A 71,061-nucleotide genomic window follows, 5' to 3' on the forward strand; every position below is an offset into this window, starting at 1 on the left:
TGTCAGAGGGCCCCTGCTGGTGCCAGAGGGCCTCCTGCTGGTGCCAGAGGGCCCCTGCTGGTGTCAGAGGGCCCCTGCTGGTGCCAGAGGGCCTCCTGCTGGTGTCAGAGGGCCTCCTGCTGGTGTCAAAGGGCCTCCTGCTGGTGTCAGAGGGCCTCCTGCTGGTTTCAGAGGCCTCCTGCTGGTTTCAGAGGGCCTCCTGCTGGTGTCAGAGGGCCTCCTGCTGGTGCCAGAGGGCCTCCTGCTGGTGCCAGAGGGCCCCTGCTGGTGTCAGAGGGCCTCCTGCTGCTGTCAGAGGGCCTCCTGCTGATGCCAGAGGGCCTCCTGCTGGTTTCAGAGGGCCTCCTGCTGGTTTCAGAGGGCCTCCTGCTGGTGTCAGAGGGCCCCTGCTGGTGTCAGAGGCTCCCTGCTGGTGCCAGAGGGCCTCCTGCTGGTGCCAGAGGGCCCCTGCTGGTGTCAGAGGGCCCCTGCTGGTGTCAGAGGGCCCCTGCTGGTGCCAGAGGGCCTCCTGCTGGTTTCAGAGGCCTCCTGCTGGTTTCAGAGGGCCTCCTGCTGGTGTCAGAGGGCCTCCTGCTGGTGCCAGAGGGCCTCCTGCTGGTGCCAGAGGGCCCCTGCTGGTGTCAGAGGGCCCCTGCTGGTGCCAGAGGGCCTCCTGCTGGTGTCAGAGGGCCTCCTGCTGATGCCAGAGGGCCTCCTGCTGGTTTCAGAGGGCCTCCTGCCGGTGCCAGATGGCCTCCTGCTGGTGTCAGAGGGCTCCTGCTGGTGTCAGAGGCTCCCTGCTGGTGCCAGAGGGCCCCTGCTGGTGCCAGAGGGCCCCTGCTGGTGTCAGAGGGCCCCTGCTGGTGTCAGAGGCTCCCTGCTGGTGCCAGAGGGCCTCCTGCTGGTGCCAGAGGGCCCCTGCTGGTGTCAGAGGGCCTCCTGCTGGTGCCAGAGGGCCTCCCGCCAGGAAGTACCATCACATTAGTCCTGTTCTCAGGTCTCTGCACTGCCCCCTGTGGCTCAGAGAAGAGACTTTAAAGCAGCTCTGCTTGTGTACAAGTCTCTCTATGGCCTAGCACCAAAGTACATCTCGGACTTAAATCTGTTTAAATCTAGACTAAAGACTGTGTTATTTGGTCGTGCGTCTGACTCAAATACTTTTATCTGGTTTAAATATATATATATATATATATATATATATATATATATATATATATATATATATATATATATATATATATATTTTTGGTGTAATTCCTGGTTTGAAAAAGAGTCCAGATGATACAACTGAATCTTTTTCTACTATTTTAAACACTATTTGAATGTGTTTTTATTTTTATTATTGTGTTTTATTGATTTATTGCTGCTTATGGTGGGTTTTTTATGCGTTTTTCACGTTGGAAAATACTTTGAATTGCATTTTTGTAAAAACTTTCCTCTAGAAACAACATTTGATTCATCGTTTTATCGTTCGCTCTCAAATACAAACCATTTCACAGAAAAGAAACGCTCTTACAAACCTTTATTTTATTTCCAGTGCCATAAAACACACAATTCAATTCTACAATGCACAAAATCGATCTAAAGCTGATATAAAAACATAAAAACAAAACCAACTTCATGGACATTAAAACTGTGTAATAATAGTAATAAAAATATATGTACAGTTTGAAGGAGGCGGCGATCAGAAGTGAGTCTCCACCCCCTGCAGAGAAACACAAGAGTTTACTGATCTGTCCGCGCAGTCGCAGCTGTCCCGGGGCAGACTGCGGGAAAAGTGCCTATCAGTTTAAACCACTAAGGAAAACGACTGAAAAAACAGCATCAAAACGGTTTCCTGGAGCTTTCAATGTTTTTATCAAATATGACTTTTACTCATGTATTCTTTATTACAAAAACACTGGTCATAATGTTGATGTTATAAAAAATCTAACTTTTTTCTGGGATTTTTTAATAGCTTTTTATATATATCGTTTTTTTGGTCATGAATTTAATGCAAAGTCACAAATTCTAAGGGACTTTTTTTCTTATTACGTTTCGTGTGTAAAGTTCTGCATTTTAGTAACAGGATTTTTCATAGTTTGAATATATATTTGGATTGATTTTTTAGAAAACACATAGAATAAACTAAGGATAAAATGCTGAATAAAAATGGACCCAAAACAACCTAAACTCCAATCAATCAAAACCCGTCTGGACTTGTGCTTCACATATTTAACCCTCCTCCGTCTCGAGCGCTCCAAACGCTTGGTCTCACCACATGATGTCATCAAGTGGTCATCCGGAAAGTCTCCTCTGTGTTTTTAAAGATCACAAACACAACTTCTCCAGCCATTTTCTGATCATTTCGCCACGATTCCTTTAGCTGCTACTGCGTTTAGCCTGACTTACACTGCTGAAGTACTCACGTTTCTGTCTCTGCTCCGGACGCTGTTGTTGGTGTGGTGGACCGTCACCGTGGTTACGATCTGCACATGAACACGGGTCAGTTTAGACGTTTTCTGGTGTTTCCGGTGCGTTTGACACGGGGACAGACCTTGTTGACGTGCGTCTTGCTGTGAGCGGCCTCCGGGTGGCGCTCCAGCACGTGCAGCATGGCGTCGTGCAGCGTGAGGAAGAAGATGGAGGGCGTGACTTCGTCGTCGAAGAAGCAACAGCTGTGCAGTTTCTCCAGGATGTACGCTGCAAAAAACACAGCCGGGTTTAAACGTCTCCGTGGCATTTGATTATCCGCCGTTTCGCAGCGTTTTTACCACGAAAATGAAGTATAAACGGAGCCGGAGCGACGCAATATATCGCAATTAAATCCAATTATTGCTCCACAAAGACGGCAGTTATTTAGATCATAAAACGTTCAAAATATTAACAAAACATCCGATTGTTTTACAGAAAAATAATGTTGTAGCTGTAGTTTAGAGCTCTACAAACCTGTTCTGAAACACATGAGACTTTTGTATTATTTTAGCACAATTTGTCCCCGTGGATTCTCAGAAAAGAGATACAAACTACAATGAGTTTGCCTGAAACGCGCGTCGTTGGCTCTATTTCATCATCATTACTGTTAATCATCAGTTAATCATCGTTATTAAGCAGATTTTAATGGTCTTTGTCTTTAGCACGAGCTTCTCAGAAGAAAAGTGTTGAGTTTTAGCAGTTCATATTCCCGTCCGCTCCTGAACGTTAGCGCTTCACTTTGTGCGGCGTTAGACATTTACAACAGTCGGCCGCGTTTCGGTCTCGTCGACTCACGATCGCACGCCACGATGTAAACCTCCACTTCGATCCGGATCAGCTCCTTCAGCGTCTGCAACGATTTATGAAATGATGAAAATACAGATTATTGTCATGAACAGATTTAACGTTAGGGCTTTAAAACTTGTGAAGGATAAACGACTGAATACGAACGTGTTTATCAGTGTGTGGAGCGTGAAGAGACCGTCGCACGTCATTCGCTATCGAACAGGTTTTATCACAAAGATAGCGCCGTGTTTTAATCCAAATGAGACAAGAAGAAGAAAATGTTTTTCCGTTTATCTTTTAAAAGCTTGTCTTTTTATGACCGTCGTGTGATTTTATAACTTCCTGTCGTTAAATCAACAGTTTTGTCGATTTTAGGCACTACAAAACTGAACTGACCGGGCTCTCAGTCTAGCTAGCTCAGTGTTAGCATCACCACTTCCTGTCCAGTTGTATCGCCATGGTTGCTATGGTTGCATTATTACGATACGATATTGAATAAACTCTTAGCGATCGGGCAGTGCACAGTGAGATGTCACTCACAACATGCTAACGACTAAACATGAGGAGAACACTTGATAAACGGAGGTGTTTGCGGGTCAGTGCTAACGCTAATGCTGATTTCAAAGTGTAATAAATATAAAAATAAAACGAATTAAAATAAAAACTATGAATAAAACAATCGGGTAGTCTTTACTTTACATTTGTATCGACTGTTTCTTTGCATTTTACGTTTGAATAAAGGTTAGCATTAGCTGTGAGAAACAGCTAGCTTAGCCAATGAGCCCATAAAACGTACACTTTATGAGTAAATATGCCTCTATTTGGCAATAAACGTAATCAAAACCACTCAGCAACGTGTGCGTGACATCAGAGCGGCTTTAAAAACATTTAACAACATTTAATAGGAAAACAAATCGTGTATTTTAGCTTTTAACGGACAAATATTCACAAATATTACATACTTCACGACTAATTATACTGTTGTTTTTGCTCAATTTCAAGACTAGAAAAGTGTATTTTTCCAGCTTTTGTAAAAGAAAAATAAACAAATAAATCACTATTTAGCCGTGATCATGGTTCACTTTGAACATTATAAGCACAGAGCGCTTTAAAGGTCTCACGCACTGTCTTGAGTCCTTTTAGCGCCGAGATGTCGAGGAAGGACACGGCGGCGAAGTCCAGGACCAGGCTGTGCAGGTCGACCCGGGGCACGCTGATGTGGGCCGGCAGCTCCGCGCTCCAGTCCACTCGGATGGGCAGGTCCTTCAGGTCTGTGGGCAGGTCCAGGTCCTCCGCACTGTCCTCGTCCTCCAGGTCTTTGAACGGCTCGCACGACGTGTTGAGGTAACCCTTCTGTGGAGGGGTAACAAAGGGGAACGTATGGGCCCCATTCATTGTGGGCCCCATTCACGGTGGGCCCGTTTCATGATGGGCCCTTTTGTCACGATGGCCCCTTTTTCTAAAATGGGCCCTTTTCTCACGATGGGCCCTTTTTCTAAGATGGGCCCTTTTCTCAAGATGGGCCCTTTTTCTAAGATGGGCCCTTTTCTCAAGATGGGCCCTTTTTCTAAGACGGGCCCTTTTGTCACGATGGGCCCTTTTCTCATTATGGGCCCTTTTTTCACGATGGGCCCTTTTTCTAAGATGGGCCCTGCTTTCACGATGGGCCCTTTTCACGATAGGCCCTTTGGGCCCTTTTTCCTCGATAGGTTCTTGACCGTTTCTGATTTCGTAAACAGCATCACTAAACAAACTGTGACCACATTTACACATCTTTCACGCCCTTCGTTTTCCGCCGCGTCTGTCAACTTGGCACCGTTTGTCGCCGTTTCACGACTTTCTGCAAACGGGCCTGGCGCTTCTCGTTGAGGAAAGTTAGTTTTTAGGTTGCGAAGATGAAATGGAAGAGTCCCCGCCCACTTTGGCGAGCGTGGCGGACTGACCGGCGTGCAGTGCAGCTCTCCTCGCTTCAGCAGCCGCCGGATCCTCCTCAGAGCTTTGTTCCTCTTCCTCAGCACTCGCAGAGGATTGAACCCGAGCTGCACAGAGCGAACAAACGAGAAGCATCACGGCAGCAGCTCACCGTGTGTTTACCGCGGCGGCGGAGGCGGCGACACTCACCGCTTCGACCAGTTTGTTTCGGAAGAAGTCGATGTTGGCGAAGAACAATGGCGACGGAATCCTGAACATCTTCACTCCCTCGGGCTCGAAAACCTACAAATAATACAACACGATTATGTTTGTGACATCACACCAGGGACACTCATACAGGAAGTGACATCACACCAGGGACACTCATACAGGAAGTGACATCACACCAGGGGCACTCATACAGGAAGTGACATCACACAGGGACGCTCATACAGGAAGTGACATCACACCAGGGACACTCATACAGGAAGTGACATCACACCAGGGGCACTCATACAGGAAGTGACATCACACCAGGGACGCTCATACAGGAAGTGACATCACACCAGGGACGCTCATACAGGAAGTGACATCACACCAGGGACACTCATACAGGAAGTGACATCACACCAGGGTCACTCATACAGGAAGTGACATCACACCAGGGACGCTCATACAGGAAGTGACATCACACCAGAGATACTCATTCCAGTCAAAGTTGATGGAGATATTACACAAAGAAACTACTTTTTTGACTCTTGCCAAATAAAAAAAACTGTGACATTAGATGAGTTTTCTCCCAGTGTTTGCTGGGTAATTTCCTAGTGTGATGTCATCAATTACAAACAGGAAATGAAATTATAACCTGAAAAATGAGCTATTCTGGGATAAAAAAATAAATGACAAATAGCAAAATGTAAAAAATATTAATCTTAACTGCATTTTGCTATGAGTCGTCTGCCCTGTATGGGGCGCTTTAAGTTTTAACAATGTCTCAGGCGTTCCCTCGTCAGGATTTGTGTTGGGGGCTGAGCCAGGCCGGCGTGTGCGGTCACTTACGTCCAGGTAGTCCTTCCTGTCTTTGTAGAGGTCGGTGCCTTTAATGTTGGCGAGCACGGAGCAGCGCGGGCTGGAGACACAATCACACTCCGGGTCACATCCGGGTCAAGCGAGCGTAATAAACCAACACTAATGATAATGAATACTGACAACTGCGCTCGGAGCACCACGGAGACGAGCTCGATGCCCAGACCGACCGCCAAACCCAGGTCCAGACCCAGCAGGATGGAGGCCAGGCAGGTCCCGATCCACACCACCTGCACGGGACGCACGCCGGGTCATGAACGGGACGCACGCCGGGTCATGAACGGGACGGTGTTACGGTGAACAGTTACGATGAACAGTTATGGTGTTACGCCAGTGCTGAAGTCTCTTCACTGGCTCCCCGTCGAGTTTAGAATCAAATTTAAAATTCTACTCTTGACCTACAAAGCCATAAATGGCATGGCCCTGTCCTACCTCAAAGATGCTATAGAACCATATCATCCAAACAGAGCTCTTCGCTCTCAGAATGCCGGCCTTCTGGTGGTGCCAAGAGTCTCTAAAAGTCCAGTAGGAGGTAGAGCCTTCTGGTGGTCCCAAGAGTCTCTAAAAGTCCAGTAGGAGGTAGAGCCTTCTGGTGGTGCCAAGAGTCTCTAAAAGTACTGTAGGAGGTAGAGCGTTTAGCTACCAAGCTCCTGTGTTATGGAATCAGCTCCCGACCCATGTTAAATCTGCTGACACAGTCTCTTCATTTAAGTCCAGGCTTAAAACGTTCCTCTTTGAAATCGCTTATGGTCAGAGTAGTTAGGAACAGAAACATAAACCCACAGCTTCAGCTACGCTGCCCTAGGAGTAACTATGCTGGGGGAAGTATGGCAGCTTGAGCACTATCCTCTTCTTCTGACTTATTCTATCCAACAATATGTATTTTTTTTTAATTCCACTTGCAAACTGTTCATCGCCTTCTTTTTCTTTCTCTCACTCCTGAGGACCTGTGGACCCAGATGTCCCTCTCCTGGTGAAGTGGTCCCTGCCCTGTGTGGACGGTCCCTCATCTGCCTGAAGAGTGGCTCCAGCTCCAGTCTCCCTCGTGTCCGTCTGTGAGAGTCAGATCTCTCCTTCACTCTGGAACTCCTCCAGGTTTCTACTTTTCCCCAAGGAGGTTTTTTTTGTAGTTTTTCCTGGTCCAGAAGGAGAGTCTAAGGACAGAGGACCCTGGGACATCGTCCCTCGCCACCACAGACGTTGTTGATTCATTTCTCCCTGTGGCCCTCAGAGGCAACTGTTGTTGTGATTTTGGGCCTTACAAAAATAAAATGATTTGATTTGGTTACAATGAACAGTTACGGTGTTACGATGAACAGTTACGGTGTTACGATGAACAGTTACGGTGTTACAATGAACAGTTACGGTGTTACAATGAACAGTTACGGTGTTACAATGAACAGTTACGGTGTTACGATGAACAGTTACAGTGTTACGATGAACAGTTACGGTGTTACGATGAACAGTTATGGTGTTACGATGAACAGTTATGGTGTTACGATGAACAGTTATGGTGTTACGATGAACAGTTACGGTGTTACGATGAACAGTTATGGTGTTACGATGAACAGTTATGGTGTTACGATGAACAGTTACGGTGTTACGATGAACAGTTATGGTGTTACGATGAACAGTTATGGTGTTACAATGAACAGTTACAGTGTTACGATGAACAGTTACGGTGTTACGATGAACAGTTATGGTGTTACGATGAACAGTTATGGTGTTACGATGAACAGTTATGGTGTTACGATGAACAGTTATGGTGTTACAATGAACAGTTACAGTGTTACGATGAACAGTTACGGTGTTACGATGAACAGTTATGGTGTTACGATGAACAGTTATGGTGTTACGATGAACAGTTATGGTGTTACAATGAACAGTTATGGTGTTACGATGAACAGTTACGGTGTTACGATGAACAGTTACGGTGTTACGGTGAACAGTTACGGTGTTACGATGAACAGTTATGGTGTTACGATGAACAGTTACGGTGTTACGATGAACAGTTATGGTGTTACGATGAACAGTTACGGTGTTACGGTGAACAGTTACGGTGTTACGATGAACAGTTATGGTGTTACGATGAACAGTTATGGTGTTACGATGAACAGTTACGGTGTTACGATGAACAGTTATGGTGTTACGATGAACAGTTATGGTGTTACAATGAACAGTTACAGTGTTACGATGAACAGTTACGGTGTTACGATGAACAGTTATGGTGTTACGATGAACAGTTATGGTGTTACGATGAACAGTTATGGTGTTACAATGAACAGTTATGGTGTTACGATGAACAGTTATGGTGTTACAATGAACAGTTATGGTGTTACGGTGAACAGTTACGGTGTTACGATGAACAGTTATGGTGTTACGATGAACAGTTACGGTGTTACGATGAACAGTTACGGTGTTACGGTGAACAGTTATGGTGTTACGTGAAGTCAATGGACTCATGTATTATCGTTCTCGCTGGCTCTGGTTTGTACACTTTTGTGTGCATAATTCTTCCTCTGGACACGTCACATAAAAGTGTTGTGTGTGTATTTTCTTACGCAGTCCGGTTTGTCCCGTCGCCATAGATACGGCACTTCTCTGAACTGCATCAACATCCCTTTGAGGTTCACGATGACCACGGCCCCCAACACCGACTGCAACAGACACAGTCCCTCACAGTAAACGCATGCAGACGTTGTGCTTTTATACTGAAAATATTGATGGTTTAAATGCAGTTTGCTTTGGTTCTACGATGGTTTCAGGGCGTTTGGTTCTACGATGGTTTCAGGGCATTTAGTTCTACGATGGTTTCAGGGCGTTTGGTTCTACGATGGTTTCAGGGCATTTGGTTCTACGATGGTTTCAGGGCGTTTGGTTCTACGATGCTTTCAGGGTGTTTGGTTCTACGATTGTTTCAGGGTGTTTGGTTCTACGATGGTTTCAGGGCGTTTGTTTGGTTCTACGATTGTTTCAGGGCGTTTGGTTCTACGATGGTTTCAGGGCGTTTGGTTCTACGATGGTTTAAGGGCGTTTGGTTCTACGATGGTTTCAGGGCGTTTGTTTGGTTCTACGATTGTTTAAGGGCGTTTGGTTCTACGATGGTTTCAGGGCGTTTGGTTCTACGATGGTTTAAGGGCGTTTGGTTCTACGACGGTTTCAGGGCGTTTGTTTGGTTCTAAGAAAGTTTCAGGGCGTTTGGTTCTACCCTGGTTTCAGGGCGTTTGGTTCTACGATGGTTTCAGGGCGTTTGTTTGGTTCTAAGAAAGTTTCAGGGCGTGTGGTTCTACGATGGTTTCAGGGCGTTTGGTTCTACGATGGTTTCAGGGCGTTTGGTTCTACGATGGTTTCAGGGCGTTTGGTTCTACGATGGTTTCAGGGCGTTTGGTTCTACGATGGTTTCAGGGCGTTTGTTTGGTTTTACGATTGTTTAAGGGCGTTTGGTTCTACGATGGTTTCAGGGCGTTTGGTTCTACGATGGTTTCAGGGCGTTTGTTTGGTTCTACGATTGTTTCAGGGCGTTTGGTTCTACGATGGTTTCAGGGCGTTTGGTTCTACGATGGTTTCAGGGCGTTTGGTTCTACGATGGTTTCAGGGCGTTTGTTTGGTTCTACGATTGTTTCAGGGCGTTTGGTTCTACGATGGTTTCAGGGCGTTTGGTTCTACGATGGTTTAAGGGCGTTTGGTTCTACGATGGTTTCAGGGCGTTTGTTTGGTTCTACGATTGTTTAAGGGCGTTTGGTTCTACGATGGTTTCAGGGCGTTTGGTTCTACGATGGTTTAAGGGCGTTTGGTTCTACGACGGTTTCAGGGCGTTTGTTTGGTTCTAAGAAAGTTTCAGGGCGTTTGGTTCTACCCTGGTTTCAGGGCGTTTGGTTCTACGATGGTTTCAGGGCGTTTGTTTGGTTCTAAGAAAGTTTCAGGGCGTGTGGTTCTACGATGGTTTCAGGGCGTTTGGTTCTACGATGGTTTCAGGGCGTTTGGTTCTACGATGGTTTCAGGGCGTTTGGTTCTACGATGGTTTCAGGGCGTTTGGTTCTACGATGGTTTCAGGGCGTTTGGTTCTACGATGGTTTCAGGGCGTTTGGTTCTACGATGGTTTCAGGGCGTTTGTTTGGTTTTACGATTGTTTAAGGGCGTTTGGTTCTACGATGGTTTCAGGGCGTTTGGTTCTACGATGGTTTCAGGGCGTTTGGTTCTACGATGGTTTCAGGGCGTTTGGTTCTACGATGGTTTCAGGGCGTTTGGTTCTACGATGGTTTCAGGGCGTTTGGTTCTACGATGGTTTCAGGGCGTTTGGTTCTACGATGGTTTCAGGGCGTTTGGTTCTACGATGGTTTCAGGGCGTTTGTTTGGTTTTACGATTGTTTAAGGGCGTTTGGTTCTACGATGGTTTCAGGGCGTTTGGTTCTACGATGGTTTCAGGGCGTTTGGTTCTACGATGGTTTCAGGGCGTTTGGTTCTACGATGGTTTCAGGGCGTTTGGTTCTACGATGGTTTCAGGGCGTTTGTTTGGTTCTACGATTGTTTAAGGGCGTTTGGTTCTACGATGGTTTCAGGGCGTTTGGTTCTACGATGGTTTAAGGGCGTTTGGTTCTACGATGGTTTCAGGGCGTCACCTTTGGCAGAGGCTCCAGCAGAAACCCGATGGCCAGGGTCACCACCATGACGATGAGCGCCGACAGTAAACCCGCCACCTGAGAACACAACACACGTCACACGAGAGGAACACGATCGGCCCAACGTTTCCTGCTCCTCGGGCCGGACCATCGTGTCAAAATTGCCTCGGACCCTTTAAACTGACTCCTCCCTCACCGGACTAAACCGAAGCTGTTTCTGAACCTGTGGAGAGCGGACACATGTCTCGTTGTTGTCGTTTGACCGTTCGCTTTCCAAAGCTGGAGCACAATATTGCTTAAACTGAGAAGAAACGGCTCAGACTGAACGTCTACAAAAGCCCTCGTTCGACTTGTGTACATGTCTTCATGGTTTAGGAGGCCCCCTGACCCCTGACCCCGAATCGTCCCAGAGTACATGTCACTCTCTATCACTTGATTTAAATTTGACTTATGCAATGCATTCTGGACTGTTGAAGCCTGACCCCTTGACCCCTGGACTGTTGAAGCCTGACCCCTTGACCCCTGGACTGTTGAAGCCTGATCCCTGGACTGTTGAAGCCTGACCCCTTGACCCCTGGACTGTTGAAGCCTGACCCCTGGACTGTTGAAGCCTGACCCCTGGACTGTTGAAGTCCGACCCCTGGACTGTTGAAGCCCGACCCCTGGCCTGACCCCTGGACTGTTGAAGCTTGACCCCTGGACTGTTGAAGTCCGACCCCTGGACTGTTGAAGCCTGACCCCTGGACTGTTGAAGTCTGACCCCTGGACTGATGAAGCCTGACCCCTGGACTGTTGAAGCCTGACCTCTGGACTGTTGAAGCCCGACCCCTGGACTGTTGAAGCCTGACCCCTGGACTGTTGAAGCCTGACCCCTGGACTGTTGAAGCCCGACCCCTGGCCTGACCCCTGGACTGTTGAAGCCTGACCCCTGGACTGTTGAAGCCCAACCCCTGGACTGTTGAAGTCTTACCCCTGGACTGTTGAAGCCCGACCCCTGGACTGTTGAAGCCTGACCCCTGGACTGTTGAAGCCCGACCCCTGGCCTGACCCCTGGACTGTTGAAGCCTGACCCCTGGACTGTTGAAGCCCGACCCCTGGACTGTTGAAGCCTGACCCCTGGACTGTTGAAGCCTGACCCCTTGACCCCTGGAATGTTGAAGCTTGACCCCTGGACTGATGGTTACCTGCGTCTTCCCCCCAGTGCTCTCCTGGACCGCGCTCCTGGACAGCGCCGTACTCGCCGCGAAGGCCTTGAACGAGGCCCCGAAGACGTTGCTGACTCCGAACGCGATCAGCTCCTAGTGCGAAACGCAAAAAACAAAAATGTTGGACAGAAGTAGACTTTAAAAACACGGAGGAGTTCAGAGGGCGGCGGCGTTGAAACGTTCTCTGACAGTGAAACTGAACATGGGGCGTGGTTCCGCACCTGGTTTCCGTCGATGGTGTAGTCGTGCTTGACGGAGTAGACTTTGGCCACAGAGAAGGCCACGGCGAAGCCCACGATCGCCATGGGAAACGCCTCCATCGCCGTCTCCTGGAAGATCTCGATGTTCGGAGCCATCGGCGACTCGTACCTGGAACAAACGTCGTGACTAGAACCATAAACCTTCTCGTTCTCGTCTCCTTTGCTTTGGCGTCTCGTGTTTCAGAACTTAAAATAGACCGCGTCCCTCTCGCTCCGTCAGGGTTTGTGGCGCTCCACCCGCTGGCAGCAGAGGGAATTACAACGGGGAGGTAAACAAAAGCTAGCTTGCAACACACTGTTGTTTTATGGAGCTAAAAATGTGTTTTTATGGTTTTAAACCAGAGCTAAACCAGGACTAAACCAGAGCTAAACCAGGACTAAACCAGGGCTAAACCAGGACTAAACCAGGTCTAAACCAGGTCTAAACCAGGGCTAAACCAGGTCTAAACCAGGACTAAACCAGGACTAAACCAGGTCTAAACCAGGTCTAAACCAGGGCTAAACCAGGTCTAAACCAGGACTAAACCAGGACTAAACCAGGTCTAAACCAGGTCTAAACCAGGGCTAAACCAGGTCTAAACCAGGACTAAACCAGGACTAAACCAGAGCTAAACCAGGACTAAACCAGGACTAACCCAGAGCTAAACCAGGACTAAACCAGGACTAAACCAGGACTAAACCAGGTCTAAACCAGGGCTAAACCAGGTCTAAACCAGGACTAAACCAGGACTAAACCAGGGCTAAACCTGGACTAAACCAGGGCTAAACCAGAGCTAAACCAGAGCAAAACCAGAGCTAAACCAGGACTAAACTAGGTCTAAACCAGGGCTAAACCAGAGCTAAACCAGGACTAAACCAGAGCTAGACCAGGGCTAAACCAGGACTAAACCAGAGCTAAACCAGGGCTAAACCAGGACTAAACCAGAGCTAAGAGTCTAAAGACTGACTCTGGTAAAAGTACTGCTGAAACTCCTTTTCTTCAGTAAAAGTACAAAAGTACACCATCGTAAAAGTACTTCAGTGAAAATGTACACACTGTTGACCTGTTAAAAATGGGCTTATGGGCTTTAGAATGAATTAATAACAACAATTTGACTGAAATCATGAGTTAATAAAGTATTTGTTTGTCAGTTTTTCTACATTTACCGAACATAAAGAAGCAAAGCGCTGTAAATGTGCCGATTAAGAACAAACTAACAAGCATGTTTACTTCATTATTTAAGGAGTGGAAAGTGCAAATGCTTAGATTCAAAAAGTAACAAGTAGAAGTCAAATCACTAGAAATTAGAATACTCCAGGAAAGTACAAATACCAGAAAAAACTCGTAAAAACTGATGGTCTTTTAGTGTCGACACATTTCACGTCGTTATCTGTGTGAACGAGATAAACTGAGGTATAAATATAAAGATAATGAAGTGTTTGGAGGCGATAAAACCCTCGAGTTATTGTGGGCGGGGCTGGCTCTGAACGGGACCCACCCTTTGGGAATCACCCCGACGACCTCGATGCCGTATTTGGTCGTGAAGTCGAACGCGTAGGAAACGCCACAAGCGATGACGGTCTGAGGAAACAAGACATTTAGAAGCATCAGGACCAAAATACTGTTTAAAGACTAAACAAGGCCAAAGTGAGAAACAAACCAGGGCTAAACCAGAGCTAAACCAGAGCTAAACCAGGGCTAAACTGGGACTAAACCAGAGCTAAACCAGAGCTAAACCAGCGCTAAACCAGAGCTAAACCAGAGCTAAACCAGCGCTAAACCAGAGCTAAACCAGAGCTAAACCAGCGCTAAACCAGAGCTAAACCAGGCTAAACCAGAGCTAAACCAGAGCTAAACCAGGGCTAAACTGGGACTAAACCAGAGCTAAACCAGAGCTAAACCAGCGCTAAACCAGAGCTAAACCAGAGCTAAACCAGCGCTAAACTGGGACTAAACCAGAGCTAAACCAGAGCTAAACCAGCGCTAAACCAGAGCTAAACCAGAGCTAAACCAGCGCTAAACCAGAGCTAAACCAGAGCTAAACCAGCGCTAAACCAGAGCTAAACCAGAGCTAAACCAGAGCTAAACTGGGACTAAACCAGAGCTAAACTAGAGCTAAACCAGAGCTAAACCAGAGCTAAAATGGGACTAAATCAGGACTAAACCAGAGTTAAACCAGAGCTAAACCAGAGCTAAAATGGGACTAAATCAGGTCTAAACCAGGACTAAACCAGGTCTAAACCAGGATTAAAACAGGTCTAAACCAGGACCAAACCAGGTCCAAACCAGAACTAAACCAGGACTAAAACAGGTCTAAACCAGAACTAAACCAGGACTAAAACAGGTCTAAACCAGGGCAAAATAAAACTTATAATACGTTTTTTTCTTGCATTCATGTGAGTAAACGACAGGAGAACTTTCACTTTGAGGTCTCTACATTTAAGATTTTGTTCTTGTTCTTTTTGCTTTAAAAAATGAGCTAAACAAAAATCTGCTTCTGAAACAAACAAAAAAACGACTCATCTGCAAATCATAAAGTCAGATGAACATGAATATTCCTCATACGTTACTGTCCACAAACGTCACATGATGGGCGTGGCCACTCACCATGATGACCTCGATGGGGATGGGCACGGGCAGCTTGGACTTGTACCTGTCGTTCAGCTCCTTCACCACAAACACCAGCACGATGATCACCAAGGAGATGACCACGTCGCACACGTTTGTGCTGCCGATCCTGGTGAAGATGATCTCCAGTGTCTGACGCACACGACACAAAAGAAACAAGAAAAGACACAAAAAATCACAGTTTGAGGAAAATATTCTCAAAACTTACAGACAATGAAAGAGAATTGTGCTTATTAGTTATTGGAATCATCTAAGAAATCAATCATTATCTAGTTAAGTATGTTGAATATAAAAGTGTGTATTTCTTCATGTCATTATTTTTTAATTCTAGCAAAATAGAAAGTATTAGTAGCATTATTAGCATTTTTTCAACATTAGCCTTTTTTCTTTAAACTTTTTTCTTATTTCTTTTTTTTTCTTTAAACAAGATTTTATGGGTTTTTATTGTAGAGATATAACTTCTTTTATAGCTATTATTTAAGTAACAAACCAGAGTTAAACCAGAGCTAAACCAGGTCTAAACCAGGACTAAACCAGGACTAAACCAGGACTAAACCAGGTCCAAACCAGGACTAAACCAGGTCTAAACCAGGACTAAACAAGGTCTAAACCAGGTCTAAACCAGGTCTAAACCAGGTCTAAACCAGGACTAAACGAAATAAAAACAACAATAAGAAAAATAAATCAATTTGTGCTTTTTAAGAACAGTTGGTGTGTTGTAGAGGCTGTTCTCACGTAGACGAGGGACAGAGGTCCACTGAGGCCCGGGACCGTTAAACCCAACACGAACTTGAGCTGCGACACCAGGATGTGAACGGCAGCGGCCGTGGTGAAGCCCGAGACCAGCGTGTCTGACAAGTACAGCACCACGAAGCCCACCTGGAAGACCCCCATGGCCAGCTGAAAGCACAGAGAGAAACCAGGTCTGAACCAGGTCTGAACCAGGTCTGAACCAGGACTGAACCAGGACTGAACCAGGACTTTGTAGGTGTGTCTTGGGTGTAACCTGCATGATCCCGGTGAGGAAGGTGAGAGACGAGGCCACGAGGACCCTCTGATCGTCCCGGCTCAGACCCTCAAACCCGGTGATGTTCATGGGAGGACCTTCATCTGGGACGATCCTGGTCACCACAGAACCGATCATCAGACACAACACGGGGAACGGACCTGAACACAACACAGCACATTTCACACACAAATCACATGTTTAGTCCTGACTCTGGCACCAGCAGGAGGCCGGTCCATGTTTAGTCCTGACTCTGGCACCAGCAGGAGGCCGGCCCCTGAGAACAGGACTAATGTGATGGTACTTCCTGGTTCTAGTCAGGACCCGAGCAGCAGCGTTCTGGATGTACTGCAGCTGTTTTACAACTCGTTTGGAGAGACCAGTGAGCGGCCGTTACAGTCTAATCTACTGGAGACAAACGCATGGATAAGTCTCTCTAAATCTGGTTTAGACACTGTATTTTTGATTTTGTCAATGTTTTTTAGATGATAAAAAGCTGCTGATGTTATTGATTTGACGTGTCAAAGTTCAAGTCTGAGTCCATTATTACCTCCAGATTTATAACTTGGTTTGTAGGTTTTAGAGCGAGACTCTGGAGGTGACGCTAACACTTTCTCTTTGTTTCTGTGACAAAGACGATGATTTCAGTCTTGTCTGAGTTCAGCTGGAGAAAGTTGTTTTGCATCCACAAACTGACTCGAGCACCAGCAGGAGGCTCTCTGGCACCAGCAAGAGGCTCTCTGGCACCAGCAAGAGGCTCTCTGGAACCAGCAGGAGGCTCTCTGACACCAGCAGGAGGCTCTCTGACACCAGCAAGAGGCTCTCTGGCACCAGCAGGAGGCTCTCTGACACCAGCAAGAGGCTCTCTGACACCAGCAAGAGGCTCTCTGGCACCAGCAGGAGGCCGGTCCACACACTGATTTGTTGGATGCAGTGACAGAGTGAATGGTCCATATTCACCTGCGACAGTGAAACATAGATCTGACTCGTCTGCATCATTGTGACACATTTTCACTGTGTGTCATGTGACCTAACGGCAGCATGTAGAGGGTGAACAGAAGGGGACCCAGGACTGACCCTTGGGGCACTCCACCGGTCACAGGTCAGGGACATGTGGTCTGAGACACAGTTACCAGCTACTGATTTAGTCCTGGTTTTGTCCTGGTTTAGTCCTGGTTTAGTACTGGTTTAGACCTGGTTTAGTCCTGGTTTAGACCTGGTTTAGTCCTGGTTTAGTCCTGGTTTAGTCCTGGTTTAGTCCTGCTTTAGTCCTGGTTTAGTCCTGGTTTAGTCCTGGTTTAGTCCTGCTTTAGTCCTGGTTTAGTCCTGCTTTAGTCCTGGTTTAGTCCTGGTTTAGTCCTGGTTTAGTCCTGGTTTAGTCCTGCTTTAGTCCTGGTTTAGTCCTGGTTTAGTCCTGCTTTAGTCCTGCTTTAGTCCTGGTTTAGTCCTGCTTTAGTCCTGGTTTAGTCCTGCTTTAGTCCTGGTTTAGTCCTGCTTTAGTCCTGCTTTAGTCCTGGTTTAGTCCTGGTTTAGTCCTGCTTTAGTCCTGGTTTAGTCCTGGTTTAGTCCTGCTTTAGTCCTGCTTTAGTCCTGCTTTAGTCCTGGTTTAGTCCTGGTTTAGTCCTGGTTTAGTCCTGCTTTAGTCCTGCTTTAGTCCTGGTTTAGTCCTGCTTTAGTCCTGGTTTAGTCCTGCTTTAGTCCTGGTTTAGTCCTGCTTTAGTCCTGGTTTAGTCCTGCTTTAGTCCTGCTTTAGTCCTGGTTTAGTCCTGGTTTAGTCCTGCTTTAGTCCTGCTTTAGTCCTGCTTTAGTCCTGGTTTAGTCCTGCTTTAGTCCTGGTTTAGTCCTGGTTTAGACCTGGTTTAGACCTGGTTTAGACCTGCTTTAGTCCTGCTTTAGTCCTGCTTTAGTCCTGGTTTAGTCCTGCTTTAGTCCTGGTTTAGTCCTGCTTTAGTCCTGGTTTAGTCCTGCTTTAGTCCTGGTTTAGTCCTGGTTTAGTCCTGCTTTAGTCCTGCTTTAGTCCTGCTTTAGTCCTGGTTTAGTCCTGCTTTAGTCCTGGTTTAGTCCTGCTTTAGTCCTGCTTTAGTCCTGGTTTAGTCCTGGTTTAGTCCTGCTTTAGTCCTGCTTTAGTCCTGGTTTAGTCCTGCTTTAGTCCTGGTTTAGTCCTGGTTTAGTCCTGCTTTAGTCCTGCTTTAGTCCTGCTTTAGACCTGGTTTAGACCTGGTTTAGTCCTGGTTTAGTCCTGGTTTAGTCCTGGTTTAGTCCTGGTGTGGATCGTACCAACAGAGATGTGCCGAGACGTTCCCAGGAAGAAGTAGATGATGACGGGGAAGAAGGCGCTGAAGAGTCCGTACCACGGCGGCAGTGAGGCCAGGAGACAGTAGGCCAGTCCTGGAGACGACAGGAAGTGAACGTTCAGACCAATGCACTGTCTCTCCTCTCCGTCCTGTCATGGCACCTCCTTCTGCAGGAGGTGCCAGCTTCTCTAATGATAAGATGCTTTATATTCAGACCGGATCATGTAACGCTGCTGCTTTTGCAAAATTCTGTATTTGTTTAACACAGACTCCTCCTCCTTTTTTATATACGACACTGCTCCTCCTCCTTTTTTATATACGACACTGTTCCTCCTCCTTTTTTATATACGACACTGTTCCTCCTCCTTTTTTATATATGACACTGTTCCTCCTCCTTTTTTATATACGACACTGTTCCTCCTCCTTTTTTATATACGACACTGCTCCTCCTCCTTTTTTATATACGACACTGTTCCTCCTCCTTTTTTACATACGACACTGTTCCTCCTCCTTTTTTATATACGACACTGCTCCTCCTCCTTTTTTATATACGACACTGTTCCTCCTCCTTTTTTATATACGACACTGCTCCTCCTCCTTTTTTATATACGACACTGTTCCTCCTCCTTTTTTATATACGACACTGTTCCTCCTCCTTTTTTATATACGACACTGCTCCTCCTCCTTTTTTATATACGACACTGTTCCTCCTCCTTTTTTATATACGACACTGCTCCTCCTCCTTTTTTATATACGACACTGTTCCTCCTCCTTTTTTATATACGACACTGTTCCTCCTCCTTTTTTATATACGACACTGTTCCTCCTCCTTTTTTATATACGACACTGTTCCTCCTCCTTTTTTATATACGACACTGTTCCTCCTCCTTTTTTATATACGACACTGTTCCTCCTCCTTTTTTATATACGACACTGCTCCTCCTCCTTTTTATATACGACACTGTTCCTCCTCCTTTTTTATATACGACACTCCTCCTTTTTATATACGACACTGTTCCTCCTCCTTTTTTATATACGACACTGTTCCTCCTCCTTTTTTATATAACACTGCTCCTCCTCCTTTTTTATATACGACACTGTTCCTCCTCCTTTTTTATATACGACACTGTTCCTCCTCCTTTTTTATATACGACACTGCTCCTCCTCCTTTTTTACATACGACACTGTTCCTCCTCCTTTTTTATATACGACACTGTTCCTCCTCCTTTTTTATATATGACACTGTTCCTCCTCCTTTTTTATATACGACACTGTTCCTCCTCCTTTTTTATATACGACACTGTTCCTCCTCCTTTTTTATATACGACACTGTTCCTCCTCCTTTTTTATATACGACACTGCTCCTCCTCCTTTTTTATATACGACACTCCTCCTTTTTATATACGACACTGTTCCTCCTCCTTTTTTATATACGACACTGTTCCTCCTCCTTTTTTATATACGACACTGTTCCTCCTCCTTTTTTATATACGACACTGTTCCTCCTCCTTTTTTATATACGACACTGCTCCTCCTCCTTTTTTATATACGACACTGTTCCTCCTCCTTTTTTATATACGACACTGTTCCTCCTCCTTTTTTATATACGACACTGTTCCTCCTCCTTTTTTATATACGACACTGTTCCTCCTCCTTTTTTATATACGACACTCCTCCTCCTCTTTTTTATATATGACACTGCTCCTCCTCCTTTTTTATATACGACACTGTTCCTCCTCCTTTTTTATATACGACACTGTTCCTCCTCCTTTTTTATATATGACACTGTTCCTCCTCCTTTTTTATATACGACACTGTTCCTCCTCCTTTTTTATATACGACACTGCTCCTCCTCCTTTTTTATATACGACACTGTTCCTCCTCCTTTTTTATATATTACACTGCTCCTCCTCCTTTTTTATATACGACACTGCTCCTCCTCCTTTTTATATACGACACTGCTCCTCCTCCTTTTTTATATACGACACTGTTCCTCCTCGTTTTTTATATACGACACTGTTCCTCCTCCTTTTTTATATACGACACTGTTCCTCCTCCTTTTTTATATACGACACTCCTCCTTTTTATATACGACACTGTTCCTCCTCCTTTTTTATATACGACACTGTTCCTCCTCCTTTTTTATATACGACACTGTTCCTCCTCCTTTTTTATATACGACACTCCTCCTTTTTATATACGACACTGTTCCTCCTCGTTTTTTATATACGACACTGTTCCTTCTCCTTTTTTATATACGACACTGTTCCTCCTCCTTTTTTATATACGACACTGTTCCTCCTCCTTTTTTATATACGACACTGTTCCTCCTCCTTTTTTATATACGACACTGTTCCTCCTCCTTTTTTATATAACACTGTTCCTCCTCCTTTTTTATATACGACACTGCTCCTCCTCCTTTTTTATATACGACACTGCTCCTCCTCCTTTTTTATATATGACACTGCTCCTCCTCCTTTTTTATATATGACACTGCTCCTCCTCCTTTTTTATATACGACACTGCTCCTCCTCCTTTTTTATATACGACACTGCTCCTCCTCCTTTTTTATATACGACACTGCTCCTCCTCCTTTTTTATATACGACACTCCTCCTTTTTATATACGACACTGTTCCTCCTCCTTTTTATACACGAAACTGTTCCTCCTCCTTTTTTATATAAGACACTGCTCCTCCTCCTTTTTTATATACGACACTGTTCCTCCTCCTTTTTTATATAACACTTTTCCTCCTCCTTTTTTACATACGACACTGTTCCTCCTCCTTTTTTATATACGACACTGTTCCTCCTCCTTTTTTATATACGACACTGTTCCTCCTCCTTTTTTATATACGACACTGTTCCTCCTCCTTTTTTATATAAGACACTGCTCCTCCTCCTTTTTTATATACGACACTGTTCCTCCTCCTTTTTTATATAACACTTTTCCTCCTCCTTTTTTACATACGACACTGTTCCTCCTCCTTTTTTATATAACACTGCTCCTCCTCCTTTTTTATATACGACACTGTTCCTCCTCCTTTTTTATATACGACACTGTTCCTCCTCCTTTTTTATATAAGACACTGCTCCTCCTCCTTTTTTATATACGACACTGTTCCTCCTCCTTTTTTATATAACACTTTTCCTCCTCCTTTTTTACATACGACACTGTTCCTCCTCCTTTTTTATATACGACACTGCTCCTCCTCCTTTTTATATACGACACTGTTCCTCCTCCTTTTTTATATACAACACTGCTCCTCCTCCTTTTTTATATACGACACTGTTCCTCCTCCTTTTTTATATACGACACTGCTTCTCCTCCTTTTTATATACGACACACGACACTGGAAAAGGAAACACCACAACAATTGTGAGGAAACATTGTGTGATTCTGTGTCTCCTCCTCTCACTGCTGCAGCTTCACCTGCTCAAACCTTTACTTTATGACAGAATCTGTGATAACTGAGAAGTATCAGTAGTAGTAGAAGTATCAGTATTAGTAGAAGTATCAGTAGTAGTAGAAGTATCAGTAGTAGTAGAAGTATTAGGAGTATCAGTAGTATTGCTGTTACCTTGCAGTACTGCCACGAGGCCCGTGCTGACTCCAGACACGATGTCACTGAGCAGCCACTCCTTCACTCTGTAGATCTTCAACCACGAGATCACGGGGAGGAGCGAGAGAGCGGCAGAGCGGACACGCCTCCTGTTACACCTGCACAGACAGACACGCCCACTGTTACACCTGCACATACAGACACGCCCACTGTTACACCTGCACAGACAGGCACGCCCACTGTTACACCTGCACATACAGACACGCCCACTGTTACACCTGCACATACAGGCACGCCCACTGTTACACCTGCACATACAGACACGCCCACTGTTACACCTGCACATACAGACACGCCCACTGTTACACCTGCACAGAAAGACACGCCCACTGTTACACCTGCACATATAGACACATCTGGTATCACTCTAGCACAGGCAAAGACACGCCCCTATTACACCTACCGCACCTGCACAGGTAAAGACACGCTCCTATCACACCGGCACAGGTAAAGATACGCCCCTACCGCACCTGTACAGATAAAGACTCGCCCCTACCGCACCTGCATAGATAAAGACACGCCCCTACAGCACCTGCACAGATAAAGACACGCCCCTACCGCACCTGCACATTTGACTTATTATTTTCGAGAGTGGAATCTGATGAACGGGTTTAACTCTGTAATCGTGAACAGATTCAAAATGTGATTTTTAACATCTTCTGCTGCTTTGAAGTGATGAATGTGTCATATTTACAAATACTTTAGACTTATCTAATGTGATCGGACGATAAGAGATCGTTCTCTATAAAGATAATGCAGTTTCACAGTGTGAGTCATAAAGGACGTGTTTATGAGTTTTAATTACAGTTTACAATATCATCTCTTATAATATTGTTTAGAGAAATGACTTGATTGGAATAAACACAATGATGTTGAACACATGAATCACTGAGAGAATTCACCCTTTGTTTTGTGATAAACCAGAGAAGTCTTTCTTTTTTAAACAATATAATGTTCAAATATATTTGGGAACTAAAAGCCACAAAAAACTCACCATGAAAATCTAATGTTTTTTTTTTTTTCGAAACCAACAAAAAAGCTGATTTTCCAAACACAAAAGATAAAGTAGGTTTAACTCTGTTTAAAAGGTTCTTCGCTCTCACACATTCCCATTTTCCAACTTTTCACTTCAGACTTTAGTATTTACGCCTCAATTATTTCAGAAATTATCACAACAAACAAACGGATTCATTAACAAACAACAAGCCCAGAATAACTTACAATAATCTTACACATAATGAAGTATGAGAAGACGCTTTATATATTTAAAGTACTGAGAACATTTCAAATAGACCCACTGACTCTGGAACGAGGAGTGAGGCAAGGCTGTGCTTGGTCTCCCCTGTTGTTCACTTTGTACATAACTGTACAGGAAAAAGGAGCAAACACCACTCTGTTTTCTGTTTGCAAAGAAAGACCCTGAAAAATGTGATCTTTTCACGTACTTATGTTCAAGAATTGAATCTTTTAAAATCAATGTTTTGCCCAGATTCCTCCGTTTGTTCCAGACTCTCCCCCCCAAAGAAAAAAGGAAAAAGGCCCTCGAAAAAGTGGATGACACAAATTACACCTACAATAAAAGACATTATGACATTATGGACGGACTGGAAATAGAAACATTTTGGAAATGGATAAATTTGACAGTTTTTTTGTTGAATGTCCCATGATATTGTGTCTTTGAATGTTCTCACGTACTTGTGCTCGTCTCATCTGGTCCTTCTGTGTTTTATATGTGTAAAAATGAACAAAATAGAGATAATTCAGTGTGAGAACAGACCAGAAGGTTGTGATCCTCGGCTGCAGCTGATCCGCTCTCAACACAAACACGTGTCTCAGGCGCTTTACAAGGATTTTAAACAAAAAAGACATTTCTTACACTTTAAAGCTACAATACTACTTTCACAATACTAAGGAAATGTATTCACAATATATTCACATTACAGTAAAGACACTCTCTCACCTCATCCTTGTCTCACCTGAAATAGTCTGTGACATGATTGATGATAGTTTTGCGCTGTCTGTAGATTTTCTCGTGTTCTTCGTTGAATTTATCCTCAGAGTAGATGTTCCGGGCCACAACGTACTGAGCCATCTTCTGCCTCCTCTGGCTCTTCTTCTGCCTCCTCTGGCTCTTCTTCTGCCTCCTCTGGCTCTTCTTCTGCCTCCTCTGGCTCTTCTTCTGCCTCCTCTGGCTCTTCTTCTGCCTCCTCTGGCTCTTCTTCTGCCTCCTCTGGCTCTTCTTCTGCCTCCTCTGGCTCTTCTTCTGCCTCCTCTGGCTCTTCTTCTGCCTCCTCTGGCTCTTCTTCTTCTGCCTCCTCTGGCTCTTCTTCTGCCTCCTCTGGCTCTTCTTCTTCTGCCTCCTCTGGCTCTTCTTCTGCCTCCTCTGGCTCTTCTTCTTCTGCCTCCTCTGGCTCTTCTTCTGCCTCCTCTGGCTCTTCTTCTGCCTCCTCTGGCTCTTCTTCTGCCTCCTCTGGCTCTTCTTCTGCCTCCTCTGGCTCTTCTTCTTCTGCCTCCTCTGGCTCTTCTTCTGCCTCCTCTGGCTCTTCTTCTGCCTCCTCTGGCTCTTCTTCTGCCTCCTCTGGCTCTTCTTCTGCCTCCTCTGGCTCTTCTTCTTCTGCCTCCTCTGGCTCTTCTTCTGCCTCCTCTGGCTCTTCTTCTTCTGCCTCCTCTGCTGGGACCAGTGCTTCTCTCTGGACCCTGCGACGGGACAAATCACATTATTACCCTTTGAAAACACCTTATCAAAGGACATTAGAGGGACAAACAGAGCGCCACGTGGAGCCGACGACACAAGACAGGGACGGACAGGGACTGGAGACAGGGACGGACCGGGACTGGACTCTATCAAAAGCGAGATATGACAAACTGAGCTCGATACGGATTAGACAAATCTCACGGGAGCGATTCACGCGTCAATGTGCTCGTCCAAACACGCGCCGCAAACCAGTTCCAGAAACACGTGGAGGGAAATAACGACAGAAGCTCCACATCTTCATTATGACAGAGTTTATCTTGTACTGTGCGTTATGATCACACTTTTAAACATTTATTCAGCTTTTGTTTAATGTGGATGGGCCCTGGGAGGCAGCGCGTTTGTCTGTTGTGGCTTCGCCTGGAAAGCTCCAGACTACGGCATTAAAAACACATCTGTTTCCACGGAGACGAGCAGGTCACGTCGCCACCGCGGCAAGTTACAGAACGAATCATGCCATTTTACGATAAACGCAATACAGCGCGTGTAACTAGACACAAGATGGATACGTGGAATGCCTTACTGCGGAACATTCCAGACGGACACCTCCATTTGACAATGACCGATTGTATTTGTCTACTTTTGTGCCGAATGTTTCACCTCTGGACTGAACCCTCTGAAGCCCTCTGTGGTCAGGTGTGGTATTACACAGTGTGATAGTTATGTCCAGATCAAATCAATCAATCGATCAATCAATCAATAAAAGAAGCAGGTGGAAAACACGGCCCTGGAAAACTGAACTAATGACCAGGGTCAACCACATCATAAAATAGATCATATACATCATTTATGGACTAGCAATGAACAATATAAAACCAAATATTATATCGTTTGAATGGGGAGAAAGAACTCAAAATAACCTGTAAGCAACAAATGCATTCATTTTCCTTTTATTTATAATTCAGGTTTTTACAATTTAAAGTCCTTCTGAAGCGTCTCCTGTTTGTCTAATTCTGACTTAGTTTGGTGGGAGGGCACCTGAGGTAAATATGTATCCTAGTTTTACTTCTGTCAAGTTCCAGTTTGTGAAGAAATATTGAAAAATAAGATCAGGAAGTGGAGCTGAATCCCTCTGTGATGTCATCAGTGTGCGACACAGAGACAGTTTCACACACTTTTCTGACAGTTTAAACCGTTGTTGGACTAAATAAAGGTGTTTTATGGTCTTATTTTGTGTCAGATCAGAACTGTTGTTTACAGTCTGGTTGCCAGGTAACAGATGTGGAATTACCTCTGTTTATGTCATATTTGTGTAACCACGAAGTACAAGAACTGGGTACAAATACAAGAAGTGTTTAGTGGGATCCAAAACATAATTGTGTTTTAATCAAATGTGTAGTTTGACCCGTCGTATGGACTTAAAGCTTAAGAAAAGGTGCTGAATGTAAAATGAAGAGTCTTTAAGAACGTAAAGAATATTGTTCAATTGCCTTTTTCCAGCTTGCGCTTCACTTAGTTCAGAAACATAAATTCAGTTCAATTAGACAAATCGCTCAATATTCACGTGAATAAACTTGAGTAAACTTCTCTATAGTTTGCGTGTAAAGCCCTGGGTCACGTACCTGGCGCTGCGTCCGGGTTCGATTCCCCGCGGTCGGTCGTCGCTCGGTTGATCAGATCTCTGTCTGAACACGGACGCGGCGCTCGGGGATAAAGCCGCCGCGTTATCTGACTGTAATTATTAACAGTGACGGAAATTCTCCTTGACCATTGTTCAGACTGATAAAAGCCCCGATGGCACACTGTATGTGCGAGGATGGAGCCGTAATGACGTGATGACACAATACACACCAAACTAAAGGTGCGGCTGCAAGTGAGCGGGAAACTACAGTCAAATACACAAATGAAATGGGACTAAACCTGGAAATAAACCCGGGCGAAACCAGGACAAGAACGGTGTCAAATCACGTCTAAATGAGAAATACACTGGGCTCAAAGCGGAACTAAACAAGTGTGAATGAGCCCTCAGGATAATAACGATTGAGACGTTGTAGTTTTAACGTTTTTTGTGTGTTTTTCTTGCAGCCAAAGCAGTGCTAAGGGGCAAAATCGCTGCCGTTGCATTTGCTGAAAACAGACAATGGCAGAAAATAAATAGATGAATAAATAAATAGATGAATAATTAAATAAACAAATAGATAAATAAATAAATAGATAAATAAATAAATACATCAATAAATAAATGCAAAACTGACGGTGCAACAAATATAAAGCTGTTTTTATTGTATTGTACTATTATATAATGCATTTCGAGGTGGAAGTATTCAAAACACAGCGTTCTGATTGGACCATGTGACGGACAGTATACATTCGAATGCAGATATTCAGTATTCTGTATCTACATACACTTACAAAGTATTCACAACACTGTTTGTAGCAGTAGCAGTGATATTGAGCTGTTCATGACATTCAGTTTCCTGTTTTATGCAACATTTTGGGGACTTTTTCCCATTCAAAAGTCATAATAGTATGTTTTAAATTGTTGATAGCAGTGGCAACAATCTGTTAATAATAAGTTATCATTTTGAAACTCATGGATACAACAAGATGCCACGGCACTGATGGTGTTGACAGAAGTATGTTTTGCAGTCGGCCTGTGGTGAAAGTAGTAAGTAGTAAGTAGTAGTAATAATAGAATCCCAGCAGGACTTACCGCGCATACAGCCCTGAGCAGTCGAGTTTGTGTGATTTGATCTGGATTTGTATGTGGAACAAACTGTGAAAAAAGAAAATGTGGCGACGAAAACAACGACGAACAATTTCATTTTCAATGTTGCAAAAATCTCTCCTTGAAGTCGGTCGATCTCTGAAGTTTTAGTCATGTGTGGAAAGTAGACGAAGGTCAGTTTAATATATCTACGACAGATGCCAGCACAGACCAGGACAACAAACAAACAAACAAACAAACAAACAAACAAACAGATTCATTCCTGGGCCAAAGAAGACGTTTGTAACATGTAAAATTATGTTTGATCAGATCTTCTTCTTCTTCTTCTTCTTCTTCTTCTTCTTCTTCTTCTTCTTCTTCTTCTTCTTCTTCTTCTTCTTCTTCTTCTTCTTCTTCTTCTTCTTCTTCTTCTTCTTCTTCTTCTTCTTCTTCTTCTTCTTCTTCTTCTTCTTCTTGCTTTGTCTGGAATGTTCCACAGTAAGTTTTATTGGCAACAGGAAAACCTCCACAGATCTGAGCTGGTCTCCATGGAGATGATGTCGCAGGTTATGGACACTCTCCACCAGAAGAAGTTACATAACCCAATTTATTTAATGAAACCAAACGGAACAAAACAGAGAACAGGACACAAGAGAGGAGGTCAGAACCAGAACCAGAGTCAGAACCAGAACCAGAGCCAGAACCAGAGTCAGAACCAGAGTCAGAACCAGAACCAGAGTCAGAACCAGAACCAGAGCCAGAACCAGAACCAGAGCCAGAACCAGAGTCAGAACCAGAGTCAGAACCAGAACCAGAGTCAGAACCAGAACCAGAGCCAGAACCAGAACCAGAGCCAGAACCAGAGTCAGAACCAGAACCAGAGCCAGAACCAGAACCAGAGCCAGAGCCAGAACCAGAACCAGAACCAGAACCAGAGTCAGAACCAGAACCAGAACCAGAACCAGAACCAGAACCAGAGTCAGAACCAGAACCAGAACCAGAACCAGAACCAGAACCAGAGTCAGAACCAGAACCAGAACCAGAACCAGAACCAGAACCAGAACCAGAGCCAGAACCAGAGTCAGAACCAGAACCAGAACCAGAACCAGAACCAGAGTCAGAACCAGAACCAGAGCCAGAGCCAGAGCCAGAGCCAGAGCCAGAGCCAGAACCAGAACCAGAACCAGAGTCAGAGCCAGAGTCAGAGCCAGAGCCAGAGCCAGAACCAGAGTCAGAACCAGAGTCAGAGCCAGAACCAGAGTCAGAACCAGAACCAGAACCAGAACCAGAACCAGAACCAGAACCAGAGTCAGAGCCAGAGCCAGAACCAGAGTCAGAGTCAGAGCCAGAACCAGAACCAGAGTCAGAGCCAGAACCAGAGTCAGAGCCAGAACCAGAACCAGAACCAGAACCAGAGTCAGAGCCAGAGCCAGAGCCAGAACCAGAACCAGAACCAGAACCAGAACCAGAGCCAGAACCAGAACCAGAGTCAGAGTCAGAGCGAGAACCAGAGTCAGAACCAGAGTCAGAGCCAGAACCAGAGTCAGAACCAGAACCAGAACCAGAACCAGAACCAGAGTGAGAGTCAGAGCCAGAACCAGAGTCAGAGTCAGAGCCAGAACCAGAGTCAGAGCCAGAGCCAGAGCCAGAGCCAGAACCAGAACCAGAACCAGAACCAGAGTCAGAGTCAGAGCCAGAACCAGAGTCAGAGTCAGAGCCAGAACCAGAGTCAGAGCCAGAGCCAGAGCCAGAACCAGGTTTATTGCCATTTCACCCTGGAGAGACAAAGAGACCACGAGAATGGACTGTTTAGCAAGCTTTATTCGCGAGTTATTTGGCGCTCAGACCCCGGCGGAAGACGTTGCGATCATGGGCACTCCATGATCTATTTGTATTAGATGTCTCCCCCCGGAGCCTGGAGACTGGTGGTGGTAGATGCAGAGGAGGAGCTGGGGAGGTGGTGGGTCGCAGTACGGTTTGAGCGGCCGAGCCATCTGCCTGAGGGCTTAAATGCGACCGCCTGGTGCTGATTGGAGCAGGGAGGAGTCACTGAGAGCGTTGATTGGGGATGAGGAGCAGGTGCGAGGGCCATGGTACAGACGCCCCTTGACCTTTCACCCTCCTTCTTTGGCCATGAAAAACTGCATAACCTCTTTGGGATAAGCGCAGAAACCTGGGAGAGTCCATGGTGAAGGAGGGATCTGACTCTCACAGACGGACAGGCCACGCCCGCTTGAGTGCGATGATGAGAGGGGTCCTGCCATGGAGGCCTTGACGTAGATGGATGGAGTTAGGTCTTCCAGGCTGAATTTACGCAGGCTTCATTTGTCAATGAACAAAATTCACAGACATGAGAACTTGTCCTGGTGATTCATGCAACACAAACAACAAAACAATGGACAATGAACAGCTGCAGATGTATTAAAAACAGGTGAGTAAAGTGAAAATAAGGATGACATCTGTCCATAAATAAAGTATGTAGTGCAATAAGAAGTGACAGTGAGTGAAGGTGTTTAGGAAGAGTTCATGAGTCCAACGACAGCGGGAGAGAAACTGTTGTTATGACGGGAGGTTCTGGTCCTGATGGAGGAGGTGATGGAGGAGGTGATGGAGGAGGAGATGGAGGAGGTGATGGAGGAGGTGATGGAGGAGGAGATGGAGGAGGTGATGGAGGAGGTGATGAAGGAGGAGATGGAGGAGGTGATGGAGGAGGTGATGAAGGAGGTGATGGAGGAGGAGATGGAGGAGGTGATGGAGGAGGAGATGGAGGAGGTGATGGAGGAGGTGATGGAGGAGGAGATGGAGGAGGTGATGGAGGAGGTGATGAAGGAGGTGATGGAGGAGGAGATGGAGGAGGTGATGGAGGAGGAGATGGAGGAGGTGATGGAGGAGGTGATGAAGGAGGTGATGGAGGAGGTGATGGATGAGGTGATGGAGGAGGTGATGAAGGAGGAGATGGAGGAGGAGATGGAGGAGGTGATGGAGGAGGTGATGGAGCAGGTGATGGAGGAGGTGATGGAGGAGGTGATGGAGCAGGTGATGGAGGAGGTGATGGAGGAGGTGATGGAGGAGGTGATGGCGGAGGTGATGGAGGAGGTGATGAAGGAGGTGATGGAGGAGGTGATGGAGGAGGTGATGGAGCAGGTGATGGAGGAAGTGATGGAGGAGGTGATGGAGCAGGTGATGGAGGAGGTGATGGAGCAGGTGATGGAGGAGGTGATGGAGGAGGTGATGGAGCAGGTGATGGAGGAGGTGATGGAGGAGATGATGGAGGAGGTGATGGCGGAGGTGATGGAGGAGGTGATGGAGGAGGTGATGGAGGAGGTGATGGAGGAAGTGATGGAGGAGGTGATGGAGGAGGTGATGGAGGAGGTGATGGAGCAGGTGATGGAGGAGGTGATGGAGGAGATGATGGAGGAGGTGATGGCGGAGGTGATGGAGGAGGTGATGGAGGAGGTGATGGAGGAGGTGATGGAGGAGGTGATGGAGGAAGTGATGGAGGAGGTGATGGAGGAGGTGATGGAGGAGGTGATGGAGGAAGTGATGGAGGAGGTGATGGAGGAGGTGATGGAGGAGGTGATGGAGGAGGTGATGGAGCAGGTGATGGAGGAGGTGATGGAGGAAGTGATGGAGGAGGTGATGGAGGAGGTGATGGAGGAGGTGATGGAGGAAGTGATGGAGGAGGTGATGGAGGAGGTGATGGAGGAGGTGATGGAGGAAGTGATGGAGGAGGTGATGGAGGAAGTGATGGAGGAGGTGATGGAGGAGGTGATGGAGGAGGTGATGGAGGAGGTGATGGAGGTGATGAGGGTGGACTCAATGATGGCGGTGTAGAACTGCACCATCTTTTCCTCTGTCATCTTGTCTTTCCTCAGCTGCTGCAGGAAGTACTTCCTCTTCCTCTTCCTTCTTGATGAGGAGCTGGTGGTGGCTCCAGGTTGTTACGCTGCACCAGCCGCTCCACCTCCTGTAGACAGACTCATGACCGTCCCAGATGAGCCCGATGAGGGTGGTGTCGTCATGGTGATGAGGGTGGTGTCGTCATGGTGATGAGGGTGGTGTCGTCATGGTGATGAGGGTGGTGTCGTCATGGTGATGAGGGTGGTGTCGTCGTGGTGATGAGGGTGGTGTCGTCGTGGTGATGAGGGTGGTGTCGTCATGGTGATGAGGGTGGTGTTGTCATGGTGATGAGGGTGGTGTCGTCATGGTGATGAGGGTGGTGTCGTCATGGTGATGAGGGTGGTGTCGTCGTGGTGATGAGGGCGGTGTCGTCATGGTGATGAGGGCGGTGTCGTCATGGTGATGAGGGCGGTGTCGTCATGGTGATGAGGGCGGTGTCGTCATGGTGATGAGGGTGGTGTCGTCGTGGTGATGAGGGTGGTGTCGTCGTGGTGATGAGGGTGGTGTCGTCGTGGTGATGAGGGTGGTGTCGTCGTAGTGATGAGGGTGGTGTCGTCGTGGTGATGAGGGTGGTGTCGTCGTGGTGATGAGGGTGGTGTCGTCGTGGTGATGAGGGTGGTGTCGTCGTGGTGATGAGGGTGGTGTCGTCGTGGTGATGAGGGTGGTGTCGTCGTGGTGATGAGGGTGGTGTCGTCATGGTGATGAGGGCGGTGTCGTCATGGTGATGAGGGCGGTGTCGTCATGGTGATGAGGGCGGTGTCGTCATGGTGATGAGGGCGGTGTCGTCATGGTGATGAGGGTGGTGTCGTCGTGGTGATGAGGGTGGTGTCGTCGTAGTGATGAGGGTGGTGTCGTCGTGGTGATGAGGGTGGTGTCGTCGTGGTGATGAGGGTGGTGTCGTCATGGTGATGAGGGTGGTGTCGTCGTGGTGATGAGGGTGGTGCAGTTTGTGTTCAGGGAGAAGAGATGCCAACATAGGTGGCACAGATGTGGTCCCACTCGGTCCAAAGTCCAGTTGGTCGGTCGGACCAGTCGAGATCGTCGGTTCAGTTTGTGTAACATCAATAAACTGTATCATTAAAATCACGTTATAAAAGGGCCATAAAATGCTTTGCTAACACTTGTTTCTTCATCAGAAAACAAACTTCAGTGTCATCCTCCACAAACTGCTCCTCTGTGTTTTTAAAGTCCATACACTTTTACTGTTTGATTTTTCATTAAGTTTTTCTCATGGCTAAAGCAGTTATTGTTTCTAACCTGCTTCGTCCTGCACATATACATCTAAAAGTGCCGTGTCTGTGCCGTGTCTGTGACGTGTCTGTGCCGTGTCAGTGCCGTGTTTGAGCCGTGTCTGTGCCGTGTCTGTGCCGTGTCAGTGCCGTGTTTGTGCCGTGTCTGTGACGTGTTTGAGCCGTGTCTGTGACGTGTCTGTGCCGTGTCAGTGCCGTGTTTGTGCCGTGTCTGTGACGTGTCTGTGCCGTGTCTGTGCCGTGTCTGTGCCGTGTCTGTGCCGTGTCTGTGCCGTGTCTGTGCCGTGTCTGTGCCGTGTCTGTGCCGTGTTTGTGCCGTGTCTGTGACGTGTCAGTGCCGTGTCTGTGACGTGTCTGTGCCGTGTCTGTGCCGTGTCTGTGCCGTGTCTGTGACGTGTCTGTGCCATGTCTGTGCCGTGTCAGTGCCGTGTTTGTGCCGTGTCTGTGACGTGTTTGAGCCGTGTCTGTGACGTGTCTGTGCCGTGTCAGTGCCGTGTTTGTGCCGTGTCTGTGACGTGCCAGTGCCGTGTCAGTGCCGTGTCTGTGCCGTGTCTGTGACGTGTCTGTGCCGTGTCTGTGCCGTGTTTGTGCCGTGTTTGTGCCGTGTCTGTGCCGTGTTTGTGCCGTGTCTGTGACGTGTCAGTGCCGTGTCTGTGCCGTGTCTGTGCCGTGTTTGTGCCGTGTCTGTGCCGTGTTTGTGCCGTGTCTGTGCCGTGTTTGTGCCGTGTCTGTGACGTGTCTGTGCCGTGTCTGTGCCGTGTCTGTGCCGTGTCTGTGACGTGTCTGTGCCGTGTCTGTGCCGTGTCAGTGCCGTGTTTGTGCCGTGTCTGTGACGTGTTTGAGCCGTGTCTGTGACGTGTCTGTGCCGTGTCAGTGCCGTGTTTGTGCCGTGTCTGTGCCGTGTTTGTGCCGTGTCTGTGCCGTGTTTGTGCCGTGTCTGTGACGTGTCAGTGCCGTGTCTGTGCCGTGTCTGTGCCGTGTTTGTGCCGTGTCTGTGCCGTGTTTGTGCCGTGTCTGTGCCGTGTTTGTGCCGTGTCTGTGACGTGTCTGTGCCGTGTCTGTGCCGTGTCTGTGCCGTGTCTGTGACGTGTCTGTGCCGTGTCTGTGCCGTGTCAGTGCCGTGTTTGTGCCGTGTCTGTGACGTGTTTGAGCCGTGTCTGTGACGTGTCTGTGCCGTGTCAGTGCCGTGTTTGTGCCGTGTCTGTGACGTGCCAGTGCCGTGTCAGTGCCGTGTCTGTGCCGTGTCTGTGCCGTGTCTGTGCCGTGTCTGTGCCGTGTCTGTGCCGTGTTTGTGCCGTGTCTGTGACGTGTCAGTGCCGTGTCTGTGACGTGTCTGTGCCGTGTCTGTGCCGTGTCTGTGCCGTGTCTGTGACGTGTCTGTGCCATGTCTGTGCCGTGTCAGTGCCGTGTTTGTGCCGTGTCTGTGACGTGTTTGAGCCGTGTCTGTGACGTGTCTGTGCCGTGTCAGTGCCGTGTTTGTGCCGTGTCTGTGACGTGCCAGTGCCGTGTCAGTGCCGTGTTTGTGCCGTGTCTGTGACGTGTCTGTGCCGTGTCTGTGCCGTGTTTGTGCCGTGTTTGTGCCGTGTCTGTGACGTGCCAGTGCCGTGTCAGTGCCGTGTTTGTGCCGTGTCTGTGCCGTGTCTGTGCCGTGTTTGTGCCGTGTTTGTGCCGTGTCTGTGCCGTGTTTGTGCCGTGTCTGTGACGTGTCAGTGCCGTGTCTGTGCCGTGTCTGTGCCGTGTTTGTGCCGTGTTTGTGCCGTGTCTGTGCCGTGTTTGTGCCGTGTCTGTGACGTGTCAGTGCCGTGTCTGTGACGTGTCTGTGCCGCTCTCAGGCCCTGGTCACACGGGAACAGCGTCAGTGGAGAACATCCATCACTCTTATCGCTCCTGTGTGGACTCTCCTGGTCATGTGACTATGAGGCCACGTGGAAGTGGTGGAGAAGCTCGTTCTTCAGGAGAACGTGGAGCGAGAAGCGAGAGGAACGTGACATTGAACGTGACTAAAGCCTAGGTCTAAACCAGGTCTAAAGCAGGACTAAACCAGGTCCAAACCAGGTCTAAACCAGGTCTAAAGCAGGACTAAACCAGGTCCAAACCAGGTCTAAAGCAGGACTAAACCAGGTCTAAAGCAGGTCTAAACCAGGACTAAACCAGGTCTAAAGCAGGACTAAACCAGGTCCAAACCAGGTCTAAAGCAGGACTAAACCAGGTCTAAAGCAGGTCTAAACCAGGTCCAAACCAGGTCTAAAGCAGGACTAAACCAGGTCTAAAGCAGGTCTAAACCAGGACTAAACCAGGTCTAAAGCAGGACTAAACCAGGTCTAAAGTAGGACTAAACCAGGTCCAAACCAGGTCTAAAGCAGGTCTAAACCAGGTCCAAACCAGGTCTAAAGCAGGTCTGAAACAGGACTAAAGCAGGATTTACAGGTTGCACATGGTACAGGATTGACACACACAAAAGCAGAAAGCGACTGAAGAGCTAGAAACACGTAATTCAGAAGAACAGACTCATCTAGATTAGGAGAGTTCATCCAGGCAGATGAGGAGGATCTAGACGAAGGAGGATCCAGATGAAAAGGATCCAGATGAAGGAGGATCCAGATGAAAAGGATCCAGATGAAGGAGGATCCAGAGGAAAAGGATCCAGATGAAGGAGGATCCAGAGGAAATGGATCTAGATGAAGGAGGATCCAGAGGAAAAGGATCTAGATGAGGAGCGCTTGTTTCCCTGGTGATCTCTTTGTCACTGGCTTAAATACGTCATTAAAGCACAGTGGTTTTATTGGTAAATCCCTCTTGTTTCCCATAATCAAAGTGCCACGTGATCCAAAAGTGGTGAAAGGAACAATCAATAAAACGTTTGGACCAATTCTGTGCAATGTGGTTATTTCATGTGGTAAATGATGTCCAAACTTCTGTGTGGTTTAAAGTGTTTATAACAGTTTGTGATGGGGCGACGTTCAGCTTTAACGACCCAGTAATAACAGACATATTAATCATTTCTTAGAAAGTGTCATGTGACCCACATCAACGTGACGGCTCATTGTTTAATAAAGTTACAGATTAAAAGAGAATGACATCACACATTGCATACTTTCTTTCGTTCCACTCATAAACCTAAAATTAATCACTCATATCTGATGCTCTCTAATAAAACACAAGGTCCAGTCGTGTCCAGCAGTGGAACTAAAGCAGATCATGACTCTCTCACTCACGACTCTGAATGAACCAGGCACAGACTCAAGGACAAGTCATTGTACTTTACACTTGATTTATTTCAGCTGCGCATCGAGCGGCTTTACGGCTGCTCCAGGAAACCACGGGTCAAAGCCACGGGTCAAAGCCACGGGTCAAAACCACGGGTCAAAGCCACGGGTCAAAGCCACGGGTCAAAGCCACGGGTCAAAACCACGGGTCAAGGCCACGGGTCAAAACCACGGGTCAAAACCACGGGTCAAAACCACGGGTCAAAACCACGGGTCAAAACCACGGGTCAAGGCCACGGGTCAAAACCACGGGTCAAAACCACGGGTCAAAGCCACGGGTCAAAGCCACGGGTCAAAACCACGGGTCAAAGCCACGGGTCAAAGCCACGGGTCAAAGCCACGGGTCAAAACCACGGGTCAAAGCCACGGGTCAAAGCCACGGGTCAAAGCCACGGGTCAAAACCACGGGTCAGAACCACGGGTCAGAACCACGGGTCAAGGCCACGGGTCAAAACCACGGGTCAAAACCACGGGTCAAAGCCACGGGTCAAAACCACGGGTCAAGGCCACGGGTCAAAACCACGGGTCAAAACCACGGGTCAAAACCACGGGTCAAAGCCACGGGTCAAAACCACGGGTCAGAACCACGGGTCAAAACCACGGGTCAAAACCACGGGTCAAAGCCACGGGTCAAAGCCACGGGGTCAAAACCACGGGTCAAAGCCACGGGGTCAAAACCACGGGTCAAAACCACGGGTCAAAACCACGGGTCAAAACCACGGGTCAAAACCACGGGTCAAAGCCACGGGTCAAAACCACGGGTCAAAGCCACGGGGTCAAAACCACGGGTCAAAACCACGGGTCAAAACCACGTCTCCATTAAACTGATATTGAATATGTTAAAATGAGGTTTTTGTGGTAAAGTTTATGTTCTACACAAACATCTCACCTCATGACATCATGAAGTGGCTTTAGGTCGTGGTTGTGTCGACGTTATTACAGTGTCACTTCAGCTGAATTAAACCAAAGAATATTAGGAAAGTGTAGTCAACTAAAGACAACCAGAACCAGGTCTAAACCAGGTCTAAACCAGGTCTAAACCAGGTCTAAACCAGGTCTAAACCAGGTCTAAACCAGGTCTAAACCAGGACTAAACCAGGTCCAAACCAGGACTAAACCAGGTCTAAACCAGGTCCAAACCAGGTCTAAACCAGGTGCAAACCAGGTCCAAACCAGGACTAAACCAGGACTAAACCAGGTGCAAACCAGGTCCAAACCAGGTCTAAACCAGGACTAAACCAGGTCTAAACCAGGTCTAAACCAGGACTAAACCAGGTGCAAACCAGGTCCAAACCAGGACTAAACCAGGACTAAACCAGGTGCAAACCAGGTCCAAACCAGGTCTAAACCAGGACTAAACCAGGTCTAAACCAGGTCTAAACCAGGACTAAACCAGGACTAAACCATCCGTTTGCAGATCCAGAGTCCGCTTATGACAGAAGGACATGGAGCCGGGTGAGGAAGGTCCAGGACCTGGATCAGGACCCGGATCAGGACCAGGATCAGGACCTGGATAAGGACCAGGATCAGGACCTGGATCAGGACCTGGATCAGGACCTGGATCAGGACCTGGATCAGGACCCGGATCAGGACCAGGATCAGGACCCGGATAAGGACCTGGATCAGGACCTGGATCTGGACCCGGATAAGGACCTGGATCAGGACCAGGATCAGGACCTGGATAAGGACCAGGATCAGGACCTGGATCAGGACCTGGATCAGGACCTGGATAAGGACCAGGATCAGGACCTGGATCAGGACCTGGATAAGGACCTGGATCAGGACCTGGATCAGGACCTGGATCAGGACCAGGATCAGGACCAGGATCAGGACCAGGATCAGGACCAGGATCAGGACCTGGATAAGGACCAGGATCAGGACCTGGATCAGGACCTGGATCAGGACCAGGATCAGGACCAGGATCAGGACCAGGATCAGGACCTGGATCAGGACCTGGATCAGGACCAGGATCAGGACCAGGATCAGGACCTGGATCAGGACCTGGATCAGGACCTGGATCAGGACCTGGATCAGGATCAGGACCAGGATCAGGACCTGGATCAGGACCAGGATCAGGACCAGGATCAGGACCAGGATCAGGACCAGGATCAGGACCAGGATCAGGACCAGGATCAGGACCTGGATCAGGACCTGGATCAGGGCATTAGAGCCCCAAAGGTTCAAACGTCGAGATGGTCGGACGAGAACTTTTTGAGCTGATACATCTGGACGTCCCTTGTGAGGCGTGGAGCGGTGGAGCAGTCGTCATGGAGATAATCACTCACAGATTTCACATTCGTATCATCACAAAACTATTTGGACAGAGAGTATCTCAGAGATAGTGGAGCCATTTCCAAACCTGCGGAAACGAAATTGAGCCGGGAAAAGTCTGAATGAACTTTAAACTTTTACAGTGCATCCAGATCCTTATTATCCTCAAAACTCTACAATCAAAAGCCCATAATGACACTGAAGGATGCTGCAGTCATGCTTCTGCTGCAGTCGTGCTTCTGCTGCAGTCGTGCCTCTGCTGCAGTCGTGCCTCTGCTGCAGTCGTGCTTCTGCTGCAGTCGTGCTTCTGCTGCAGTCGTGCCTCTGCTGCAGTCGTGCCTCTGCTGCAGTCGTGCCTCTGCTGCAGTCGTGCTTCTGCTGCAGTCCTGCTTCTGCTGCAGTCATGCTTCTGCTGTATTCGTGCTTCTGCTGCAGTCGTGCTTCTGCTGCAGTCGTGCTTCTGCTGCAGTCGTGCCTCTGCTGCAGTCGTGCTTCTGCTGCAGTCGTGCTTCTCGTGCCTCTGCTGCAGTCCTGCTTCTGCTGCAGTCATGCTTCTGCTGCAGTCGTGCTTCTGCTGCAGTCGTGCTTCTGCTGCAGTCGTGCCTCTGCTGCAGTCGTGCCTCTGCTGCAGTCGTGCCTCTGCTGCAGTCGTGCTTCTGCTGCAGTCGTTTCTCTGCTGCAGTCATGCTTCTGCTGCAGTCATGCTTCTGCTGCAGTCATGCTTCTGCTGCAGTCCTGCTTCTGCTGCAGTCGTGCTTCTGCTGCAGTCATGTTTCTGCTGCAGTCGTGCCTCTGCTGCAGTCGTGCCTCTGCTGCAGTCGTGCCTCTGCTGCAGTCGTGCTTCTGCTGCAGTCCTGCTTCTGCTGCAGTCCTGCTTCTGCTGCATTCGTGCTTCTGCTGCAGTCCTGCTTCTGCTGCAGTCGTGCTTCTGCTGCAGTCGTGCTTCTGCTGCAGTCGTGCTTCTGCTGCAGTCGTGCCTCTGCTGCAGTCGTGCTTCTGCTGCAGTCGTGCCTCTGCTGCAGTCGTGCTTCTGCTGCAGTCGTGCCTCTGCTGCAGTCGTGCCTCTGCTGCAGTCCTGCTTCTGATGCAGTCGTGCCTCTGCTGCAGTCGCGCTTCTGCTTCAGTCCTGCTTCTGCTGCAGTCCTGCTTCTGCTGCTGTCGTGCTTCAGCTGCAGTCGTGCCTCTGCTGCAGTCGTGCCTCTGCTGCAGTCCTGCTTCTGCTGCAGTCGTGCTTCTGCTGCAGTCGTGCCTCTGCTGCAGTCGTGCTTCTGCTGCAGTCGTGCCTCTGCTGCAGTCCTGCTTCTGCTGCAGTCGTGCCTCTGCTGCAGTCGTGCTTCTGCTGCAGTCGTGCCTCTGCTGCAGTCGTGCCTCTGCTGCAGTCGTGCTTCTGCTGCAGTCGTGCCTCTGCTGCAGTCGTGCCTCTGCTGCAGTCGTGCCTCTGCTGCAGTCCTGCTTCTGCTGCATTCGTGCTTCTGCTGCAGTCGTGCTTCTGCTGCAGTCGTGCTTCTGCTGCAGTCGTGCTTCTGCTGCAGTCGTGCTTCTGCTGCAGTCGTGCTTCTGCTGCAGTCGTGCTTCTGCTGCAGTCGTGCCTCTGCTGCAGTCGTGCTTCTGCTGCAGTCGTGCCTCTGCTGCAGTCGTGCTTCTGCTGCAGTCGTGCCTCTGCTGCAGTCGTGCCTCTGCTGCAGTCGTGCTTCTGCTGCAGTCGTGCCTCTGCTGCAGTCGTGCCTCTGCTGCAGTCGTGCCTCTGCTGCAGTCGTGCCTCTGCTGCAGTCGTGCTTCTGCTGCAGTCGTGCCTCTGCTGCAGTCATGCTTCTGCTGGTCCTGACTCGTCTCCATCTCCACAGCCTAATGCGTCACCGTGGAGATGGTCCAGGTGATGGGCGGGGCCAGGTCCTCCAGATGCTTCTGTTCAAGAGCATCATGGTCAGACCAGAGATGATTGTTTCTCTTCAGGAGGAGGAGCTTCATCTGATGGTGCTGCAGCTGTTCTTCTGGAAGGTTCTGCTCTCTCCACAAAGATCTGAGAGTGACCTTCAGGTTCTTGGTCTCCTCCTCCCACTGTTAGTTTTGTCAATTAAAACATTTGCGTAGTTTTCGTCAGGTTTTTTACGAAATAAAAAGTAACAACTAAAACGAGGACTAAAAGTGGATATTTTCGTCGACTGTGGAAAGTTCTACGTTTCAATCTGAGAACCTCAAAGCAGAGGAACCTCGACGTCCAAGAAACACCTTTATGAAGACAATTTAAGTTTGTATTCAATATTGAAAGATGAATCACTGAGTTTAGTTTAGACTAAATTAAAATTACGTTTTCATCAACCAAAACCAGACTAAAAAACTGACAATATTTGACTTAATCTTGACTGAAACTAAAACCCTTTCAGACATAAAACTGTCACAGGTTTAAGAGTTTAGAGCCGGTTTGATCCTGGTTTAAGTCCGAGATGCTTCTCTAAACTCTAAAATTGTAAAACTCTAAAATTCTAAAATTCTAACTGTTTTGTTTCCTCTGGTCCAGAGCCAGTTTTCCACAATAAAAGCTCGATACAAATGTCTTTGTTGTGGACTTTGCCCCGGTGCAGATAGAGAGAAGTCTGATAATAAATAAATAAATGAGTGGAAGCTTGTTTTCCACCTCTACCATAAGGTCAGGGGTTCGGTTCCCGGGCTGGAGGAGCTTTTCCCTGTTTTATAGATGAACCTTCTCCTGCTTCAGCGATGAATTGATTGTTGTTTCAGTGTTTTCATGTTGTTTCACTGCTTCCTGTGTTTATGATGTGGCTGTCATTTTTGTTGTTGTTGTTGTTGTTGTTGTTGTCATTGATGTTGTGGTGGTGCTCTTACATTAACACTTGATCTCTTGACCTCCTCTTTATGAGCTGCTCAGTGTCTTCAGATAAACAGTCCATAAAACATCCCCATTAACTCTGGCGTGGTTATTACACTTATTGTTTAATATTTAACCGGTTCATTAAACTTTTATCTCGTTTCTTATTGTGAAATACTCGTCCAAAACATTCCATATTCATGTTTCCACTTTGAGCTGCCGTCTTTTACATAAAGCCTGATTAATTAAACCATAAAGCAGACAATTTAGCAAGAACTTTTTTATTCATATTTTTCTGGTCTGTTTTTTCTTTCAGAATAAAAGCTTTCACGAGGAAACAACATAATTTAATTATGAATCTGATTTATTAAAATTTTCACAACAAATTGAGGTGAAATAAAAATGTGTACACACATTTCTTCAAGGTCTATACATCTGTATACAAGATATACATCTCTATACAAGATCTATACATCTGTATACAAGATATACATCTGTATAAAAGATATACATCTGTATACAAGATCTATACATCTGTATACAAGATCTACACCTGTATACAAGATCTATACATCTGTATACAAGATATACATCTGTATAAAAGATATACATCTGTATACAAGATCTATACATCTGTATACAAGATATACATCTGTATACAAGATATACATCTGTATACAAGATCTATACATCTGTATACAAGATCTATACATCTGTATACAAGATATACATCTATATACAAGATATACAGATGTTTTTCAAATATGTCAACAGAATGAAATAATAATAAAAAAAAAATAATAATAATAATAAATATAGCCGCAAGCGGCGATCATCGGTACTCGCCACGCCGCCACCGCCATTCTGAGGAGGGGGCGCTGACGTGGCCCAATTTTCCTTTTATTGCACCGACTGTTGAATCCACGATGCTATCGGGTCTTCTCCCATTTGCTTTACATATGAAGGGGAAAGTTTGCGGCTCCGCCGCACAAAGTCTATGATTTTTAAAAGAAACAACTTGAAAACTTTTGATGGTCCTGAAGATGAGTCTCACCTAATTTTAGGTTAATTGGGCGAACGCTCTTGGAGGAGTTTATAAAAATATAAAGTGTCAGCATGTTCAAATTTCAGAGATTTGGCGATTTTGCCCGTGGAATAACTACACCGTAACAAATATGGGTCACATTGACTTTTTTGATTGGGATGCCAAAATGGAATTTTGTGCCAAATTTCTCAAATTAATATTTTACTCTCCATATAAAATGTAATTTCACTCTGTAGGGGGCGCTGTTGTGCCAAATTAATTTGTTTCACTTAAAGTAGGTTTAGGGCAAAGGGTTTAACAACCAAAAATTTGACGCAATTCGAAATTTGTCTGCGCAAACGGCAACAAATTTAAAATGTGGGAATTTTCTGAAATTTTAGCTACAGTTTTGCAGCTTCGCCGCACAGACCATGAAGCGTATCGAAATAATTTGGATAACTTTTTAGCTGTTTTGGGCCAACGCCCAAAGTGTCTTCTGCTGTCCACAAGAGTCTTCTACTGTCCACAAGAGTCTTCTACTGTCCACATGAGTCTTCTACTGTCCACAAGAGTCTTCTACTGTCCACAAGAGTCTTCTACTGTCCACAAGAGTCTTCTACTGTCCACATGAGTCTTCTAATGTCCACATGAGTCTTTTACTGTCCACAAGAGTCTTCTACTGTCCACAAGAATCTTCTACTGTCCACATGAGTCTTCTAATGTCCACATGAGTCTTCTACTGTCCACAAGAGTCTTCTACTGTCCACAAGAGTCTTCTACTGTCCACATGAGTCTTCTACTGTCCACATGAGTCTTCTACTGTCCACAAGAGTCTTTTACTGTCCACAAGAGTCTTCTACTGTCCACATGAGTCTTCTACTGTCCACAAGAGTCTTCTACTGTCCACATGAGTCTTCTAATGTCCACATGAGTCTTCTACTGTCCACAAGAGTCTTCTACTGTCCACAAGAGTCTTCTACTGTCCACATGAGTCTTCTACTGTCCACAAGAGTCTTCTACTGTCCACAAGAGTCTTCTACTGTCCACAAGAGTCTTCTACTGTCCACATGAGTCTTCTACTGTCCACAAGAGTCTTCTACTGTCCACATGAGTCTTCTACTGTCCACATGAGTCTTCTACTGTCCACAAGAGTCTTCTACTGTCCACAAGAGTCTTCTACTGTCCACATGAGTCTTCTACTGTCCACATGAGTCTTCTACTGTCCACAAGAGTCTTCTACTGTCCACAAGAGTCTTCTACTGTCCACAAGAGTCTTCTTCAGTGTCAAACACTTGCGCTTCCTGCTTGATTGGCCCCGTGGTGAATTTTATTTTCAGTGCGCCATAGATTTTCTTGTGCGCGCTCTATGAGCAGTGCACTATGTGCGAGCAGCTGTGCAGCTCAAAGGGAACAGTGGCATCTCTTGGGGAAATGTGGGCATTACAGGCGAAAGGTAAAATTAATGGCCACAGTATCGTGAGTTTGAACCCCGACTTCGACATTTGCTGCATGTCCTCCTTTCTCTCTCATCATTCCCTTTCCGTTCTTTCTCATTCCATCTACTGTCTAATAAAGCCTACGGCAAAATATATATATATATTTTTAATATAACTTGGACAAGCTTGGCGGGCCGGATTGAAAGGCCCAACGGACCGGATGTGGCCCGCGGGCCGTAGTTTGGGGACCACTGTTTTAGAAAAGGGAAATAGCCAGAATGTAGAGAGGCACAATTAGGGGGGTTGGTCCCGAGAAGAAGAAGAAGAAAGAAAGAATAATATTCCGGTGCGAAAACAATGTTTCCCATTTTTCAAATATCATAAACTATACATTTTCGCGCTTTCCTACCTCATGGTGTGGGTCCCTGGTCACTGACGGGTACTTTCGTTAATTTTGAGTGGGCTCCGCCCACTTTGTGTTTTTGGCCCTCTATACAGTAATAATGTTCAATTTTTGCATTACATGCTTATATGCACGGAACATGCAAGAGATGGGGAACGTATTCGTGAGCTACTTAGCGCAAACGAGGGACGAACATGAGTGGAGGAGTGCATTAGTGAGCGTTTGGAAGTGGGCGAGCACTTTGTGAGCACTTTTGCAGCCGCGCTTCGCACGGCCTTGTGGAACTAATAAGCCTCTTGTCAGCTTGTGGCGCTCGGGTCAATAATAAAACAGATTGAAATGTGCCAAATATGCACCTTATTCATTTATATGGGTCTGTAAAAACATTTTTATTTTTTTTAAATGATACATCTAATTTATTTTTATTTTCCCTCATTCACCAGTGTCTCGCCTTGTTGTTTAAATGATGCATATTATAAACATATTCTCTGAGCTCTGTGTTTGACAGAGCACCACATGAGAGCAAAAAAGAAGATCAATATATCATTAGGCCCGAGCGCCACAAGCTGGCGAGAGGCCTATTAATCTCGTAAGGCCGTGCGAAGAACGGCTGCGAAAGTGCGCACATAGTGCGCACGAAATCGAGCGTGAAGCGCTCGCCCACTTCCAAACACTCACTAACGCACTCCTCCACTCATGCACGCCCCGTGCATACTAATTAGTAGTAGGAAAATGAAACATTACCGTTGTAAACGGGCGAAGCCCGTGCAAAAGTGCGCACTAAACGAGCACTTTACATTGGGATGACGGCCGCTTCCCATATAAAGCACTCATTTGTCCTTAGTAGCTCACGAATACGTTCCCCATCTCTTGCATGTTCCGTGCATATAAGCATGCAATGCAAAAATTGAACATTATTACTGTATAGAGGGCCAATAACACAAAGTGGGCGGAGCCCACTCAAAATTAACGAAAGTACCCATCAGTGACCAGGGACCCACACCATGAGGTAGGAAAGCGCGAGCGCTTTCCGAAAATGTATAGTTTATGATATTTGAAAAATGGGAAACATTGTTTTCGCATCGGAAAATTATTAGGCCCGAGCCCCAGCAGGGCGGAGGGCCTATTGCTCCCGCAACGCTGCCGAAGGCAGCGTTGCAACTGTCTGACCAAACATGCGGGCTGCGCCCGCATGTTTGGTGCCCCGTCGCCCCTGGCAAGTACAGTGAACTAGCCCATGCCGAAGGCATGGATCATGCATACTTACTCCTGCTATGACAGAAATAGTCAACAATTTGTGAATGGGCGTAGCCCATTCACAAATTGTTGACAACAGCAGCGCAAAGCGCTGCATTCCTCCAAAAACCCTCCTGGCATCGTCCTGTACGCGAGAATCCATGCCGCAGGCATGGGCCATGCTTGTATCTGCTCAAATCAATGGAAGTCTATGGGGAGTGGGCGGGGCATCCCGACGGAATGGGGAGTGACGAGCGCGTAAGCGCTCGTAATGATGATTCCACCCCATGGCGGCATGGGGAAGGCTTAGAGCTTTCAAACGATGTATAATTTGTTGTTATAGTGGAAACGGCTATATTGTTTTTGCTAAAAATATTATTATTTTTATTTTTATTAGGCCCGAGCCCCAGCAGGGGGAGGGCCTATTGCTCCCGCAACGCTGCCGAAGGCAGCGTTGCAACTGTCTGACCAAACATGCGGGCGCAGCCCGCATGTTTGGTCAGACAACAGCAGCGCGAAGCGCTGCATTCCTCCAAAAACCCTCCTGGCATCGTCCCGTACGCGAGAATCCATGCCGCAGGCATGGGCCATGCTTGTATCTGCTCAAATCAATGGAAGTCTATGGGGAGTGGGCGGGGCATCCCGACGGAATAGGGAGTGACGAGCGCGTAAGCGCTCGTAATGATGATTCCACCCCATGGCGGCATCGGGAAGGCTTAGAGCTTTCAAACGATGTATCATTTGTTGTTATAGTAAAAACGGCTATATTGTTTTTGCTAAAAATATTATTATTATTATTATTATTATTATTATTTTTCTTGTTCTTCTTCAGCGCTTTGATCTCTAATTTGACCCCCTGAACATGCTCAAAAACTCACCAAACTTTGCCCAAAATTCAGAATCGGCGAAAAATTTTATTTTTTCTGGGCCATTTTTTTTTTCGTTAAAAAATGGCGCGACAGCGCCACCGACAAAAGTCAAAATACATTGCGCCTATGGGAGACGCCCCGAGGTCAACTTTGGCGTAAAGCTACGAAATTCGGGACACGCATTCCTCTCGTGAGGATAAACAAAAAAAATCATTGTGGCCACGCCCCCAAACTTACCCTATGGCCGCCATCTTCCTTTGAAAATGAAAACAAGCTGAGTTAGCCATTTTGTTTACGTCAAACTTTGACGAACTCCTCCTAGGGCGTTTTGCCCACCGACTTCAAAATCGGCGTACGTCCTCTGGACAAGTGGGGCATCTAAAGTTATTCAATTTTTTGAGATACCTTTTACGGTCTGTGTGCGGCGCAGCCGCAAAGTTGGACAACTTATTTTGGAATATTGCAGGTCTAAAAATTGCTCCCATTTGATCAAAACCAGTCCGATTAGGACCAAATTTGAATCAGTTGTTAAACTTTCTAGTTTGGACCAGTTTAGGCTGACAAAATTGAAATGGGCGCGATAGCGCCCCCTACAGAGTGACCTTTAAATTAACATTGAAGGTCAAAAATTAGTTTTACCAAAATTGTCTAAACTTTACCCAAAATTCTATTTTGCCGTCCCGATCACAAAAGCCAATCACAAAAATGCCTAAATTTTTACGCCGTAGTCGTAGCGATGACAGAAACCTCCCATGTTATCCCTATGGGAAAACCACAAAATCTCTCAAATTACCACATTTTTATGTTTTACACTTTAACGAAGTCCTCCTAGTGCGTTTTGCCCACCAACCTCAAAATCGGTGTACGTCCTCTAGACAAGTGGGGCATCTAAAGTTATCCAAATTTTAAGGATAACTTTTACGGTCTTTGTGCGACGGAGCCGCAAACGTTTCCCAGAATTCTGACTATTTGGCCTTCAGAGTGGCCTATAAACAATAGAGTTTTTCCAAATGACATGATATTTTGAACGAAATTCTAATTTGCCATCCTGATCATACAAGTATGAGAGCCAAAGTCATATTTTGTACGGCGTAACCGTAGCGTTGACAGAAACATCCCATGTTATCCTTATGGGAAAATCGTAGAATCGCTCAAATCACCACATTTTTACGCTTCACACTTTAACAAACTCCTCCTAGGGCGATTGTCCGATCAAGTTCATATTTGGAGAATATCATCTACACAAGCGGGGCATCAAAACTTACCCATATTTTGATTCTAAGTGCTACGGTCTCTGTGTGGCGGACCCGCAAATATATGTCAGAAATGGGAAAACAGCGAAATCTCTAAAATCACCACATTTTACGCTTCACACTTTAACGAACTCCTCCTAGGCCGATTGCCCGATCAAGCTCATATTTGGGGAAAATCATCTACACAAACGGGGCATCAAAAGTTATCCATATTTTGATTTTAAGTGGTACGGTCTCTGTGCCGTGGAGCTGCAAATATACTGTCACAAATGGGAAAAACGCCAAATCCTTGAAATGTTCACATTTACGCTTCACACTTTAACAAACTCCTCCGTGGGCAATAGCTCGATCAAGCTTTACTTTGGGAAAAATTATCTACACAAGCGCGGCATCAAAAGTTATCCATATTTATATTCCAAGTGCTACGGTCTCTGTGCGGCGGCGCAGCAAATTTGACTGACACTTGTGTTCATTTGCACTGGATTGGCCATGTCCAATGTGTCGCCGTCTGTCAAGTTCTTTTTTTATTCAACACACAATAAGGGCGCCATCTTTATCAAGTCGAAAGCGCAGAGTCGGAAGGCCGGCGGCCCGCGAGGGCCGTTGGATGCCGCTTGCGGCTTTAATTATTTTTATTTTTCTTGTTCTTCTGCTTTTTGAGCTCTAATTTGACCCCCTGAACATGCTCAAAAACTCACCAAACTTTGCCCAAAATTCAGAATCGGCGAAAAATTTGATTTTTTCTGGGCCATTTTTTTTTTCGTTAAAAAATGGCGCGACAGCGCCACCGACAAAAGTCAAAATACATTGCGCCTATGGGAGACGCCCCGAGGTCAACTTTGTCGTAAAGCTACGAAATTCGGGACACGCATTCCTCTCGTGAGGACAAAAAAAAAATATTATTGTGGCCACGCCCCCAGACTTACCCTATGGCCGCCATCTTCCTTTGAAAATGAAAACAAGCTGAGTTAGCCATTTTGTTTACGTCAAACTTTGACGAACTCCTCCTAGGGCGTTTTGCCCACCGACTTCAAAATCGGCGTACGTCCTCTGGACAAGTGGGACATCTAAAGTTATCAAATTTTTTGAGATACCTTTTACGGTCTGTGTGCGGCGCAGCCGCAAAGTTGGACAACTTATTTTGGAATATTGCAGATCTAAAAATTGTTCCCATTTGATCAAAACCAGTCCGATTAGGACCAAATTTGAATCAGTTGTTAAACTTTCTAGTTTGGACCAGTTTAGGCTGACAAAATTGAAATGGGCGCGATAGCGCCCCCTACAGAGTGACCTTTAAATTAACATTGAAGGTCAAAAATTAGTTTTACCAAAATTGTCTAAACTTTACCCAAAATTCTATTTTGCCGTCCCGATCACAAAAGCCAATCACAAAAATGCCTAAATTTTTACGGCGTAGTCGTAGCGATGACAGAAACCTCCCATGTTATCCCTATGGGAAAACCACAAAATCTCTCAAATTACCACATTTTTATGTTTTACACTTTAACGAAGTCCTCCTAGTGCGTTTTGCCCACCAACCTCAAAATTGGTGTACGTCCTCTAGACAAGTGGGGCATCTAAAGTTATCCAAATTTTAAGGATAACTTTTACGGTCTCTGTGCGACGGAGCCGCAAACGTTTCCCAGAATTCTGACTATTTGGCCTTCAGAGTGGCCTATAAACAATAGAGTTTTTCCAAATGACATGATATTTTGAACAAAATTCTAATTTGCCATCCTGATCATAAAAGTATGAGAGCCAAAGTCATATTTTGTACGGCGTAACCGTAGCGTTGACAGAAACATCCCATGTTATCCTTATGGGAAAATCGTAGAATCGCTCAAATCACCACATTTTTACGCTTCACACTTTAATGAACTCCTCCTAGGGTGATTGTCCGATCAAGTTCATATTTGGAGAATATCATCTACACAAGCGGGGCATCAAAACTTATCCATATTTTGATTCTAAGTGCTACGGTCTCTGTGTGGCGGACCCGCAAATATATGTCAGAAATGGGAAAACAGCGAAATCTCTAAAATGACCACATTTTTACGCTTCACACTTTAACGAACTCCTCCTAGGGCGATTGCCCGATCAAGCTCATATTTGGGGAAAATCATCTACACAAACGGGGCATCAAAAGTTAGTCATATTTTGATTTTAAGTGGTACGGTCTCTGTGCCGTGGAGCTGCAAATATACTGTCACAAATGGGAAAAACGCCAAATCCTTGAAATGTTCACATTTACGCTTCACACTTTAACAAACTCCTCCGTGGGCAATAGCTCGATCAAGCTTTACTTTGGGAAATATCATCTACACAAGCGCGGCATCAAAAGTTATCCATATTTTTATTCCAAGTGCTAAGGTCTCTGTGCGGCGGCGCAGCAAATTTGACTGACACTTGTGTTGATTTGCACTGGATTGGCCATGTCCAATGTGTCGCCGTCTGTCAAGTTCTTTTTTAATTCAACACAATAAGGGCGCCATCTTTATCAAGTCGAAAGCGCAGAGTCGGAAGGCCGGCGGCCCGCGAGGGCCGTTGGATGCCGCTTGCGGCTTTAATTCTTTCTTTCTTTCTTCTTTCCTCTCGGGACACGCCCCTATTTTTCACCCAGTGAACATTGACGAAAAGTCACAAAAATTTGCACACCTCTAAAAATCGTGCCTCTCTACATTCTGGCTATTTCCCTTTTCTAAAATAAAAAAAATGTGCGCGTCAGCGCCCCCAAATGTACCAAAAATGCATTGAGAGATGGGAAATGACCCAAAAAAAATCTGATCGTAGAATCATGAAATTTGGCGCAGAGGTAGATGGTGACAAGAGAAGTAAAAAATATTATCACGGCAACGCCGTCCGCCCAACCAAATGTCGGCCATATTGGTTCAAAAATGGCTAAGCAGGACTCGGGAGTTTTTCCAAACGTCGTACTTTTACGAACTCCTCCCAGGGCGTTGGCTCTAAAAAGCTGAAATTTGGTGAAAATGCTACTGAGGTGTGGGACATCAAAAGTTATTCAAATGACATTGATACCTCTCACGGTCTCTGAGCGGCGAAGCCGCAAACTTTAGCTAGAATTTCAGAAATCTCCCAAATTTAACATTTCTGCCGTTTGCGCAGATAAAGTCCGAATTGCGTCAAATTAGAATCAGTTGTTAAACTCTTTGCGCTAAACATACTTGAAGTGAAATAAATTAATTTGGCACCACAGCGCCCCCTACAGATTTTATATGGAGGTTAAATGTTTAGTTTTGCGAAATTTTATGAAATTTGACACACAACTCAATTTTGGCATCCCCATCAAAAAAGTCAATGAGACCCATGTCATAATTGTTATGGTTTTGCCGTAACGATGACCAAAACCTCCCATGTTATTCCAATGGGGAAATCGCCAGAAAATGTTTACACTTTAGACTTTCACGAACTCCTCTTAGGGCGTTAGCCCTATTAACCTGGAATTTAGTGAGACTCATCTTCAGGGGTGGACCATCAAAAGTTATTCACATTTTTATTCAAAGAGTCACGGTGTCTGTGCGGCAAAGCTGCACATTTTGCCAAGAATTCAAAATAAAATTGCTTTTTGATGGTAAAACAAAGGGGAGAAGATGTGACAGCGTCACAGATTCAGCAGTAGGCGTAATAAAAGGACAATTGGGGCGCGTTAGCGCCCCCTCCTCTTGCGGCGTGGCGGCGGTGTGGCGGCGGCGTGGCGAGGGCCGATCATTGCCGCTTGCGGGTATATTTATTATTTATTCTCAAAAAAGATGAACTCTTAAGAGTTAAATTCTCAATATTATGGGGGAACACCAAGGTACTAGTGCCACCTTAGAGTCGCTCTAGTGGAAATGTGCTGGACACGCCCCTGGACAGTGTATTCACCACATCCAAACTGAACCTGGACTAGACCAGGACTAGAACCAAACCAAGTCCACATTGGACCTAAAATGGGCTTAATTTAGGGACCAAAGATCTACAAGTGTGAACGCTCTCTTAAAGGCACCAATCACTGATCAGGTCGGGTTAGTCCTGTTCTAGTCCTGGTTTAGCCCAAAATAGGTTTGTTTAGTTTAGTCCTGGACCTGGTTTAGAGTGTGTTCACACTGGCACAAACACTGCATCCAAATGAGGACTAAACTAGGACTAAACCAGGACTAACCTTGGACTAAACTTGGACTGAACTAGGACTAAACTAGTACTAAACCAGGACTAACCTTGGACTAAACTTGGACTAAACCAGGACTTAACTTGGACTAAACTAAGGGTGCGCTCACATTTGCGTTAATTGATTCTAAACTTCTTTTGGAACCAAACTTGGACTACGGCTAAATTCCCACTTGCTCTGGTTTGGTTCTGGCATGATCTCAGTCAGTCCTGATGTAGACCTGGTATAGTCCTGGTATAGTCCTGGTTTGGTTCTGATTTAGTTCAGGCTTAGTCCTGGTTTAGACCTGGTTTAGTCCTGGTATAGTCCTGGTTTGGTTCTGGTTTAGTCCAGGCTTAGTCCTGGTTTAGACCTGGTTTAGTCCTGGTTTAGTCCAGGTTTAGTCCAGGTTTAGTCCAGGTTTAGTCCAGGTTTAGTCCAGGTTTAGTCCTGGTTTAGTTTCGGTCTTTGACACGTGTTGTGTAAGTGTGAAGTACTTTCCAAGACAAAAACAGGACCAGAAACTCAAACTTCAGGACCAAAAACAGGTCCAAGTGTGAACGTCACCTTTAAGTCCGGTTCTAGACCTGGTTTGGGATTTTACTTCAAGATGTAGTGCAACTTATCAGAGTGACGTCATCCACGCCATTGGGGGTTTGCAGAACCTGCAGTTCAGCTCTGCTGCCCTCTGCTGCCCTCTGCTGCCCTCTACTGCCCTCTACTGGTCTCTACTGCTCTCTACTGCCCTCTACTGGTCTCTACTGCCCTCTGCTGCCCTCTACTGCCCTCTACTGGTCTCTACTGGTCTCTACTGCCCTCTACTGCTCTCTACTGCCCTCTACTGCTCTCTACTGCTCTCTACTGCCCTCTACTGGTCTCTACTGCCCTCTGCTGCCCTCTACTGGCCTCTACTGCCCTCTACTGGCCTCTACTGCCCTCTACTGGCCTCTACTGCTCTCTACTGCTCTCTACTGCTCTCTACTGCCCTCTACTGGTCTCTACTGGCCTCTACTGGCCTCTACTGGTCTCTACTGCCCTCTGCTGCCCTCTGCTGCCCTCTACTGCCCTCTACTGCCCCTCTACTGCCCTCTGCTGCCCTCTACTGGTCTCTACTGCCCTCTGCTGCCCTCTACTGCCCTCTACTGCCCCTCTACTGCCCTCTGCTGCCCTCTACTGGCCTCTACTGGCCTCTACTGCCCTCTGCTGCCCTCTGCTGCCCTCTACTGCCCCTCTACTGCCCTCTGCTGCCCTCTGCTGCCCTCTACTGCCCTCTACTGCCCCTCTACTGCCCTCTGCTGCCCTCTGCTGGCCTCTACTGGTCTCTACTGGTCTCTACTGCCCTCTACTGGCCTCTACTGGCCTCTACTGGCCTCTACTGGTCTCTACTGGTCTCTACTGCCCTCTGCTGCCCTCTGCTGGCCTCTACTGCCCGCTACTGGCCTCTACTGCCCTCTACTGCCCTCTACTGGCCTCTACTGGCCTCTACTGCCCTCTGCTGCCCTCTACTGCCCTCTACTGCCCTCTACTGCCCGCTACTGGCCTCTGCTGCCCTCTACTGCCCTCTGCTGCCCTCTACTGCCCTCTACTGGGCTCTACTGCCCTCTACTGCTCTCTACTGGTCTCTACTGCCCTCTGCTGCCCTCTACTGCCCTCTACTGCTCTCTACTGGTCTCTACTGCCCTCTGCTGCCCTCTACTGCCCTCTACTGCCCTCTGCTGCCCTCTACTGGCCTCTACTGCCCTCTGCTGCCCTCTGCTGCCCTCTGCTGCCCTCTACTGGCCTCTACTGGTCTCTACTGCTCTCTACTGCCCTCTACTGGCCTCTACTGGCCTCTACTGGCCTCTACTGCTCTCTACTGCTCTCTACTGCCCTCTACTGCCCCTCTACTGCCCTCTGCTGCCCTCTGCTGCCCTCTGCTGCCCTCTGCTGCCCTCTACTGCCCTCTACTGCCCCTCTACTGCCCTCTGCTGCCCTCTACTGGCCTCTACTGGCCTCTACTGGTCTCTACTGCTCTCTACTGCCCTCTGCTGCCCTCTGCTGCCCTCTACTGCCCTCTACTGCCCTCTACTGCCCGCTACTGGTCTCTACTGGTCTCTACTGCCCTCTGCTGCCCTCTACTGCCCTCTACTGGCCTCTACTGGCCTCTACTGGCCTCTGCTGCCCTCTACTGCCCTCTACTGCCCCTCTACTGCCCTCTGCTGCCCTCTACTGGCCTCTACTGGCCTCTACTGCCCTCTGCTGCCCTCTGCTGCCCTCTACTGCCCCTCTACTGCCCTCTGCTGCCCTCTGCTGCCCTCTACTGCCCTCTACTGCCCCTCTACTGCCCTCTGCTGCCCTCTGCTGGCCTCTACTGGTCTCTACTGGTCTCTACTGCCCTCTACTGGCCTCTACTGGCCTCTACTGGCCTCTACTGGTCTCTACTGGTCTCTACTGGTCTCTACTGCCCTCTACTGCCCTCTACTGCCCCTCTACTGCCCTCTGCTGCCCGCTACTGGCCTCTACTGCCCTCTACTGCCCTCTACTGGCCTCTACTGGCCTCTACTGCCCTCTGCTGCCCTCTACTGCCCTCTACTGCCCTCTACTGCCCGCTACTGGCCTCTGCTGCCCTCTACTGCCCTCTGCTGCCCTCTACTGCCCTCTACTGGGCTCTACTGCCCTCTACTGCTCTCTACTGGTCTCTACTGCCCTCTGCTGCCCTCTACTGCCCTCTACTGCTCTCTACTGGTCTCTACTGCCCTCTGCTGCCCTCTACTGCCCTCTACTGCCCTCTGCTGCCCTCTACTGGCCTCTGCTGCCCTCTGCTGCCCTCTGCTGCCCTCTGCTGCCCTCTACTGGCCTCTACTGGTCTCTACTGCTCTCTACTGCCCTCTACTGGCCTCTACTGGCCTCTACTGGCCTCTACTGCTCTCTACTGCTCTCTACTGCCCTCTACTGCCCCTCTACTGCCCTCTGCTGCCCTCTACTGCCCTCTGCTGCCCTCTGCTGCCCTCTACTGCCCTCTACTGCCCCTCTACTGCCCTCTGCTGCCCTCTACTGGGCTCTACTGCCCTCTACTGCTCTCTACTGGTCTCTACTGCCCTCTGCTGCCCTCTACTGCCCTCTACTGCTCTCTACTGGTCTCTACTGCCCTCTGCTGCCCTCTACTGCCCTCTGCTGCCCTCTGCTGCCCTCTACTGGCCTCTACTGGTCTCTACTGCTCTCTACTGCCCTCTACTGGCCTCTACTGGCCTCTACTGGCCTCTACTGCTCTCTACTGCTCTCTACTGCCCTCTACTGCCCCTCTACTGCCCTCTGCTGCCCTCTACTGCCCTCTGCTGCCCTCTACTGCCCTCTACTGCCCCTCTACTGCCCTCTGCTGCCCTCTACTGGCCTCTACTGGCCTCTACTGGCCTCTACTGGTCTCTACTGCTCTCTACTGCCCTCTGCTGCCCTCTGCTGCCCTCTACTGCCCTCTACTGCCCTCTACTGCCCGCTACTGGTCTCTACTGGTCTCTACTGCCCTCTGCTGCCCTCTACTGCCCTCTACTGGCCTCTACTGGCCTCTACTGGCCTCTGCTGCCCTCTACTGCCCTCTACTGCCCCTCTACTGCCCTCTGCTGCCCTCTACTGGCCTCTACTGCCCTCTGCTGCCCTCTACTGCCCCTCTACTGCCCTCTGCTGCCCTCTGCTGCCCTCTGCTGCCCTCTACTGCCCTCTACTGCCCCTCTACTGCCCTCTGCTGCCCTCTGCTGGCCTCTACTGGTCTCTACTGGTCTCTACTGCCCTCTACTGGCCTCTACTGGCCTCTACTGGCCTCTACTGGTCTCTACTGGTCTCTACTGCCCTCTGCTGCCCTCTGCTGCCCTCTACTGCCCTCTACTGCCCCTCTACTGCCCTCTGCTGCCCTCTACTGGGCTCTACTGCCCTCTACTGCTCTCTACTGGTCTCTACTGGTCTCTACTGCCCTCTGCTGCCCTCTGCTGCCCTCTACTGCCCTCTACTGCCCCTCTACTGCCCTCTGCTGCCCTCTACTGGGCTCTACTGCCCTCTACTGCTCTCTACTGGTCTCTACTGCCCTCTGCTGCCCTCTACTGCCCTCTACTGCTCTCTACTGGTCTCTACTGCCCTCTGCTGCCCTCTACTGCCCTCTACTGCCCTCTACTGCCCTCTGCTGCCCTCTGCTGCCCTCTGCTGCCCTCTACTGGCCTCTACTGGTCTCTACTGCTCTCTACTGCCCTCTACTGGCCTCTACTGGCCTCTACTGGCCTCTACTGCTCTCTACTGCTCTCTACTGCCCTCTACTGCCCCTCTACTGCCCTCTGCTGCCCTCTACTGCCCTCTGCTGCCCTCTGCTGCCCTCTACTGCCCTCTACTGCCCCTCTACTGCCCTCTGCTGCCCTCTACTGGCCTCTACTGGCCTCTACTGGCCTCTACTGGTCTCTACTGCTCTCTACTGCCCTCTGCTGCCCTCTGCTGCCCTCTACTGCCCTCTACTGCCCTCTACTGCCCGCTACTGGTCTCTACTGGTCTCTACTGCCCTCTGCTGCCCTCTACTGCCCTCTACTGGCCTCTACTGGCCTCTACTGGCCTCTGCTGCCCTCTGCTGCCCTCTACTGCCCTCTACTGCCCCTCTACTGCCCTCTGCTGCCCTCTACTGGCCTCTACTGGCCTCTACTGCCCTCTGCTGCCCTCTGCTGCCCTCTGCTGCCCTCTACTGCCCCTCTACTGCCCTCTGCTGCCCTCTGCTGGCCTCTACTGGTCTCTACTGGTCTCTACTGCCCTCTACTGGCCTCTACTGGCCTCTACTGGCCTCTACTGGCCTCTACTGCTCTCTACTGCTCTCTACTGCCCTCTACTGCCCTCTGCTGCCCTCTGCTGCCCTCTACTGCCCTCTACTGCCCCTCTACTGCCCTCTGCTGCCCTCTACTGGCCTCTACTGGCCTCTACTGGTCTCTACTGGTCTCTACTGCCCTCTGCTGCCCTCTACTGCCCTCTACTGCCCTCTACTGCCCGCTACTGGCCTCTACTGCCCTCTACTGCCCTCTACTGGCCTCTACTGGCCTCTACTGCCCTCTGCTGCCCTCTACTGCCCTCTACTGCCCCTCTACTGCCCTCTGCTGCCCTCTGCTGGCCTCTACTGGTCTCTACTGGTCTCTACTGCCCTCTACTGGCCTCTACTGGCCTCTACTGGCCTCTACTGGTCTCTACTGCCCTCTACTGCCCTCTACTGCCCCTCTACTGCCCTCTGCTGCCCGCTACTGGCCTCTACTGCCCTCTACTGCCCTCTACTGGCCTCTACTGGCCTCTGCTGCCCTCTGCTGCCCTCTACTGCCCTCTACTGCCCTCTACTGGGCTCTACTGCCCTCTACTGCTCTCTACTGGTCTCTACTGCCCTCTGCTGCCCTCTACTGCCCTCTACTGCTCTCTACTGGTCTCTACTGCCCTCTGCTGCCCTCTACTGCCCTCTACTGCCCTCTGCTGCCCTCTACTGGCCTCTGCTGCCCTCTGCTGCCCTCTGCTGCCCTCTGCTGCCCTCTACTGGCCTCTACTGGTCTCTACTGCTCTCTACTGCCCTCTACTGGCCTCTACTGGCCTCTACTGGCCTCTACTGCTCTCTACTGCTCTCTACTGCCCTCTACTGCCCCTCTACTGCCCTCTGCTGCCCTCTACTGCCCTCTGCTGCCCTCTGCTGCCCTCTACTGCCCTCTACTGCCCCTCTACTGCCCTCTGCTGCCCTCTACTGTGCTCTACTGCCCTCTACTGCTCTCTACTGGTCTCTACTGCCCTCTGCTGCCCTCTACTGCCCTCTACTGCTCTCTACTGGTCTCTACTGCCCTCTGCTGCCCTCTACTGCCCTCTACTGCCCTCTGCTGCCCTCTACTGGCCTCTACTGGTCTCTACTGCTCTCTACTGCCCTCTACTGGCCTCTACTGGCCTCTACTGCTCTCTACTGCTCTCTACTGCCCTCTACTGCCCCTCTACTGCCCTCTGCTGCCCTCTACTGCCCTCTGCTGCCCTCTACTGCCCTCTACTGCCCCTCTACTGCCCTCTGCTGCCCTCTACTGGCCTCTACTGGCCTCTACTGGCCTCTACTGGTCTCTACTGCTCTCTACTGCCCTCTGCTGCCCTCTGCTGCCCTCTACTGCCCTCTACTGCCCTCTACTGCCCGCTACTGGTCTCTACTGGTCTCTACTGCCCTCTGCTGCCCTCTACTGCCCTCTACTGGCCTCTACTGGCCTCTACTGGCCTCTGCTGCCCTCTACTGCCCTCTACTGCCCCTCTACTGCCCTCTGCTGCCCTCTACTGGCCTCTACTGGCCTCTACTGCCCTCTGCTGCCCTCTACTGCCCCTCTACTGCCCTCTGCTGCCCTCTGCTGCCCTCTGCTGCCCTCTACTGCCCTCTACTGCCCCTCTACTGCCCTCTGCTGCCCTCTGCTGGCCTCTACTGGTCTCTACTGGTCTCTACTGCCCTCTACTGGCCTCTACTGGCCTCTACTGGCCTCTACTGGTCTCTACTGGTCTCTACTGCCCTCTGCTGCCCTCTGCTGCCCTCTACTGCCCTCTACTGCCCCTCTACTGCCCTCTGCTGCCCTCTACTGGGCTCTACTGCCCTCTACTGCTCTCTACTGGTCTCTACTGGTCTCTACTGGTCTCTACTGCCCTCTGCTGCCCTCTGCTGCCCTCTACTGCCCTCTACTGCCCCTCTACTGCCCTCTGCTGCCCTCTACTGGGCTCTACTGCCCTCTACTGCTCTCTACTGGTCTCTACTGCCCTCTGCTGCCCTCTACTGCCCTCTACTGCTCTCTACTGGTCTCTACTGCCCTCTGCTGCCCTCTACTGCCCTCTACTGCCCTCTGCTGCCCTCTGCTGCCCTCTGCTGCCCTCTACTGGCCTCTACTGGTCTCTACTGCTCTCTACTGCCCTCTACTGGCCTCTACTGGCCTCTACTGGCCTCTACTGCTCTCTACTGCTCTCTACTGCCCTCTACTGCCCCTCTACTGCCCTCTGCTGCCCTCTACTGCCCTCTGCTGCCCTCTGCTGCCCTCTACTGCCCTCTACTGCCCCTCTACTGCCCTCTGCTGCCCTCTACTGGCCTCTACTGGCCTCTACTGGCCTCTACTGGTCTCTACTGCTCTCTACTGCCCTCTGCTGCCCTCTGCTGCCCTCTACTGCCCTCTACTGCCCTCTACTGCCCGCTACTGGTCTCTACTGGTCTCTACTGCCCTCTGCTGCCCTCTACTGCCCTCTACTGGCCTCTACTGGCCTCTACTGGCCTCTGCTGCCCTCTGCTGCCCTCTACTGCCCTCTACTGCCCCTCTACTGCCCTCTGCTGCCCTCTACTGGCCTCTACTGCCCTCTGCTGCCCTCTGCTGCCCTCTGCTGCCCTCTACTGCCCCTCTACTGCCCTCTGCTGCCCTCTGCTGCCCTCTACTGCCCTCTACTGCCCCTCTACTGCCCTCTGCTGCCCTCTGCCCTCTACTGCCCTCTACTGGCCTCTACTGGCCTCTACTGCCCTCTGCTGCCCTCTACTGCCCTCTACTGCCCTCTACTGCCCGCTACTGGCCTCTGCTGCCCTCTACTGCCCTCTGCTGCCCTCTACTGCCCTCTACTGGGCTCTACTGCCCTCTACTGCTCTCTACTGGTCTCTACTGCCCTCTGCTGCCCTCTACTGCCCTCTACTGCTCTCTACTGGTCTCTACTGCCCTCTGCTGCCCTCTACTGCCCTCTACTGCCCTCTGCTGCCCTCTGCTGGCCTCTACTGGTCTCTACTGGTCTCTACTGCCCTCTACTGACCTCTACTGGCCTCTACTGGCCTCTACTGGTCTCTACTGGTCTCTACTGGTCTCTACTGCCCTCTGCTGCCCTCTACTGCCCTCTACTGCCCCTCTACTGCCCTCTGCTGCCCGCTACTGGCCTCTACTGCCCTCTACTGCCCTCTACTGGCCTCTACTGGCCTCTACTGCCCTCTGCTGCCCTCTACTGCCCTCTACTGCCCTCTACTGCCCGCTACTGGCCTCTGCTGCCCTCTACTGCCCTCTGCTGCCCTCTACTGCCCTCTACTGGGCTCTACTGCCCTCTACTGCTCTCTACTGGTCTCTACTGCCCTCTGCTGCCCTCTACTGCCCTCTACTGCTCTCTACTGGTCTCTACTGCCCTCTGCTGCCCTCTACTGCCCTCTACTGCCCTCTGCTGCCCTCTACTGGCCTCTGCTGCCCTCTGCTGCCCTCTGCTGCCCTCTGCTGCCCTCTACTGGCCTCTACTGGTCTCTACTGCTCTCTACTGCCCTCTACTGGCCTCTACTGGCCTCTACTGGCCTCTACTGCTCTCTACTGCTCTCTACTGCCCTCTACTGCCCCTCTACTGCCCTCTGCTGCCCTCTACTGCCCTCTGCTGCCCTCTGCTGCCCTCTACTGCCCTCTACTGCCCCTCTACTGCCCTCTGCTGCCCTCTACTGGGCTCTACTGCCCTCTACTGCTCTCTACTGGTCTCTACTGCCCTCTGCTGCCCTCTACTGCCCTCTACTGCTCTCTACTGGTCTCTACTGCCCTCTGCTGCCCTCTACTGCCCTCTACTGCCCTCTGCTGCCCTCTACTGGCCTCTACTGGTCTCTACTGCTCTCTACTGCCCTCTACTGGCCTCTACTGGCCTCTACTGGCCTCTACTGCCCCTCTACTGCCCTCTGCTGCCCTCTACTGCCCTCTGCTGCCCTCTGCTGCCCTCTACTGCCCTCTACTGCCCCTCTACTGCCCTCTGCTGCCCTCTACTGGCCTCTACTGGCCTCTACTGGCCTCTACTGGTCTCTACTGCTCTCTACTGCCCTCTGCTGCCCTCTGCTGCCCTCTACTGCCCTCTACTGCCCTCTACTGCCCGCTACTGGTCTCTACTGGTCTCTACTGCCCTCTGCTGCCCTCTACTGCCCTCTACTGGCCTCTACTGGCCTCTACTGGCCTCTGCTGCCCTCTACTGCCCTCTACTGCCCCTCTACTGCCCTCTGCTGCCCTCTACTGGCCTCTACTGGCCTCTACTGCCCTCTGCTGCCCTCTACTGCCCCTCTACTGCCCTCTGCTGCCCTCTGCTGCCCTCTGCTGCCCTCTACTGCCCTCTACTGCCCCTCTACTGCCCTCTGCTGCCCTCTGCTGGCCTCTACTGGTCTCTACTGGTCTCTACTGCCCTCTACTGGCCTCTACTGGCCTCTACTGGCCTCTACTGGTCTCTACTGGTCTCTACTGCCCTCTGCTGCCCTCTGCTGCCCTCTGCTGCCCTCTGCTGCCCTCTACTGGTCTCTACTGCCCTCTACTGCCCCTCTACTGCCCTCTGCTGCCCTCTACTGGGCTCTACTGCCCTCTACTGCTCTCTACTGGTCTCTACTGGTCTCTACTGCCCTCTGCTGCCCTCTGCTGCCCTCTACTGCCCTCTACTGCCCCTCTACTGCCCTCTGCTGCCCTCTACTGGGCTCTACTGCCCTCTACTGCTCTCTACTGGTCTCTACTGCCCTCTGCTGCCCTCTACTGCCCTCTACTGCTCTCTACTGGTCTCTACTGCCCTCTGCTGCCCTCTACTGCCCTCTACTGCCCTCTGCTGCCCTCTGCTGCCCTCTGCTGCCCTCTACTGGCCTCTACTGGTCTCTACTGCTCTCTACTGCCCTCTACTGGCCTCTACTGGCCTCTACTGGCCTCTACTGCTCTCTACTGCTCTCTACTGCCCTCTACTGCCCTCTGCTGCCCTCTGCTGCCCTCTACTGCCCTCTACTGCCCCTCTACTGCCCTCTGCTGCCCTCTACTGGCCTCTACTGGCCTCTACTGGCCTCTACTGGTCTCTACTGCTCTCTACTGCCCTCTGCTGCCCTCTACTGCCCTCTACTGCCCCTCTACTGCCCTCTGCTGCCCTCTGCTGGCCTCTACTGGTCTCTACTGGTCTCTACTGCCCTCTACTGGCCTCTACTGGCCTCTACTGGCCTCTACTGGTCTCTACTGGTCTCTACTGCCCTCTGCTGCCCTCTGCTGCCCTCTGCTGCCCTCTACTGGTCTCTACTGCCCTCTACTGCCCCTCTACTGCCCTCTGCTGCCCTCTACTGGGCTCTACTGCCCTCTACTGCCCGCTACTGGTCTCTACTGGTCTCTACTGCCCTCTGCTGCCCTCTACTGCCCTCTACTGGCCTCTACTGGCCTCTACTGGCCTCTGCTGCCCTCTACTGCCCTCTACTGCCCCTCTACTGCCCTCTGCTGCCCTCTACTGGCCTCTACTGGCCTCTACTGCCCTCTGCTGCCCTCTGCTGCCCTCTACTGCCCCTCTACTGCCCTCTGCTGCCCTCTGCTGCCCTCTACTGCCCTCTACTGCCCCTCTACTGCCCTCTGCTGCCCTCTGCTGGCCTCTACTGGTCTCTACTGGTCTCTACTGCCCTCTACTGGCCTCTACTGGCCTCTACTGGCCTCTACTGGTCTCTACTGGTCTCTACTGCCCTCTGCTGCCCTCTACTGCCCTCTACTGCCCTCTACTGCCCGCTACTGGCCTCTACTGCCCTCTACTGCCCTCTACTGGCCTCTACTGGCCTCTACTGCCCTCTGCTGCCCTCTACTGCCCTCTACTGCCCTCTACTGCCCGCTACTGGCCTCTGCTGCCCTCTACTGCCCTCTGCTGCCCTCTACTGCCCTCTACTGGGCTCTACTGCCCTCTACTGCTCTCTACTGGTCTCTACTGCCCTCTGCTGCCCTCTACTGCCCTCTACTGCTCTCTACTGGTCTCTACTGCCCTCTGCTGCCCTCTACTGCCCTCTACTGCCCTCTGCTGCCCTCTACTGGCCTCTGCTGCCCTCTGCTGCCCTCTGCTGCCCTCTGCTGCCCTCTACTGGCCTCTACTGGTCTCTACTGCTCTCTACTGCCCTCTACTGCCCCTCTACTGCCCTCTGCTGCCCTCTACTGCCCTCTGCTGCCCTCTGCTGCCCTCTACTGCCCTCTGCTGCCCTCTACTGGCCTCTACTGGCCTCTACTGGCCTCTACTGGTCTCTACTGCTCTCTACTGCCCTCTGCTGCCCTCTACTGCCCCTCTACTGCCCTCTGCTGCCCTCTGCTGCCCTCTACTGCCCTCTACTGCCCCTCTACTGCCCTCTGCTGCCCTCTGCTGGCCTCTACTGGTCTCTACTGGTCTCTACTGCCCTCTACTGCCCTCTACTGGCCTCTACTGGCCTCTACTGGCCTCTACTGCTCTCTACTGCTCTCTACTGCCCTCTACTGCCCCTCTACTGCCCTCTGCTGCCCTCTACTGCCCTCTGCTGCCCTCTGCTGCCCTCTACTGCCCTCTGCTGCCCTCTACTGGCCTCTACTGGCCTCTACTGGCCTCTACTGGTCTCTACTGCTCTCTACTGCCCTCTACTGGCCTCTACTGGCCTCTACTGGCCTCTACTGCTCTCTACTGCTCTCTACTGCCCTCTACTGCCCCTCTACTGCCCTCTGCTGCCCTCTGCTGCCCTCTGCTGCCCTCTGCTGCCCTCTACTGCCCTCTACTGCCCCTCTACTGCCCTCTGCTGCCCTCTACTGGCCTCTACTGGCCTCTACTGGTCTCTACTGCTCTCTACTGCCCTCTGCTGCCCTCTGCTGCCCTCTACTGCCCTCTACTGCCCTCTACTGCCCGCTACTGGTCTCTACTGGTCTCTACTGCCCTCTGCTGCCCTCTACTGCCCTCTACTGGCCTCTACTGGCCTCTACTGGCCTCTGCTGCCCTCTACTGCCCTCTACAGCCCCTCTACTGCCCTCTGCTGCCCTCTACTGGCCTCTACTGGCCTCTACTGCCCTCTGCTGCCCTCTGCTGCCCTCTACTGCCCCTCTACTGCCCTCTGCTGCCCTCTGCTGCCCTCTACTGCCCTCTACTGCCCCTCTACTGCCCTCTGCTGCCCTCTGCTGGCCTCTACTGGTCTCTACTGGTCTCTACTGCCCTCTACTGACCTCTACTGGCCTCTACTGGCCTCTACTGGTCTCTACTGGTCTCTACTGGTCTCTACTGCCCTCTGCTGCCCTCTACTGCCCTCTACTGCCCCTCTACTGCCCTCTGCTGCCCGCTACTGGCCTCTACTGCCCTCTACTGCCCTCTACTGGCCTCTACTGGCCTCTACTGCCCTCTGCTGCCCTCTACTGCCCTCTACTGCCCTCTACTGCCCGCTACTGGCCTCTGCTGCCCTCTACTGCCCTCTGCTGCCCTCTACTGCCCTCTACTGGGCTCTACTGCCCTCTACTGCTCTCTACTGGTCTCTACTGCCCTCTGCTGCCCTCTACTGCCCTCTACTGCTCTCTACTGGTCTCTACTGCCCTCTGCTGCCCTCTACTGCCCTCTACTGCCCTCTGCTGCCCTCTACTGGCCTCTGCTGCCCTCTGCTGCCCTCTGCTGCCCTCTGCTGCCCTCTACTGGCCTCTACTGGTCTCTACTGCTCTCTACTGCCCTCTACTGGCCTCTACTGGCCTCTACTGGCCTCTACTGCTCTCTACTGCTCTCTACTGCCCTCTACTGCCCCTCTACTGCCCTCTGCTGCCCTCTACTGCCCTCTGCTGCCCTCTGCTGCCCTCTACTGCCCTCTACTGCCCCTCTACTGCCCTCTGCTGCCCTCTACTGGGCTCTACTGCCCTCTACTGCTCTCTACTGGTCTCTACTGCCCTCTGCTGCCCTCTACTGCCCTCTACTGCTCTCTACTGGTCTCTACTGCCCTCTGCTGCCCTCTACTGCCCTCTACTGCCCTCTGCTGCCCTCTACTGGCCTCTACTGGTCTCTACTGCTCTCTACTGCCCTCTACTGGCCTCTACTGGCCTCTACTGGCCTCTACTGCCCCTCTACTGCCCTCTGCTGCCCTCTACTGCCCTCTGCTGCCCTCTGCTGCCCTCTACTGCCCTCTACTGCCCCTCTACTGCCCTCTGCTGCCCTCTACTGGCCTCTACTGGCCTCTACTGGCCTCTACTGGTCTCTACTGCTCTCTACTGCCCTCTGCTGCCCTCTGCTGCCCTCTACTGCCCTCTACTGCCCTCTACTGCCCGCTACTGGTCTCTACTGGTCTCTACTGCCCTCTGCTGCCCTCTACTGCCCTCTACTGGCCTCTACTGGCCTCTACTGGCCTCTGCTGCCCTCTACTGCCCTCTACTGCCCCTCTACTGCCCTCTGCTGCCCTCTACTGGCCTCTACTGGCCTCTACTGCCCTCTGCTGCCCTCTACTGCCCCTCTACTGCCCTCTGCTGCCCTCTGCTGCCCTCTGCTGCCCTCTACTGCCCTCTACTGCCCCTCTACTGCCCTCTGCTGCCCTCTGCTGGCCTCTACTGGTCTCTACTGGTCTCTACTGCCCTCTACTGGCCTCTACTGGCCTCTACTGGCCTCTACTGGTCTCTACTGGTCTCTACTGCCCTCTGCTGCCCTCTGCTGCCCTCTGCTGCCCTCTACTGGTCTCTACTGCCCTCTACTGCCCCTCTACTGCCCTCTGCTGCCCTCTACTGGGCTCTACTGCCCTCTACTGCTCTCTACTGGTCTCTACTGGTCTCTACTGGTCTCTACTGCCCTCTGCTGCCCTCTGCTGCCCTCTACTGCCCTCTACTGCCCCTCTACTGCCCTCTGCTGCCCTCTACTGGGCTCTACTGCCCTCTACTGCTCTCTACTGGTCTCTACTGCCCTCTGCTGCCCTCTACTGCCCTCTACTGCTCTCTACTGGTCTCTACTGCCCTCTGCTGCCCTCTACTGCCCTCTACTGCCCTCTGCTGCCCTCTGCTGCCCTCTGCTGCCCTCTACTGGCCTCTACTGGTCTCTACTGCTCTCTACTGCCCTCTACTGGCCTCTACTGGCCTCTACTGGCCTCTACTGCTCTCTACTGCTCTCTACTGCCCTCTACTGCCCTCTGCTGCCCTCTGCTGCCCTCTACTGCCCTCTACTGCCCCTCTACTGCCCTCTGCTGCCCTCTACTGGCCTCTACTGGCCTCTACTGGCCTCTACTGGTCTCTACTGCTCTCTACTGCCCTCTGCTGCCCTCTGCTGCCCTCTACTGCCCTCTACTGCCCTCTACTGCCCGCTACTGGTCTCTACTGGTCTCTACTGCCCTCTGCTGCCCTCTACTGCCCTCTACTGGCCTCTACTGGCCTCTACTGGCCTCTGCTGCCCTCTACTGCCCTCTACTGCCCCTCTACTGCCCTCTGCTGCCCTCTACTGGCCTCTACTGGCCTCTACTGCCCTCTGCTGCCCTCTGCTGCCCTCTACTGCCCTCTGCTGCCCTCTGCTGCCCTCTACTGCCCTCTACTGCCCCTCTACTGCCCTCTGCTGCCCTCTGCTGGCCTCTACTGGTCTCTACTGGTCTCTACTGCCCTCTACTGGCCTCTACTGGCCTCTACTGGCCTCTACTGGTCTCTACTGGTCTCTACTGCCCTCTGCTGCCCTCTACTGCCCTCTACTGCCCTCTACTGCCCGCTACTGGCCTCTACTGCCCTCTACTGCCCTCTACTGGCCTCTACTGGCCTCTACTGCCCTCTGCTGCCCTCTACTGCCCTCTACTGCCCTCTACTGCCCGCTACTGGCCTCTGCTGCCCTCTACTGCCCTCTGCTGCCCTCTACTGCCCTCTACTGCCCTCTACTGGGCTCTACTGCCCTCTACTGCTCTCTACTGGTCTCTACTGCCCTCTGCTGCCCTCTACTGCCCTCTACTGCTCTCTACTGGTCTCTACTGCCCTCTGCTGCCCTCTACTGCCCTCTACTGCCCTCTGCTGCCCTCTACTGGCCTCTGCTGCCCTCTGCTGCCCTCTGCTGCCCTCTGCTGCCCTCTACTGGCCTCTACTGGTCTCTACTGCTCTCTACTGCCCTCTACTGGCCTCTACTGGCCTCTACTGGCCTCTACTGCTCTCTACTGCTCTCTACTGCCCTCTACTGCCCCTCTACTGCCCTCTGCTGCCCTCTACTGCCCTCTGCTGCCCTCTGCTGCCCTCTACTGCCCTCTACTGCCCCTCTACTGCCCTCTGCTGCCCTCTACTGGCCTCTACTGGCCTCTACTGGTCTCTACTGCTCTCTACTGCCCTCTGCTGCCCTCTGCTGCCCTCTACTGCCCTCTACTGCCCTCTACTGCCCGCTACTGGTCTCTACTGGTCTCTGCTGCCCTCTGCTGCCCTCTACTGCCCTCTACTGCCCTCTACTGCCCGCTACTGGTCTCTACTGGTCTCTACTGCCCTCTGCTGCCCTCTACTGCCCTCTACTGGCCTCTACTGGCCTCTACTGGCCTCTGCTGCCCTCTACTGCCCTCTACTGCCCCTCTACTGCCCTCTGCTGCCCTCTACTGGCCTCTACTGGCCTCTACTGCCCTCTGCTGCCCTCTGCTGCCCTCTACTGCCCTCTGCTGCCCTCTGCTGCCCTCTACTGGTCTCTACTGCCCTCTACTGCCCTCTACTGCCCTCTACTGCCCGCTACTGGTCTCTACTGGTCTCTACTGCCCTCTGCTGCCCTCTACTGCCCTCTACTGGTCTCTACTGCCCTCTACTGGTCTCTACTGCCCTCTACTGCCCGCTACTGGTCTCTACTGGTCTCTACTGCCCTCTGCTGCCCTCTACTGCCCTCTACTGGTCTCTACTGCCCTCTACTGCCCTCTACTGCCCCTCTACTGCCCTCTGCTGCCCTCTACTGGCCTCTACTGGCCTCTACTGGCCTCTACTGGTCTCTACTGCTCTCTACTGCCCTCTGCTGCCCTCTGCTGCCCTCTACTGCCCTCTACTGCCCTCTACTGCCCGCTACTGGTCTCTACTGGTCTCTACTGCCCTCTGCTGCCCTCTACTGCCCTCTACTGGTCTCTACTGCCCTCTGCTGCCCTCTACTGGCCTCTACTGCCCTCTACTGGCCTCTACTGCCCTCTGCTGCCCTCTACTGCCCTCTGCTGCCCTCTACTGGCCTCTACTGGCCTCTACTGGTCTCTACTGCCCTCTACTGCTCTCTACTGCTCTCTACTGCCCTCTACTGGTCTCTACTGCCCTCTGCTGCCCTCTACTGGCCTCTACTGCCCTCTACTGGCCTCTACTGCTCTCTACTGCTCTCTACTGCCCTCTGCTGCCCTCTACTGGCCTCTACTGGCCTCTACTGGCCTCTACTGGCCTCTACTGCCCTCTGCTGCCCTCTGCTGCCCTCTACTGCCCTCTACTGCCCTCTACTGCCCGCTACTGGCCTCTACTGCCCTCTACTGCCCTCTACTGGTCTCTACTGCTCTCTACTGCCCTCTACTGGTCTCTACTGCCCTCTGCTGCCCTCTGCTGCCCTCTACTGCCCTCTACTGGGCTCTACTGCCCTCTACTGCTCTCTACTGGTCTCTACTGCCCTCTGCTGCCCTCTACTGCCCTCTACTGCCCTCTACTGCCCGCTACTGCCCGCTACTGGTCTCTACTGGTCTCTACTGCCCTCTGCTGCCCTCTACTGCCCTCTACTGGTCTCTACTGCCCTCTACTGCTCTCTACTGCTCTCTACTGCCCTCTACTGGTCTCTACTGCCCTCTGCTGCCCTCTACTGGCCTCTACTGGCCTCTACTGCCCTCTGCTGCCCTCTACTGCCCTCTACTGCCCGCTACTGGCCTCTACTGCCCTCTGCTGCCCTCTGCTGCCCTCTACTGCCCTCTACTGGGCTCTACTGCCCTCTACTGCTCTCTACTGGTCTCTACTGCCCTCTGCTGCCCTCTACTGCCCTCTACTGCTCTCTACTGGTCTCTACTGCCCTCTGCTGCCCTCTACTGCCCTCTACTGCCCTCTGCTGCCCTCTACTGGCCTCTACTGCCCTCTGCTGCCCTCTGCTGCCCTCTACTGCCCCTCTACTGCCCTCTGCTGCCCTCTACTGGCCTCTACTGGTCTCTACTGCTCTCTACTGCCCTCTACTGGCCTCTACTGGCCTCTACTGGCCTCTACTGCTCTCTACTGCTCTCTACTGCCCTCTACTGCCCCTCTACTGCCCTCTGCTGCCCTCTACTGCCCTCTGCTGCCCTCTGCTGCCCTCTACTGCCCTCTACTGCCCCTCTACTGCCCTCTGCTGCCCTCTACTGGCCTCTACTGGCCTCTACTGGCCTCTACTGGTCTCTACTGCTCTCTACTGCCCTCTGCTGCCCTCTGCTGCCCTCTACTGCCCTCTACTGCCCTCTACTGCCCGCTACTGGTCTCTACTGGTCTCTACTGCCCTCTGCTGCCCTCTACTGCCCTCTACTGGTCTCTACTGCCCTCTACTGCTCTCTACTGCTCTCTACTGCCCTCTACTGGTCTCTACTGCCCTCTGCTGCCCTCTACTGGCCTCTACTGCCCTCTACTGGCCTCTACTGCCCTCTGCTGCCCTCTACTGCCCTCTGCTGCCCTCTACTGGCCTCTACTGGCCTCTACTGGTCTCTACTGCCCTCTACTGCTCTCTACTGCTCTCTACTGCCCTCTACTGGTCTCTACTGCCCTCTGCTGCCCTCTACTGGCCTCTACTGCCCTCTACTGGCCTCTACTGCTCTCTACTGCTCTCTACTGCCCTCTGCTGCCCTCTACTGGCCTCTACTGGCCTCTACTGGCCTCTACTGGCCTCTACTGGCCTCTACTGCCCTCTGCTGCCCTCTGCTGCCCTCTACTGCCCTCTACTGCCCTCTACTGCCCGCTACTGGCCTCTACTGCCCTCTACTGCCCTCTACTGGTCTCTACTGCTCTCTACTGCCCTCTACTGGTCTCTACTGCCCTCTGCTGCCCTCTGCTGCCCTCTACTGCCCTCTACTGGGCTCTACTGCCCTCTACTGCTCTCTACTGGTCTCTACTGCCCTCTGCTGCCCTCTACTGCCCTCTACTGCTCTCTACTGGTCTCTACTGCCCTCTGCTGCCCTCTACTGCCCTCTACTGCCCTCTGCTGCCCTCTACTGGCCTCTACTGCCCTCTGCTGCCCTCTGCTGCCCTCTACTGCCCCTCTACTGCCCTCTGCTGCCCTCTACTGGCCTCTACTGGTCTCTACTGCTCTCTACTGCCCTCTACTGGCCTCTACTGGCCTCTACTGGCCTCTACTGCTCTCTACTGCTCTCTACTGCCCTCTACTGCCCCTCTACTGCCCTCTGCTGCCCTCTACTGCCCTCTGCTGCCCTCTGCTGCCCTCTACTGCCCTCTACTGCCCCTCTACTGCCCTCTGCTGCCCTCTACTGGCCTCTACTGGCCTCTACTGGCCTCTACTGGTCTCTACTGCTCTCTACTGCCCTCTGCTGCCCTCTGCTGCCCTCTACTGCCCTCTACTGCCCTCTACTGCCCGCTACTGGTCTCTACTGGTCTCTACTGCCCTCTGCTGCCCTCTACTGCCCTCTACTGGTCTCTACTGCCCTCTACTGCTCTCTACTGCTCTCTACTGCCCTCTACTGGTCTCTACTGCCCTCTACTGGCCTCTACTGGCCTCTACTGCCCTCTACTGGCCTCTACTGCCCTCTGCTGCCCTCTACTGCCCTCTGCTGCCCTCTACTGGCCTCTACTGGCCTCTACTGGTCTCTACTGCCCTCTACTGCTCTCTACTGCTCTCTACTGCCCTCTACTGGTCTCTACTGCCCTCTGCTGCCCTCTACTGGCCTCTACTGCCCTCTACTGGCCTCTACTGGCCTCTACTGGCCTCTACTGGCCTCTACTGGCCTCTACTGCCCTCTGCTGCCCTCTGCTGCCCTCTACTGCCCTCTACTGCCCTCTACTGCCCGCTACTGGCCTCTACTGCCCTCTACTGCCCTCTACTGGTCTCTACTGCTCTCTACTGCCCTCTACTGGTCTCTACTGCCCTCTGCTGCCCTCTACTGCCCTCTACTGGGCTCTACTGCCCTCTACTGCTCTCTACTGCCCTCTGCTGCCCTCTGCTGCCCTCTACTGCCCTCTACTGCTCTCTACTGCTCTCTACTGGTCTCTACTGCCCTCTGCTGCCCTCTGCTGCCCTCTGCTGCCCTCTACTGGCCTCTACTGCCCCTCTACTGGCCTCTACTGGCCTCTACTGGCCTCTACTGCTCTCTGCTGCCCTCTACTGCCCTCTGCTGCCCTCTGCTGCCCTCTACTGCCCTCTACTGCCCTCTGCTGCCCTCTACTGGCCTCTACTGGCCTCTACTGGCCTCTACTGGCCTCTACTGGCCTCTACTGGTCTCTACTGCTCTCTACTGCCCTCTGCTGCCCTCTGCTGCCCTCTACTGCCCTCTACTGCCCTCTACTGCCCGCTACTGGTCTCTACTGGTCTCTACTGCCCTCTGCTGCCCTCTACTGCCCTCTACTGCCCTCTACTGCCCGCTACTGGCCTCTACTGCCCTCTACTGCCCTCTACTGGTCTCTACTGCTCTCTACTGCCCTCTACTGGTCTCTACTGCCCTCTGCTGCCCTCTACTGCCCTCTACTGGGCTCTACTGCCCTCTACTGCTCTCTACTGGTCTCTACTGCCCTCTGCTGCCCTCTACTGCCCTCTACTGCTCTCTACTGCTCTCTACTGGTCTCTACTGCCCTCTGCTGCCCTCTGCTGCCCTCTGCTGCCCTCTACTGGCCTCTACTGCCCCTCTACTGCCCTCTGCTGCCCTCTACTGGCCTCTACTGGTCTCTACTGCTCTCTACTGCCCTCTACTGGCCTCTACTGGCCTCTACTGGCCTCTACTGCTCTCTGCTGCCCTCTACTGCCCTCTGCTGCCCTCTGCTGCCCTCTACTGCCCTCTACTGCCCTCTACTGGCCTCTACTGGCCTCTACTGGCCTCTACTGGTCTCTACTGCTCTCTACTGCCCTCTGCTGCCCTCTGCTGCCCTCTACTGCCCTCTACTGCCCTCTACTGCCCGCTACTGGTCTCTACTGGTCTCTACTGCCCTCTACTGCCCTCTACTGCCCTCTGCTGCCCTCTACTGCCCTCTACTGGTCTCTACTGCCCTCTACTGCTCTCTGCTGCCCTCTGCTGCCCTCTGCTGCCCTCTACTGCCCTCTACTGGTCTCTACTGCCCTCTGCTGCCCTCTACTGCCCTCTGCTGCCCTCTACTGGCCTCTACTGGT

The 71,061-nt window shown here is 50.3% G+C and overlaps 1 protein-coding gene across 1 annotated transcript; it reads right to left on the minus strand.

The window, feature by feature from the left end:
- Window positions 1–1,547: 1,547 nt before the first annotated feature.
- Window positions 1,548–24,039, minus strand: LOC140367018 (chloride anion exchanger-like). The gene is made up of 20 exons (XM_072453313.1): window positions 23,807–24,039; window positions 21,789–21,928; window positions 18,192–18,302; window positions 15,915–16,075; window positions 15,644–15,808; window positions 14,888–15,040; window positions 13,779–13,861; window positions 12,262–12,409; window positions 12,020–12,133; window positions 10,836–10,913; window positions 8,778–8,873; window positions 6,340–6,446; window positions 6,190–6,259; window positions 5,341–5,433; window positions 5,163–5,258; window positions 4,345–4,572; window positions 3,229–3,283; window positions 2,516–2,661; window positions 2,388–2,447; window positions 1,548–1,684 (listed from the first exon to the last, which is right to left on the minus strand). The coding sequence occupies exons 1-20, from the start codon at window positions 23,920–23,922 to the stop codon at window positions 1,664–1,666; spliced, it is 2,241 nt and encodes a 746-aa protein (XP_072309414.1). The 5' UTR covers window positions 23,923–24,039; the 3' UTR covers window positions 1,548–1,663.
- Between the last annotated feature and the right edge of the window lie 47,022 nt (window positions 24,040–71,061).

The sequence above is a fragment of the Eucyclogobius newberryi genome, unplaced genomic scaffold, assembly GCF_026437365.1.
Source record: "Eucyclogobius newberryi isolate DKJ021-1_F unplaced genomic scaffold, fEucNew1.0.hap1 SCAF_2, whole genome shotgun sequence".
Classification (NCBI taxonomy): domain Eukaryota; kingdom Metazoa; phylum Chordata; class Actinopteri; order Gobiiformes; family Gobiidae; genus Eucyclogobius; species Eucyclogobius newberryi.

Bases quoted from the DNA above. Each gene is read 5' to 3' on its own strand.
- LOC140367018 (XM_072453313.1), bottom strand. From the start codon at position 23,922: ATGGCTCAGTACGTTGTGGCCCGGAACATCTACTCTGAGGATAAATTC. The intron at 2,662-3,228 runs GTGAGTCGACGA...TGTTTTTTGCAG, and splicing joins TTACATCGTGGCGTGCGATC to CGTACATCCTGGAGAAACTG. The intron at 2,448-2,515 runs GTCTGTCCCCGT...GTTCATGTGCAG, and splicing joins GCAAGACGCACGTCAACAAG to ATCGTAACCACGGTGACGGT.